This window comes from Saimiri boliviensis, chromosome 19, assembly GCF_048565385.1.
Source record: "Saimiri boliviensis isolate mSaiBol1 chromosome 19, mSaiBol1.pri, whole genome shotgun sequence".
Classification (NCBI taxonomy): Eukaryota; Metazoa; Chordata; class Mammalia; order Primates; family Cebidae; genus Saimiri; species Saimiri boliviensis.
The window spans coordinates 41,207,716-41,274,748 of record NC_133467.1 but is presented as its reverse complement, the minus strand read 5'-3'; the positions used below and the strand labels follow the sequence as shown (position 1 = coordinate 41,274,748).

The 67,033-nt window shown below is 44.3% G+C and overlaps 1 protein-coding gene and 1 long non-coding RNA gene across 3 annotated transcripts; one reads left to right on the top strand and one right to left on the bottom strand.

Annotated features, from left to right (window-relative positions):
* Positions 1-7,851: 7,851 nt before the first annotated feature.
* Positions 7,852-31,213, bottom strand: ACP6 (acid phosphatase 6, lysophosphatidic). Its single transcript, XM_003944388.4, has 10 exons — positions 30,975-31,213; positions 20,465-20,593; positions 20,214-20,344; positions 19,779-19,858; positions 16,282-16,369; positions 15,313-15,445; positions 13,918-14,018; positions 11,253-11,348; positions 8,715-8,880; positions 7,852-8,048 (listed from the first exon to the last, which is right to left on the bottom strand). Exons 1-10 carry the CDS (start codon positions 31,191-31,193, stop codon positions 7,905-7,907), a joined length of 1,287 nt encoding a protein of 428 aa, XP_003944437.1. The 5' UTR covers positions 31,194-31,213; the 3' UTR covers positions 7,852-7,904.
* Positions 31,214-31,381: 168 nt separating this feature from the next.
* LOC141582284 (uncharacterized) lies at positions 31,382-59,100 on the top strand. 2 transcript variants are annotated; one of them, XR_012515120.1, is made up of 3 exons: positions 31,382-31,857; positions 33,492-34,492; positions 58,966-59,100. It is a non-coding gene; the product is annotated as an uncharacterized LOC141582284 (long non-coding RNA). The 2 variants fall into 2 exon arrangements; XR_012515121.1 differs by having other exon boundaries at positions 31,382-32,061; positions 33,492-33,777.
* The last annotated feature ends 7,933 nt before the right edge of the window (positions 59,101-67,033 follow it).

Here is a 67,033-nt window from a genome sequence, read left to right as displayed (position 1 = left end):
CTTATATGTGCGTAACACTTTTCACATTAGGAAGTCCTTTCCATACCTAATCTATGTGAGTCCGAGGATAATTCCCCGAGGGAGATGCTATATTAGAGTCCCATTGCACAAATGAAGACACACAGTTCATCGACAGAAGTTAATGGACTTGCCCAGAGTCACACAGGTAGTAGCTACAGCGCAGGACCTGAACTCAAAGCACAGGACTCCAAGGTGAGCGGTCTCTTGAACTCTCAGACACGGTGACTTGTGGGCCACGGCCCCACTCCCAGTTTCCTCAGGAAAAGGTACATTGGATTTCAAGGCCACATGGAGAGCGGAATCCTGAGAAGACCAGATTCCTACCGGGGAAAGTGTTTTTCACTTCTCTCCAGCCAGCCTTAGACAGGGGCCAGGTTTGGCAGGGTGGACTGGGAGGGACTGGACTGCGAGGTCCTCTCGGCCACTAGAGGGAGGGTAGGGTCATCTCCGCAGGGGATTCCCTACCCAGCAGAAAGGGCTCCTTGCTGCCTAGCACCTCCCAGGGCGCATGCACTAGCTCCCAAACTGAAGAATGATCCCCGCTAGGCACGGTGGCTCATGCCTGTAATCCCAGCACGTTGGGAGGCTGAGGTGGGTAGATCACGAGGTCAGGAGATCGAGACCATCCTGGCCAACACAGTGAAACTCTGTCTCTAATACAAAAATTAGCTGGGTGTGGTGGTGCGTACCTGTAGTCTCAGCTACTTGGGAGGCTGAGGCAAGTGAACAGCTTGAACCTGGGAGGTGGAGGTTACAGTGAGCCGAGATCACCCCCACTGCTCATCGCAGCCCGCCCAGCCGCCTCTGCAGGTAAATGGCAGTGCCCTAGAGGATTCCCGCTGAGGAAAAGGCGTGCCAGGTGCCACCGACAAGGACCTGAGTGAGTTTCCTACGATGAAAATAAACAGGTTGGCACGCCAGGTGCTGGTGCCGAAGACTAGGGGAGCGTAGGACGGGAAGTCTCTCCTCCCTCTTCAGCTGGGCCCTTCAGGGTTTCTGTCCCCTTGCTATTGTTCTTCACGATCCACGTGAAACGGTTACAGGGGAATTGGTACGCGGCAATGAAGCGTCTTGTCGAGTGACAGTCCTTCACCCCAGGGCCTGCCAGAGCCAGGAGCTCTGTAAGATGAGCCACGAGACCCTCGCAGATGAAGTCAGCCTTCCCCGGCAAGCCCGGCTATGTGGGTGAAGGGGAGTGACCACTGTCCCCCGTCCGGGGAAGCCTTGTACTTTGCCATACGTGGGTGAGAGCCTCCCGTGGTTAATTGTTTAACCTCAACGGCACCCTAAGGCCTCTCACGGAAAGACGTCAAGGCAGGGAGAGGGTGGGAGTTTGGGAAGGGCTTTTCACACTGTACCTTCTATCCTCAGGACAAAGCATCAGGTAGATAAACATTAACTTCCCTGCTTTACAGCTGGGAAAATCTAAGAGAAATGAAGTGGCATGCTCACAGTCACACAACTGGTGAGCTGCGGGAGCCAGGGTTCTTTCCGTACAAATCTGCACACGCGGGAACGGTGCCCCGGGAAGGGCCAGCGGAGAGGGGGCGCTGCCTGCAGGGGACACCCCCCAAAGGCTCCCTTCCGCCTGGGAAACGCCGCAGCCAAGAATCTCGTGGGAAGCGGGACGGAAGAGAAAAGGAAAAACAAGACCATTTGAAGGCACTTAGACGTTTCCTCAATTAATTCTCACAGCAGCCCTAATTACTACGTACCATTATGCCCATTTTTACATGGGAGGAAAAACAGGCTCAGAAACACGTGTCCCAGGGTTGCAAAGAAAGAACGCTGGCCCCATTTGAAGCCAGCGAAAGCCTTGGGTTTCATTTACTCCATGCCCCCCCCTAGTGGTGAGTGGAGGGAAAGCGCACAGAAGCCCGCTGGGCGCCGACAGCATCGAGTTCCGTCTTAACAGTGTTGAACTCATGTATTCATTCAGTCAATCTCTGCTGAGGCTCACTTGGTACGGTCTCTGTACTTGGTTCTAGAAATAGAGTAAAAGACAAGGCAAACAACCTTCTATTGGACAAAAAGGACAAACAGAAACACGGAAGGCCTAGAGATAATCGGGTTAAACGGGAAAAGGGAATGTGTGTCAGGGTCAGGGGATGGGAAAATGTGCGCCAAGGTGAAGAAGGCGGGGAAGTGGGACTTTTTTAAAAAACATACTATGGGTCTGGCTAGGGAGGCATGTGAGGGGTGAGGCTGGAGAGGTAGGCGGGGGCCAGGTCTCAGGGGGTGATGGAAAGCACGTGCGAATGTGGCCCCTTAGGAAGCCACCGTGGTACCTAGAAGGGTGGCCATGCGCCCCGGAGAGAAGTGACAGAGGGGATGTGTCATTCCGATGCCCAAATGCCTGAGCACTAGCATGCACTAGGCACTCTTCCTGGTGCTGAGGACACATCAGTGAACGAGAAGAAACCTGCCTGCACGGAGCTTCCATTTTAGTCAGGGAAATAAGCAAGTAGATATACAAATATGTAATATCCAGCACTGATAAATATCGCGGGGGTAGGGGTTGGAAAAAGACAGAACAAAGTGTATTCATTGGCTAGGGCCTGCTGTAACAAAGTATCACAGACTGGTGGCTTCAACAATGGAAACGTATTTCCTCACAGTGCTATGGGCTCCAAGTCCCGGGTTATGTGTCAGCAGGGCGGGTTTCTTCTGAGGCCTCTCCCCTTGGCATGCAGACGGTCATCGTCCCTCTGGTGTCTGTGCCCTCATTTCCTCTCCTTATAAGGATTCCAGTCATATTGGAGTAGGGCCCACCCATATCACCTTAACTCTTTACCGTAACTACCTCTTAAAGGGCCCTATCTCCAACACAGTCACATCTGAGAGTCATATTGGAGCAGGGTCCACCCATACCACCTTAACACTTTACCGTAACTACCTCTTAAAGGGCCCTATCTCCAACACAGTCACATCTGAGAGTCATATTGGAGTAGGGCCCACCCATACCACCTTAACTCTTTACCGTAACTACCTCTTAAAGGGCCCTATCTCCAACACAGTCACATCTGAGGTGCATTCAGCCCTTAACATCATTGGTACATCATTGGTAGGTTCTTGGAAACTGTAACTTTCAGTAAAACGACATATCAGAAAACCAATTGTTTTCTCAACAGTGTTACAGGGCAACAATGTTAAACAAAACACAGTGTTGTTAAAAGACCTGGATCTGTCCTTCCACTGAACAGTTGAGGTTTCCAAGAGCCTACTGACAGCATTGAGTGAGGGCTGACTGTACTAGGGGTTAGGACGAATGTTGGGGGGACACAATTCAGCCCCTAAGAGGAGGTGACAGAGTGTGCCTAAGGCAGGAGGGGAGAGGAGGGCGTCTCTAAGATGACGATGAGCTGAGATCTGGATGAAGGGCGGGAGCTAGCCACGCCAACGCCCAGGAGAGCATTCCAGGCACAGCAGCAACAGCGCTCGCCGTGAGGTGCAGACGTGGTTCAGGGCTAGTTGGCAGACTCCAGCTTCACGGATAGTAAGGAGCGGGTGGGATGATGGGAAAAAGGGAGACGTTCGTCAAAAGGTACGCAGTTTCTGTTAGACAGAAGTAAGTTTTTGTGACCTAGTGCACAGCACGGTGACCACAGTTCCTAACAGTACACTGTTGTCTTCGTCCATTTTGTGTTGCGATAACAGAATACCACAGATGGGGTCATTTATAATGAACAGAATTTCTTTTCTCACAGTTCTGGAAGCTGAGAAGTCCAAGATCAAGGCACTAGCAGGTTAGGGCCTGGTCTCTCTGCTTCCAAGATGGTGCCTATTGCTGCATCCTCCAGGGAAACACTGTCGTCACATGGCAGAAAAGCAAAAGAGAAGGAACCCATTCCTGCAAGCCCTTTTTTTAAATGGCATTAATCCGTTAAATATTTCCATTAGGCTCCACCTCCCAGTAACACTCTACAGGGCACTAAGTGTCAACATACAATTTGGAGAAGACAGACACGTTCAAACCACAGTAACTGTATACCTGAAAACGACTAAAGAGCAATCTTCAGCATTCTCAGCACGAGGAAGTGATAGGTAGATGAACTGATAGGTATGTGAATTAGCTTGATTTGATCATTCTCTCATGCACACACATATCCAAAACATCACACACTGTATTCCGTAAATATATACAATTATTATCTGTCAACTACAAAGAAAATAAAAGGTTTCTATTACAAGCAAAGAAAAAGAGTGTAAGCTGTCTAGGATGGCTGGGGTGCGGTGAGATGTCACAAGACCTTAAGGGCATTATGACTGACCTCCAGTTTGAGATGGGAAACCAGTGGGGAATTTTGAGCGGTAAGAGTGGCATGATCTGACTTTGTTCTAAAAGCAACACTAGGCCGGGCGCGGTGGCTTATGCCTGTAATTCCAGCACTTTGGGAGGCCGAGGCGGGTGGATCACAAGGTGGCTCAAGCCTGTAATCCCAGCACTTTGGGAGGCCGAGGCGGGCGGATCACAAGGTCAAGAGATCGAGACCATCCTGGTCAACATGGTGAAACCCCGTCTCTACTAAAAATACAAAAAAATTAGCTGGGCATGGTGGCGCGTGCCTGTAATCCCAGCTACCCAGGAGGCTGAGGCAGGAGAATTGCCCGAACCCAGGAGGCGGAGGTTGTGGTGAGCTGAGATTGCGCCATTGCACTCCAGCCTGGACAACAAGAGTGAAACTCCGTCTCAAAAAAAAAAAAAGAGATCGAGACCATCCTGGTCAACATGGTGTAACCCCATCTCTACTAAAAATACAAAAAATTAGCTGGGCATGGTGGCACGTGCCTGTAGTCCCAGCTACTCGGGAGGCTGAGGCAGGAGAATTGCCTGAACCCGGGAGGCGGAGGTTGCGGTGAGCCGAGATCGCACCATTGCACTCCAGCCTGGGTAACAAGAGCGAAACTCTGTCTAAAAAAATAAAAAATAATTTAAAAAAAGCAACACTATGTTGAGAATAGACGGGCAGAGACGGGAAGGGCAGAAACAGGAAGACGAGCTACAAGGCTTTTACAATAATCCAGCTGAAAGAAGACAGTCGCAATGGAAGTCTTGGGACATGGTCAATTTTGGATATAATCTGAAGAGAGCTACCACAGGAGTTACTCATGGATAGAGGCAGAATATGAGAAAAAGAGAGGAGTCAAGGGCAGTTCTAACGTTCGTGGCCAAAGCGACAGGGTGAACAGTGGTGCCATTTACCTCGATGGGAAAGCCAGTGGAAGGAGCAGGTTTGCACAGGCGCAGAAATTGCACGCCATTGCCCAAGTGTAATGGCGGGACGGCAGCCTCTGCCTCCCAAGTTCAAGCAATTCTCCTGCCTCAGCCTCCCAAGTAGCTGGGATTGCAGGGCCTGCCAATGTGCTCAGCTAGTTTTTGTATTTTTAGTAGAGACAGGGTTTTGCCGTGTTAGCCAGGCTGATCTCGAACTCCTGGCCTCAGGTGATCTGCTTGCCTCGGCCTCCCAAAGTGTTGGGATTACAGGCGTGAGCCACCACGCCCGGCCTAAAACTGGAAATTCTTGAGATCGCCTAGTGGGTGAGTGTCGGGGGAAAAGATGGAAAAAAGGTCCAGGGAGTAAAGCCCTGAGACACCCCAACACTTACGGAGTAGAAAAAAGTAGATTCAACAGAAACAAAGCGGAGACGCTGGAGGAAAACCAAGAGAGTATTTGTCCTAGAAGCCACATGAAGGAAATAGTCCAGGAATACTGATGAGACGCTTAGTAAGAAGAAGAAAAACTGGCTATTGGATTTACCACACAGAGGCCATTGATGAGTTTGACAAGAGCTCTTTCCATGGAGTGGTGGGGGTGAAGACCTCATTGCAGTGGGTCCATGAGAGAACGTGCAGGGAAGAATCAGAGGTGGCAACTCTTTTGAGGAGTTCTGCTCTAAAGAGGGGAAGGAGAAGAGCACAGCAGTTCGAAGGTGCAGAGAAAAAAAAACTGAAGACAGGAGACTCTGCAGCACATCTGCATGCACATCGAGTAACTGGTCAAGAGAAAAAATCAACAATCCAGAAGAAAGTTAATACTTGGAGTCCATGCAAAGCTAGGGCTTGGGCTTGGATGGCGAAGGGTTGGTTCATTCTTAGTAAGAGGAAGGAAGGCAGGCCATAAAAGAACCAGTGCAACCGAGCTAGCAGATTTAGTGGTTGGGGCTGGGGGGGATATGGAAATTGTCTTCTGATCTCTTTTAGTTTCTTAGTAAAATAAGAAATACAGCAACCAGCAGACTGAGGATGGGAAGGGATGCTGAAGACTGAGGATAAAGATATGTGGACAGATTAAAGAAATAAACAGGTAGTGTTGATAAAACTTAACTGATTAGACATAGGAAAACGTTAAGACAAAGAAAACGAAGATTCCTGAGGTGGCAACTGCGTGGATAGCGGAGTGTGTGGGAGCAGCAGGTCCAGGAGGAACGGGGTTGGATTCTGACGTGGAACGTCTTGTGCCAGTGAAATCCAAGTGGACGAAAGTGTCTGCAGCTCAGAAGAGAAACCTGAGCTTGAGATCTCCAGCTCCCTGATCTGAAGTTGTCAATACTAAGGTAGGAGGAAGTGGAGGGGCTTTTGTGGTTTCTGTTTTCTCTGAGAGGTAAAGGGACTGGTGGTTTAAAATCAGAGAAGGGTTGAGCTAGATTCTGGGGGAGAATGGGAACACTGATGAGAAGAGGAGGATCATCAGGTACTCTCGGGGGGCACAGCTAAGGTGGACCTCTTCTGCTGAGTGGTTCCAGTCCCACCACTGCAGAGTCCTGGGGCCCACAGCGCCATAGGACCTTGAGGGCCCTTTGACTGGCCCTTTGTTTGAGATGGGAACGACAACCACCGGGGCCCAGAGTCCCTCCTGCTTCTCCCTGCTGGGCCTCCCCACCCAGGGTTCCCTCTCACCACCGAGCCACATTCCTTGGCCTTGAAGCCCGTCCCTTCCCTACACGCATCACGCTTTCCTCCTTGCTCTCCTGGTGAACTCCTACCCACCTTCCTCTACTCAGATCAGGGCAGGAGTTTCTCAGACACCTTCCTTCACTGTTCCCCACATCCCCTGCCCTGTGAGCCAGAGGTTTCTTCTCTGTATCCAAAGAGCCCCTCGAATACCTATGACAGCATAAAACATACTGCACTGCATCACTGATTTACTTAGCTGCCTCTCTCACTGGACTGCAACAACTTGAGGGCAGAACGTTTTCACCTTTATAATGATCATGACTTAGTAGGTAGCTCAATACACGTGAAATTGACTTAGGAGAGAAGAACTAAAGTCCAGGTTGTGCGCGGTGGCTCACGCCTATAAACCCAGCACTTTGGGAGGCCGAGGCGGGTGGATCGCGAGGTCAAGAGATCGAGACCATCCTGGTCAACATGGTGAAACCCCGTCTCTACTAAAAATACAAAAAGTTAGCTGGGCATGGTGGCGCGTGCCTGTAATCCCAGCTACTCAGGAGGCTGAGGCAGGAGAATTGCCTGAGCCCAGGAGGCGGAGGTTGCGGTGAGCCGAGATCGCACCATTGCACTCCAGCCTGGGTAACAAGAGCGAAACTCCATCTCAGAAAAAAAAAAAAAAAAAAAGAAAAGAACTAAAGTCCAAAACCAACACAGTTCTACAGGGTCACGATGTCCCCAGCCCGTGCCATAGGCAGGTTGGCTTCTAACCTTAGAAACCAACTCACAAAATAAAGAAATACCTTTTGGTCTCAATATCATACCCCCTTTCCTTTCAGGAAGAAACGTTAATATACCCACAGAAAGGAAATATACTTACCTTCTATTAAAGTGCATTACCCCTTGCTCCCTCCTCTTCCCGAACAACAAAGCAGGAGGCGTTGTATAAAAGCGCTTTATTTTAAAATCAGCACATCCTGCGTGTATAAATCAGTTACTCTCCATTTCCAACTTCCATCACCTGAGCTTGAGAGCAGAGCGCGTGGTATTTTTCTGGGCTTAGGGTATAAACTGACATGGCGTTCAAGAACATGTCCAGCGGGCAGAGCCCATCAGGGCAACCCCTCGGCACCTGCTCCTGCAGAAGACACGTAACTCAGCAGCTCCGCTGAGGAGCCTGTTCTTCTGTTTCCAGCTGAGCCCAAAGTTCGGCGAGGCTCTCACCCACGTGGTAGACGTGTGCACACATATTATACACACAGGACGGCTCCATGACCTGGTCAGCTTCCAGAATAAAAGCACTATGCCCTGCTTATAAAAGTCACTCAAAACGTGTTTGTTGAATTGACTGGGAAGAGACAGTCAAGTTATATCCCTGAGCTGGGAGAACCAACAGGCTCGTCCCTGGGGCATGGACGGGCCTCTGCCCTGGACACCAGCCCTGATGAAGCGGCCGACACCTCAGGTGCCAACAGCACACATCACCCCCCAAAGACACCATCAACGATCTCCCAAACAGGCCTCACAGCCAGGAGGCGACACTGACAGGGACACTCAGGAGAAGAGGAGGGGTACCCTGCCCCTCGAAGGAGTCTGCAACAGAACCGGGATAAGGCCCAAGCCCCATCCTGCCACCACCTGACAGGTTCTTCCTGGCCCCTGGGCCACAGCCAGGGGTTGCCCTATGGGACTCAGAGAGCTGACTGTGCCAAGGGAGATTCCACTGGGCCTGAGGAGGGAGACCTGGTGGGTGGGCTCTGGGGCAGGGGCCTCACCCCACCCAACCCCGCCTCAGGGGTCTTACCTTCCCATGGTAATAGAGCTGCACAAACCACTCCTTAGACTCCTGGTGCTGGTAGAGTTCCATAGTCAAGTCAACAGCAAACGGTGGCCATTTGTGGTCAAAAATCCCCAGGGTCATTAAGAGCGGTATGAGGGTCACATCATGAGCCGCGTAGAGGTACAGCTTTCTGCAAGAGGAAAAAGCTCTCCACAATTCTCTGCCTCAGGACTCTGAAGGTCAGGATGTGGCCTGCCTCCTTTAAGTAAGACACGCTTGCCTCAGAAACCAGGTGACATCTAGAAATCAGCTGAGCCTGACTCAGCAAACTCCTTTGCAGTAGATCGTGGGAAGAACCCCTGTTCTCGCTCCCCATGTCTTCATGAGGAGGGTCCCCACCAGAGAAACTCTCCTGGCCTGCTCCTTGCCCCCCCCTCACTTCTCCCTGGTGAGTTTCAAGACGAGACTGCGCATGTGTGGCCTAGGCCCCACCTCTCTTCTCTCTGTGGGTCCTGCCAGCCTATGGGAGTGCTCTTCCTGCTCTCAGCCATGGATGAGTTTAGTAGGGCAAGGTCTGTTCCCTCTTGGGGACGTCTGAAGTTTTGGGGAATTAAGTTTATTTCAAAAGAATATTCATAAGCCCATTTGGCCCGCAACACATCCTCCAAATGGCTTTCATCCGTAGTAAGAGTGCCATTTAATCGACATCTGCCTGACACCAGTAGCCAACTCTTAGGAAAGATCAAGGATTTTATTTATGGACCCCCAACCTAGAAGACCAGCATTGGATGCTGTGGTATTCTAAAGATCCAAGGTGGAGGGTGGTGAGGGGGCAAAAGCCAGCAAAAATGTGCTGTCAGGGCCAGGTGCGGTGGCTCACGCCTATAATCCCAGCACTTTGGGAGGCCGAGACGGGTAGATCACAAGGTCAAGAGATCGAGACCATCCTGGTCAACATGGTAAAACCCCGTCTCTACTAAAAATACAAAAATTAGCTGGGCATGGTGGCACATGCCTGTAGTCTCAGATACTCAGGAGGCTGAGGCAGGAGAATTGCTTGAACCCAGGAGGCGGAGGTTGCCGCGAGCCGAGATCCCGCCATTGCACTCCAGCCTGGGTAACAAGAGCGAAACTCCGTCTCGGGAAAAAAAAAAAAAAAAATGTGCTGTCAGTGCAGGTACTGCAGAGGACATTAAACAGCATTCTCAAGATCTGCTATGATAAATCTCGGCCCGAAGTTCCTGTTTCAACTTACTGTCCCTACGCCTCTTACGCCATCACGAGCTTCTAGCGATGCGTAATCCCACAACGGCATTTCTCCAAAATTCAGCTGAATATCAATCACCTGAGGATCTTGTTACATTGCAGATACAGATTCAATAGTTCAGTCTGGAGTCTGAGAATCTGACACGTTCTTGGACAACAGTGAGGCTGTTTTTCTGCAGACCACGCTTAGCAAGTGCCTAGGACACATAATATTCCACAGCCATAGTCCCAACTTCGGATTCAAGGCTACAAGAGTGGCAATGGAGGCTCACGGGCCACTTTCACCATCATCATCATCATTATTAGAGACAGAGTCTCGCTCTGTCGCCAGGCTGGAGTGCAGTGGTGCAATCTCAGCTCACTGCAACCTCTGCCTCCTGGGTTCAAGCAATTCCCATGCCTCAGCCTCCCAAACAGCTGGGACTACAGGCGCACGCCACCATGCACAGCTAATTTTTTGTATTTTAGTAGAGACAGGGTTTCACCATGTTGGCCAGGATGGTCCCAATCTCCTGACCTCGTGGTCAACCCACCTCGGCCTCCCAAAGGACACTTCCAACATTTTTAAATGCCTTATGGATATCATACCTTCTTTACATTCAATGAAAATGGTTCAAACTACACAATCCATTAAGCAATTATCTTTGTTTTGGACTATTATCATATCAAATCAGTGTGATATCATAATTGCCTACTGTTTGACCTATGTTCAATTAATTAAAAATAAAGAAGAGAGAAAGCAAAAATAAATTTGAGGTTCTTTTCACTAAAATAAAATTTGCTTTTATTTTTTTTCTTTTTGAGATGGAGTTTTGCTCTTGTTACCCAGGCTGGAGTGCAATGGCGCGATCTCGGCTCACCACAACCTCCGCCTCCTGGGTTCAGGCAATTCTCCTGCCTCAGCCTCCTGAGTAGCTGGGATTCAGGCACGCGCCACCACGCCCAGCTAGTTTTTGTATTTTTAGTAGAGACGGGGTTTCACCATGTTGACCAGGATGGTCTCGATCTCTTGACCTCGTGATCCACCCGCCTCGGCCTCCCAAAGTGCTGAGATTTCAGGCGTGAGCCACCGCGCCCGGCTAAAAAAAAATTTTCAAAACATGACAGGAGAGGTAGAGCAGGAAGAAAGGTCAACAGATCATGAACCTCTTTGAGACTGGGGGCCCTGTTAAACCTCTTCCTTCAGTCACTGACAACTTGATTCTTGCCTCACTAAGATCTTGCAGGGTTCCCTGCCTGCAGCCAGAAGTCCTCACGGCCCTCAGGTACACAAAGCAGAGCTGCTGTGCCAGGTACCTGATGTTGTCAGGTGCAGTGGTAGGGTCCACGGCTCTCAGCAGGTTGCTCTCCAGGATGTGGAGGAATGGGCCCACTGCCATCTGAAGACTTTCCCTGTGAAAAGTGAACAACATTCACGTGCCTAGAGGGCACTCAGCTGATTCTGCCCCCAGGACCTTGTAAGTTCAATCAGACAGAGCTGAGAAAAAGGCACGTAATGCACAAGGGCTAGCAAGGGGCCAGAAGGAGAGAGCCGCACTGCGTGCCGTCGGGGGTCCTCTGTGGACAAAGGCTTCCAACGACACAAGCACCAGCACACAGACCCGTTGTGAACAACTGAGATGGGAGGGGCTGGGGAGCCGGGGAGGGGTGACCCACCTAGGATAAACCACCTAGGCCTTGAGGAATGGAAGAAGAAAGCCGACAACGCTGGGAAGGAGAGGGGATAAGAAATTCCAGGAATTCCAGAAGGCCCTTAGAAAACTAATCAGAAGGAACAAGCACATTCTAAAGGTGGTTTCCACTGTGCCGGCCTTCCGTCTTTTGGAGTTTAGACCATAAGGACATTTCTTATTTACATCTTATTTATTGAAGAGAAGCCGCTCAGCGGTCATGCTCCCCGGCTTGGCTCTGTGGCTCCACCACTTTCCTTCTCAGGCCTGTCACGTCACGACCACAGGTGACTACCGCAGGTGAAGGAGTGAACGAAGCCCGCTTACTCTAGAAGAAATGTTTCTCCTCTATCTGCTCATCAGAACAGCCCACCAGCTTCCACGGAGCTTTCAGGGGCCTGTCTCCTCTTTGTTTTTGTGCTTCCTACATTTTTTTTTATCAAAGAGAAACAAAGACCCCTCCCAGAATTTCCAGAAGCCAGTCACTGACCAATGAAAACAAGGTTGCCATGATTGGCTTAGACAAATCCTCATTCATGGTGATTGGGTAAACGGCCATCTTTCAAGTCAAGGTATGTTGCAGCAACGGATGAAGAGCAGGCCACCAACGCTATGCAACATACGCTTTTCAGAAGAACGCGCAGAGGCAAAGCCAAGCTGGATGGCATTGTGAGGCTGTAGCCATTTGTCCCTGAAGCTGTTAGTTTTACAAAACCAGGGCTAATTGGAATGGAAAAGACGATAGACAAGGTCCTGTTTAAAATGATTTACACCAGGGCCGGGCGCGGTGGCTCACGCCTGTAATCCCAGCACTTTGGGAGGCCGAGGCGGGTGGATCACGAGGTCGAGAGATCGAGACCATCCTGGTCAACATGGTGAAACCCCGTCTCTCCTAAAAATACTAAAAATTAGCTGGGCATGGTGGCGCGTGCCTGTAATCCCAGCTACTCAGGAGGCTGAGGCAGGAGAATTGCCTGAACCCAGGAGGTGGAGGTTGCGCTGAGCCGAGATCGCGCCATTGCACTCCAGCCTGGGTAACAAGAGCGAAACTCCGTCTCAAAACAAAACAAAACAAAAACAAACAAAAAATAAATAAAAAATAAAATAAAATGATTTACACCAGAATAAAGCAAACTACACCACCGGCCAACTCTGATCAATTTTGGTAAATAAATTTTATTGGCACACAGCCGTGTCTATTTGTTGGTACACTGTCTCTGGCTGCTTCATGTTACAAGGGCAGAGATGAGTCGTTGTAACAGAAACTGGATGATCTACGCAGCTTAAAATATTTACTAAGAGTGTGCGTGCTGTGTGTGTGTGTGTGTGTGTGTGTTGTTGCTGTTGTTATTGATAAAGAAAGGCAGCAAGTAATAATTTAGGTATGGTGGAGCCCCTCTGCAAACAGAAAAGGGAAGCTGGCAAGTCCCAGGGAGTGGCAGGAAGCTATGTAGCTTGGCAGGAACCTTCTGGATGCCCTAGGCTTGCACGCAAGTGGACACACTGACTCTGAGTGGAAGGAATGCAGTCAGGGGCTCTTATCCTTAGGCAACCAGCCATGCTGATTCTTGAACTGTTAGATGCCTTCCTCCCACTCATCTTTCCCAGGACGCCTTCCCACCTCCCCTCCTCTATCAAGTCAAGTCACGTATTTTTAGTGCAAGCTGAACGCATTCAATCAATCAGATAAAAAAGGTGTCTTCCGAAATTTGGTAAGAGAAAATCTTTCCATTCTGGTAGTCAGGAAACAGACCTTCTAGAAACAGAACCCTACTAAGTGCTAGTAATAAAGCAAAAACACAGAACAGGCCGGCAGTGGATCTGGGTTCAAGCTCTGGCTCTGCCACTGGGCAGGCAGTATCTCCAAGCCTCAGTTTCTTTATCTACAAAGCCAGGGGGAAAGGTATCTCATTCTCTTCACAGTGAGAATGTGAAAATCATTTGTCAATTGTAACATGAGGAATAAAGAGAGAAATACATATTCTTTCCTCGGCTCCCCCAACCCAAATCCTTTAAACCTTAAAGCGAAATGCAAAAGGCAAGTGATAAAGTCCGGAGCGGGGTGGCTCCTGGTTCTGCATAACGGGAAACAGAAGCACTAGGCCACCAGTCCCAGCTGCAGAAGGCCAAGGACCTGGGGCCTATTGGCAGGCGGACAGAGTGAGGTTCAGCCTCCTTACACACAGAGACATCAGCTGCCAGGTGGGAGTGGGCCTGATGAACTCCTGTGCCCCGTACACTTGGGTGTCTGACCAAGCCTGACTTCACGCCAGCCATGAGAGGCCCCTCACCTGTCTTCCGTCTGCAGTACGTACAAGGATGTGTCCACAGCTCGCTGTTCAATTATCCGTGCAAATCTCTTCAGCATGGGGCAGCTTGGGAGGCTGTGTGCCTGAAAGGGCCACAGGTAGTTTCAGAAAAAAATGCTTCCCAGCTACTGATTCTAGCAGCTGATCAACTTTCACGGAACCTGCAGGAGCCCGTCTTCTCCTAGCTCAAGAAGCTATGTCTCTAAACCTCTTCCAAAGCTATTACTAGATATATGGTGGCCAGGAAAAAAAAGGGGGTGTCTTCCCTTTCTGACGGCTCCCCATCCACTCCAAAATGAAAAGCATTGGTAATTTTTTTTTTTTTTTTTTGAGACAGAGTCTCACTCTATTGCCCAGGCTAGAATGCAGTGGTGCGATCATGACTCACTACAACCTTCGCCTCCCAGGTTCGAGGGATTCTTCTGCTTCAGCCTCCCAAGTAGCTGAGACCACAGGTGCGCGCCACCACACCCAGCTAATTTTTGTGTTTTTAGTAGAGACGGGTTTCACCATATTGGCAAGGCTGGTCTTGAACTCCTGACCAGCGTGATCTGCCCATCTCCGTCTCCCAAAGTGTTGAGATTACAGGCATGAGCCACCACACCTGGCCTGTATTCTTTAGCTTAAAAAAAAAAAAGATGAATTAAATACAAAGCAAGAAATTCATAAATTCCTACTTGACCTTCATTTTCCCCAAAATGACTTCTAAAAAATATGCCATACGGCTACATGATACGAACTCTTGCCTTCTAACCTTAAACCCGTTTTACACATAAGAGCAAGGTGCATTTCTGCCTTAAGCGTACACTGTCATTTTATTTTCACAAGAGAAGGAGGAAGGAGCCTATACAGCTTTGGGTGTCCAACTTTTGTACCTAGAGAAACATTTCCCATTGTTCGTCTTCTTTATGTATTTATTACAGAAAAAAGATTACACAGCTAAATAAGCTTGAGGAAAACAGACTTAAAGATCAACCACTTTTCTTTATTAAGGGTATCTCAGATTTTTAAAATATGCTGATGTACATATAGTACTCTCAAGAAGTGATACAATAAATAGGGATTCCAAAACTCCTAGACCCCATCCATCCCCCTGCCCATTACCCCACCTGCCCAAACACACTCCTGCATATCCAGTGTTCTGGGGAACACGCCTCAAGAAGTTCTGCTCGAGAGAGCTCAGCGTCTGTGTTCCTGACTGGGTGAGGAGCCCCCCACGGCTCCCTATCCCTCAGTCCCCACATCCATTCTATCTACAGGTCCTATTACAGTTGCCTCCAGACCAGACCTCTGCCCACTTCTCTCCACCCACTTCTCACTCAGGAGTCAGCCCACCAAGGGACATGTTATCGCACGCTCCCCAACCCCAGGTCTCACCTGCTCAGCAGCCACATTGTCCAAGAGGATGAGGAAGTCTACTTCATCACTCCTGTCAAGGCCCATCCCTTCCTTCACCTTTTTCAGATCCTCGGAGATTCCTGGCTGTAAAGACGCAGCCTGCCTCCGGCCTCTGACAAAATATAAAAAGTAATGCCTTATATTCTATAGTGATTAACGGTTTACAAAGTGTGCTTCGCACTTAGGATATCACTTAATCCCTATAACAACCCACTGGGGTTAGCCAGTATTATCCCAGTGTTATGGATGAGTAAACTAAGACTCTATTAGGTCAAATGACTTGTAAACATAAGTCAGCAACTCCCATGGTTAGGATGAAAGATGAATTTTCCAGATCTCACTCTAGCATTTGCATTGTATCAAACAGGATGCAGGCAAGGCCCAAGTCTGTCTGAAAACAGCATTCTCTTTTCTTTATGGAATAAATCCATATAGTATTAAATACCATAGCCTTTGTGTAGCCTACAGATACTTGATAACTGAAAATGTCATCAGCCCAAACTGCTCTATGCTATGCAGAAACGTGCTGGTAAGAGAAGGGACGTCTGTGCCACCCTGGGCTTGTGCACCTGGGTTTGCAGGTCAAAGACAGTCTCAGTCATCTTTCATTGAACCTGCTGGTTTCCTCATCTGCCCCACCTGAGAGCCTGGGGTTGTCAGGAGGATAATACTGTGTGAGTGGCAAAGCCCCACTCGTGGCTATATGTATCATCTGTCTAGCCCGGCGTGCAGCTCTTCCCAGAATTCCTAACCTTCACCATGAGTCTGTCACTGTGAACGAGACTTCTCTTCCAAGACAGCTGATGTCACACCTAAGTGTAATTTAAACCTTCCCATCCATTATCCACCAGTAGGGTTGGCCTGGGCAGGCCCTCAGTACAGAGTTCTGCCAGCAAAGGTGGTAAAAGGCTGTCCCCTGCTGGTGAGCAGGAACCCAGAGGCAGTTACCTGGTTCTCTGCCTCAGGCTCCAGCAGTTTTGGTAGTTGGGATACAAGACTTCCGAGTGTGCTTCATCAGTGTGGATGATGATGGGTCCTGGAAGAAATGCAGGGAGCACAGGCAGGCAGAGGCTTCAGCTTGCTCTTCCCAGCATCTCCACCCCCTTCTTCTCTCGCTTTGTCTAGAGATGGAGCAGAGATCTGCTCCGAGAGGCAGATCATCAAGGTTACTCCTTAAGGACAGTGAACGCCTTCAACAGGGCCTGGCCCTGCCATAGGGGGTCTCCTATAATCTGAGCAATGGAAAAAGTAAGTCGCAGCAGCCTTGTTCTGCCTAGCACGAGCCCTCCTATGGGGCCACAAATAGATCAGAGCAGGTAATAGACCTGAATCAGACTGGCAACTCCCTGACCCCTTCCAAACAATCCCTGCTGTAAAGCACTGCCAGCACCTGGGCATTCTAATAAAGAACAACGTTATCAGACCAAAAACACCTTCTTGCTTCCTGCAGCCGTATCTTAGAGGCCACGTTGGTGATTTATCACACAACGAACTGAGACAAGTGGACACAAGACCACAGAACCTCCCAGACCCCACAGCCTTGCCCAAAATAAAACGCCAGGCTTCTAGATGAATTGCTGGTCTAACCAAAGATCTAACCAAATGAACTTCAATGTTTCTTCTGTACTTCATGGCAGCTCACTGCTGCTCAGAGCTCCTCGGGACCCTTGTCTCCTCCCATCAATGCCAGAAGGTGTTCTAGCACCTTCCCATGCTTTGCTCTGTGCCAGAGACGGCAAGGGCCTGAGGCAGTTCTTTCCCCACACCCCTCAAGCCTGATGGCAAAAGAAATAGCTTCCCAGCAGCAATTTGGGATCCACTGAGGTCACTCCACAAGTGTGATCAGCTGAATCGAAGTCCCAAAGAGGTATTTATTCCCAAATTACTGATAGTCAGAACCGAGGGCTTTAAAAGTAGCCTATAACTTGACTAGAATATCAGAATTCACACACACATCATTGGTCTGGACCGAAGAAGAAACCAGACTGAAAGTCATGAGTTTAGTCTTCAGTTTACAACCAACCAGCTGAGTTGCCTGGGGGAGTCATGACCATTCTCTGGGGTTCATCTGTAAATGGAAGGGGTGGAACTATATAAGCGACAGAACCCCCCCACCCTGCAACTATAACGTAAAGTATGGTAATAGAAGGAGAGGTGCTGACGGCCGCAAGGTGGACATCCAAGGCACTGTCCACTGCGTGTCCCGTCCCCTCCTTTTCTGTACTTCCTGAGACCGCTCTGAAGGATCCTGGTGGTTCTGCAGCATGCGTTGTGAAAAGCGCAAACCAAATGCTGCCTCCAGATACACATGTCCTCAAAGAAACAGCTGAGCATAAAAGGAAAAAGGAGGATTCGGAACCGAAGCTGCCAGAGTTTGAATCCTAATTCCACTCTTTCCACTATTCACCAGTTCTGTGTACCTGGGCAAGTCGTTTAGCCTCTCTGTGTCTTGTTTCTCTTATCCGTTAAAGGGGATAACAATACCTCACTCATCGGGTTATTACAAGAATCAGACGAGGTAATATATGTGAAGTTCTTCGAACAGAGTTTGCTGCATACATTGGCCCTCCATGTCCTTGAGTTCCACATCCATGGATTCAAGCAACCATGGGTTAACAGTATTTGAGGAAAAAAAGAACAATACGAAATAACACAATAGAAATCACATAAATTAGAAAACAGCCCAGGATAATACACAGCGTTCATACTGTAGTGGGTATTATAAGTAATCTGGAGACGATCTGAGGTACATGGGACGAAGGACATAGGTTATATGCAAAGCTATGCCACTTTACGTAAGACACTTGGGCATCTGTAGATGTTGGTATCTGCCAGAGGTGAGGGTTGTCCTGGAACCAATCCCTTTTGGATACTGGGGAATGACTGTACTAAATCCTTTTTGTGATAGAATAACTATGACTTAAACCTGTAATATAACACTAATAATATTATAAACCTCTAATATCTGGAGTCTGATATTGGTGTCTGGATCTTGGACCCACAGCTTACGATAAATAAGGCACACTTGAGTAGACATATGTACACAGAGCACATGACTGGCTAAAGGGGCAGACCAGCAATCTCCAGCTTTCCCCACAGCCTGATTTGCTGTAGCTCACGTGTAACTTCTGGGATTTTTCTAGGATTTTACCCCTAAAGCAGTATCCCAAAGTTGCACCACTTCCATTAACAGCGGCACCTTCTGGGATTCTTTTCTTTATTCAAGTTCCTTCCCATAGGAAAGGCATGGAAGTAGCTAGGAATGAAGCCAAACTGGAGCCCCAACACCCGTGGGTCCAGTACAGGGAGCTGCTACCCAGACAGCCGCACCTGACGCTAGAGATTTCCTTCCCTGCTAGAAACCTGGGGCATTCTCAGCCTGGGACCTGCTAAAGAGAATGTTGCCACCAAGAAACATCTTTCCTTCTCAGTAGCACTTCCGACGTGTCTGAAAGATCTTGGGGTCTTTCAGAAGCTGAGCAATTGAGAGCTTTCAGAAGATCGGGTGCTGTGGATCATTCAAGGCCTCCCAAGAAGTAAGGGGGAACCCATCCTGCTTTATGTTACCTAGACACGTAGTGTTTGTGTACAGCAGCCAACTACAGCCAGAATTAGCCGTAGCATCCAACCCAGCTGGGGTGAAATCAGACTCCCCTTTCCTGAAGGTTCTATTATTCTACATATTTCTTAAAAAGTGTGATGGAAATTGTGTTTCTATTTGAGATACTGCCAAAAAAGCTAAACAAAGTAGCAAGCACCTTTGCTTTACGGCACCTTTTTAGTGAGGTCACGATGATCCAAAATTCAGACCAGTGATTAAATGTAAATTCGAACCAATTACAAATGACAAAGTGCAGCTTCTTGTGATGACCAAAGGCTCTCAACACAGGAGATCCACAAGGGGAAGTAATTAACGCAGTCCATGGGGATGAAAAGGTTGGGAACCACAGACTGCAACCATTCAGGGGCTGAAGGTGTCCAAGCCCAAACTCGATGGACTTTCTCAACCAGGAAAGCCTAGACAGAACGCTGTTTATGCTATGGACGATCACCAAGATCAGGGCAGTAGCAGCGGGACTGGGTCCCAGCTAAGTGTCCTTCCTTTTCAGCCGTGTCTCACCTAAACAAAAAGCCCCCTCGATTGTTCATAAAACATGGTCAGGACCGCCTTGTGCAGCTTGTGTAGAAGGCTGACGGGAGACCCCAGGAGCCAGAGGCAGATCAGAGGAGCTGGCACGCTGCCGCCGCTGTTGAGGGCAGGCCAGCAGGGGGAGCATAAGGCCGGGCAGGGGAGGGCCCACTGGACTAGGCACACACTGGAAGTCACACACGCAGGAGAAAAATCAAATCAATGGAACAGGCACCAAGAAAGAGACAGGGGCTTTGGAAGTGAGAAGCAAGAGCCCCTCAGGACAGGGACTGAGTGTGGGACCTCAGATACGAACCTTCTTTCTGACATTGGAAAAGCCCAGCTAGCAAACAACGGGTGGACTCCAGATTCCGAAATATGTTGGTGGAACGAATACTGAAAAAAATTACAGGATAGTGACACTCGCAAAAGGAGTATTTAAATATCTACACTTTATTCCACAGAGGCCCCAGGGGGTCTTTCAAGAGGATCTAGGAGAGCTATGGGGCTAGGAAGAACGCTTTACTTCTCTGTGGGATGTCTGCCCCTAAGAGACTCGAAGGCCAATGAATGTGACCTTCAGAAACCACCCATTCACAGCATCCTATGACACAAGTAACTGCATCATGACAAGCTGTCCCCCAGACTACCTTGGGTGAGAGTGGGGACCATCTTGGGCTGTCAGGACAGGTATCCTCATGCTCAAGACCTTAAATCAAGCGCAACATCCATCCCTTTTCAAGTGACTCACAAGACCTCCTGTGGGTGGAAGGTCGGTGAAAGAAAGGCAACGTCTTCTACATAGTTCTTCCTCAGTCTCTCTCCCAGCGTGAACATCTGCTGCATGCCCACCTTGGTCAGCTGCCCCGCAAACATGCCCCCCTGAAGTAGGGAAGAAAGAGAAGGAAGAATGAAAACACCCGACAGCCTGCTGAACTCAGCCCAGAGAAAAGCACCCGAGCTTTGCAGTGGGGCTCCCCAGAGCAAGGAAGCATTGCTCACCTTCAGGATGGTCTCCTGGTATTGAGAGTCGTAAGGAGAAGGTGGTTTCGGACCGCCAAGCAGATTGGTGACTGCGTAATCACACTGAGTTTGGGGTGGGACCTCTAATAGCTGGGGGTTCCACTCTACCTGTTATGACCACAAACAACAACAACAACAAACACATTGTTTAAAAACGTTTCTTGAAATTCACAGCATTAACATCTAGCAGCACTGAGAACACATGGCTGGAATCACCGATAACTAGGCCTCCAACCTGCCCATGGGAAGGAAGGAAAGAAATATTAGCTAAAATTAAGGGAAGAAAAGACGGTGACTTCTTATTCCAGGTGTCCTTAGCCCAAGTCCTGTTACTGCTACACTGGTAATGACTGCTAAGGGGCTACTCCGGCACTTAGCCCACACTGAAGTCAAGGGAAGAAGTGGCCAGAACGCCTGACATGCAGACATATGGTGAATGAACGAAGAGATGGATGAAAGAAATATGGTATCGGTGACCATATGTGCGTAAGAATTTATAAGCAATTAATCTGGAGGTTTCTATGCCCTATCCCAGCTTAAGGATTCTACCTAATGTCCCTTGTAACTACTACATATTTCTCCTTCTTCATGCAATTCATTAAAAAAAGCTACCATCTAAGAAGGTGTGGCTTTTTCATCATCTTCCATTATTCCTTGCAATCTGGCTCCTGCCCCAACTGTGCTGTATGGATTTCAAAACCTCACTAGTGGCCACAGGTCTCACAGCTCCAACTGTCCATAAAGCTCTGACACTCATGGCATCGGATGTGATGCTTGCAATTTTAAAAACAAGTCTTCTCTTCTAATCCCATAGACCAGCGTCTCTTCCCAATCGACTATGTCTCTCAATGTTACCGCAGGTCTCCCAGGCTCCAAACCTCAAGCCTTTGGCTCCCTGTGGCTCCACCATCCCCACGCCAAGCCGTTCATCACTGGCTAGAAGAAAAGTCCCTCCCAACGGTCCTTCCATGATCTTATTGCAGAGGGTAAACCTTATTACTGCAGGCAAAAGCCTGACAGACTGTTCCTTTGTACCTGCACAATCCATCCATCCATGGCCACCTAATCTTTTTGGAAAAATTTCTTTTTTATTACATTTAAATATTTTATTTTTAATTGACAAATCATTGTATATTTTATATATTTATGGAGTACAATGTGATGTTTTGATATGTTTACATTTGATATATGATTAACTAATGTAAACAAAATCCATCAGCTCACATACTTTCTTTTCTTTTTTTTTTTTTGAGACAGAGTCTTGCTTTGTCACCAGGCTGGAGTGTAGTGGCGCAACCTCGGCTCACTGCAACCTCCGCCTCCCAGGCTCAAGCAATTCTCCTGCCTCAGCCTCCCGGGTAGCTGGGACTATAGGGGTGCACCACCATGCCCAGTTAATTTTGTTTTTTGTATTTTTAGTAGAGACGGGGTTTCACCGTGTTGGCCAGGATGGTCTCGATCTCTTGACTTCATGATCCACCCACCTCGGCCTCCCAAAGTGCTAGGATTACAGACTTGAGCCACTGCGCCTGACTCATACTTTCATTTTCATGTGGTGAAAATATGTAAAGTCAACCTTTTAGTAACATAGGCACACATTATTTTATTGCTCTTTATAGATATTGCATTTTTTACAAATTGAAGGTTTATAGTAACTGCATTGAGCAAGTCTCCCAGTGACATTCTCCCAACAGCATGTGCTCATTCATGTTTCTGTGTAAAATCTGGTAATTCTCATCATATTTCAAACTTTTCCATTATTAAATCTGTCAAAGTGATCTATGATTTGTGATTTTTTTTCTTTTTGAGATGCAGTCTGGCTCTGTCGCCCAAGCTGGAGTACCGTGGCATGATCTTGGCTCATCCTCCCACTTCAGCCTACCGAGTAGTGCCGAGTACGGGCATACACACCAACACGCCCAGCTAATTTTTGTGTTTTTTTGTAGAGACATGTTTTGCTATGTTCCCCAGGCTGATCCTGAACTCTGTGATCTTTGATGTTACTATTTTAATTGTTTTGGAGTGCCACAAACCACATCCGTATAAGATGGCAAACTTAATCAATAAATGTTGTGTATTTTCTGACTGCTCTGATGACTGGCTTTCCCCCATCTCTCTCCCTCTCCTCAGGCCTCATTTCCTAAGACACAACAATATTAAAATTACGGCAGTTAATAACCCTACAATGGCCTCTAAGTGTTCAAGTGAAAGGAAGAGTTGCAAGTTTCTCACTTTAAATCAAAAGCTAGAAATGATTAAGCTTAGTGAAGAAGACATGTAGAAAGCTAAGATAAGCCAAAACCTATGCCTCTTGCACCAAACAATTAGTCAAGTTATGAATGCAAAGGAAAAGTTATTGGAGGAAATTAAAAGTACAACACTGATGCACACGCCAACACTAAGAAAGGGAAACAACCTTACTGATAACGTGGAGATACTCAATGCAGAAGAAACAGCCTATATCCAAAGAAGATCCCAGCTAGGATTTTCACAGCTAGAGAGAAAAAGTCAATGCCTGTCTACAAAGCTTCAAAGGACAGGCTGACTCTCATTAGGGATTAATGCAGCTGGTTTCTTTAAGTTGAAGCCAAGGCTCATTTACTATTCTATAAATCCTACAGCCCTTAAAAATTACGCTAAATGTACTCTGACTGTGCTCTATAAATAGAACAACAAAGCCTGTACGGCAGCACATCTATTTACAGCATGGTTTACTGAATATTTTAAGCCCACTGTTGAGACCTACTGCTCAAAAAAGAAAATTGATTCCAAAATATTACTGCTCATTGACAATGCACCTAGTCACCCAAGGGCTCCAATGGAGGTGTACAAGATTAATGTGGCTTTTGTGCTGCTTAAACAATGACCATTCTGCAGCCCATGGCCCAAGGAGTAATTTTGACTTTTAAATCTTTATTATTTAAGAAATACATTTCGTAAGGCTATTATTGCCTAGATCGTGATTCCTCTGATGAATCTGGGCAAAGTAAATTGAAAATCTTATGGAAAGAATTCACCATTCTAGATGCCATTAAGAATATCTAGGGCTGGGTGCAGTGGCTCACGCCTGTAATCCCAGCACTTTGGGAGGCTGAGGTGGGTGGATCACAAGGTCAAGAGATCGAGACCATCCTGGTCAACATGGTGAAACCCCGTCTCTACTAAAAATACAAAAAGTTAGCTGGACATGGTGGCATGTGCCTGTAGTCCCAGCTACTCAGGAGGCTGAGGCAGGAGAATTGCCTGAACCCAGGAGGCGGAGGTTGCGGTGAGCCGAGATGGCGTCATTGCACTCCAGCCTGGGTAACAAGAGCGAAACTCCGTCTCCAAAAAAAAAAAAAAAGAACATCTATGAGGAGGAGGTCAAAATAGCAACATTAAGAAAAGTTTGGAAGCTTTGATTCCAACCCTCATAGATGACTTTGAAGGATTCAAGACTTCAGTGGAAGAATACTGCAGATGTGATGGAAATAGCAAGAGAACTATAATTAGATGTGGGACCTTAAGTTTTAACTGAATTGCTGCAATCTCATGATAAAACATGAATGCATGAGAAGTTACTTTGAAGAAGTGGTTTCTTGAGAGGGAATCTAGTCCTGGGGAAGATGCTGTGAACACTGTTGGAATTACAATGGATTTATTACATAAACTTAATTGATAAAACAGTGGCAGAGTTTGAGAAGATTGACTCCAATTTCAAAAGATGTTCTACTATGGATAGAATGCTATGAAACTGCATCACAAGCTACAGAGAAATCTTTCATGACAGGAAGAGTCTATCAATGTGGCAAACTTCACTGTTTCTTTTTTTAATTTAGTTTTATAAAATAGAATTTTTATTTTTATTTTAAAAACTTTATAAAGTAAAATTTTTATAAAATAATTTTATAAAACAAAATCACTGTTTATTTTTAAAAATTGCCACAGCCACACCAACGTTTAGCAACCATTACCCTGATCAGTCAGCAGCCATCAACATCAAGGCAAGACCCTCCATTGGAAAAAGATCATGACTCACCAAAAGCTCAGGTGATCACTAGCACTTTTTAGCAATAAAGCATTTTTAAATTAAGGTAAGAACATTTTTAGACATGCTATTGCATAATTAATAGGCTACAGAATAGTGTAAACATAACTTTTTTTTTTTTTTTTGAGACTGAGTTTCGCTCTTGTTTCCCAGGCTGGAGTGCAATGGCGCGATCTCGGCTCACCGCAACTTCCGCCTCCTGGGTTCAGGCAATTCTCCTGCCTCAGCCTCCTGAGTAGCTGGGATTACAGGCACGCGCCACCATGCCCAGCTAATTTTTTTGTATTTTTAGTAGAGACGGGGTTTCACCATGTTGACCGGGATGGTCTCGATCTCTGGACCTCGTGATCCACCCGCCTCGGCCTCCCAAAGTGTTGGGATTACAGGTGTGAGCCACCGCGCCCGGCCATGTTTCTTATGACTGGAATTTTCTTTCCTTATTCATCTAAGACTTTCGTTCATTCCATACGACTCAGCTTAAATGTTCCCAGAAATCTTGATCACGGCCTTACGCTTTCACAGCAGCTTCAGTGGCTCTCCTTAGTCGCCTTTACCAAAGTGTATTAAACGAGCCCCTTTACTGGTCTGTCCTGTTCAGGAGACTTGGCTTCCTGAGAACAGAGACTGGGTCATCTATTGACCTCTGAGCAAAGGGCCTCACACACAGTAGGTACAATTAACAGCTCCAACAATTGGCCAGCTCCTGTGGAAGACACCCATCTTGAGAAAACTTGACCCTGCCTTTCCTGGGTTTTCAAGTTAGTAAAGAAAAAAGGGAAACAAGGCCGGGCGCGGTGGCTCACGCCTGTAATCCCAGCACTTTGGGAGGCCGAGGCGGGTGGATCACGAGGTCGAGAGATCGAGACCATCCTGGTCAACATGGCGAAACCCCGTCTCTACTAAAAATACAAAAAATTAGCTGGGCATGGTGGCACGTGCCTGTAATCCCAGCTACTCAGGAGGCTGAGGCAGGAGAATTGCCTGAGCCCAGGAGGCGGAGTTTGTGGTGAGCCGAGATCGCGCCATTGCACTCCAGCCTAGGTAACAAGAGCGAAACTCCGTCTCAAAAAAAAAAAAAAAAAACTTACTAGAAAAAAGGGAAACTGAGAATGTAAATGAGAGCAATACCATAACAGAAGCTGACATGTGCCAGAAACCATATGAAGGCCATAGCTGTTCAAAGGCAATACAGACCTTCTCTTCTGGCTGGGGATTCAGGAGAAGTTTCATTGAGGGAATGGCATTTTAAATGAATAGCATTTAGACAAGCAAATACCTGTACTTATAAAGGGTGGCATGCACAATTCCAAAAATAACTAGAAAGCTTGAGGAAAGCAGAGATGGGGAAGAATGTGTATGGCAAATAAGTGGATTGGTTTGCCTCAGCCTGGGAATGGTTATCCAATTGTTAAATCAGAAAATACCCAGTCAAGTTTAACTTCAGATGTGTATACATGAAGGCAAAAACTAGAATTTCTCTAGTCAAAGTAGGAGTGGGAACCCACAGCCCCGGCCACTCAGCATCCTGTTACTTAGCCCAGGAGCTTCACAGAAGGAGTTTGAAAGCTGGCAGCATATATCACAAGTCGAATGGGCAGACTAGATGCAGAAAAGCCCATTTTGAGACGTTAGCAATAGTCTACATGAGAGCCTAAGTCTCATCTAAGGCAGCAGGAATTAGACTTGGCAAGCGAGTAGATAAAAGCTTTATTGGGGGCGGGGTGTCAGCAGGTAAAGAAGACACAGAACAACAACAACAAAAAAAAAGGCTACTTTGAATTTTGAGCCTAGTGATGGAGCTATTCCTTGACTAAAACTAAAACCAAGATAGCAAAACAGGTGGAAAGCTGATTTCCGTTTTGGACATTTGGAAACACCTCCTTTATGCTCCCAGCGCACCCAGCATATTCCCTTAATTGATATCTGTTACCTCGCTCCTTTATCACACTGAAAATTCCTTTAAAGGCAAGATTGAATTATCCATCCTGGTAGTTCCAGTGGTCAGCACGGGGCCCGACACAAAGGTCCGCAGGGCCATTCAGCCTCGCCGAGAAACCTGTCAGACACATTCCCCAAGAGAGGACCTTCGCTGTTTCCTAGGAGGCTGGAGTCGAGGTTACATCACGTCTAGAGCGCAAGTTTTCCGATTTTCAAGAATGGACGACACGTCTGGTTCATACACTAGTGTCCACCTCAAATACACACTCTCGTTCTCATTCCTGGTCTTCAGCTTCCTGGATAGTAGCAAAAACTAACTTGATAATTTTACTTATTTTATGTATACCCCATCTTCAAGAGGTAACAAAGCAGATACAGCAAAACTTAAAATACACTAAAACAACCAATTCAAAGTAGGTAACAAACACAAAAGCAAACAAATGTAGGTACCAAAAAAAAAAAAAATGGATGCAGTAACACAATTACTAAACTATGTATATCATGAAGATCTTTAGGCTTACTATAGGTGGGCCACAGATTTGGCATCCAGCTTCGTTTTAAGTAAACAAAGAAATTTGATCGGCTAGACTAGCTTAAAGACAAAAGCAAGCCAATTGTTCAGGAGAAGCACACTATTTTTTCTTTAAGTTGAAAACGCATTTAATCGTCCCAATGAACTCACTGTAAAGTTGAAAAACTGTAAGTCAAACCATTACGGACTGTCTGTGCTTTGAATTAGTATTTCACCGCGTCTTATACGCAGCGTAAGATGTTTAAAAACCTTACGATAATGTCTTAGACCTTTTGTGTTGCCAGGAAGGAACATCTGAGGCTGGGTAATTTATAAAGCAAAGAGGTTATTTGGTTACAGTTCTGCAGGCTCTCCAAGAAGCATGGTGCTCCTGATGAGGACCTCAGTCTGTTTCCACACACTTTACCAGTGCTCACCATTTCTAATGCTAACCGACAAACTGCTCCCAAGGGTCCTCATAAAGAGGATAGAGTAACATAATGAACATCTTTTCAGTAGTCACAGAAATGAGTTCTGTGGGATTGTTTCTCCTAGCTCTCTCAACACAGAATGACAGTCTCTTACCAAAGCACATTTCAGCAAAGGCAATTCTCTACTGGGATTCATATACTACATTCCAGTTAAAAGAAAAAAATCTACATAAAAGTAAACAAAAACCTACCAGGTATAGATTTTTTTTTTTTTTAAGCAATCGCATTAAACCTTGTCTGTACACTGGTATGACTAGCACATTTTTTAAAAGTTCCTGATGCCCGAGTTCCTACCTGGAAGAATCACATTTAGATTATCCCCCTAAAAGTGGGGTCTCTACTTTTTTTAATGCTCTTCAGTCAAGCTAATTCTCAAGTTTCACCAGAGAGTCTTTTACACTGTCTGGATGCCCTAGGCCAATTACATTAGAATTTTTGGGAGGGAGACCCTGGCATATGTGTATCTTAAAGCTTCCCAGTTGACTTCAGGGTTCCATCAAAGAACCACAGACCCAGAAAAATGGGGGGACTGACTGGCACATCCCTCATGCAATGCTTCTTGAATATCACTTCTTTTAGCTGAGGTTTGGAAAGGTACTAAGCAATGAAAGATACTGACATTATGTTTCCCAGCTCATCTATATTATCAAATAAATAATGACCCAAATGTCTTAATCAACAGTGAAGCTAGGTAGGTTGGACTTTATAAAAACAGAGAAACCTCCCTGGGTGGAGGCCATCTTGCCACCCAGGGGAGTTGAGGGAAGCCTGAAAGCAGTGCCAAATCTTTTCTTTTGATAATGCATTTGGACCTAGTCTAATGATCAGGAAAAAAAAAAAAAATGGTCAATCAAGTTCCATATTTTTATTTTCGAAGCACAATCTTTTAACAAAACAGGTTAAACCAACAGCCATTCAAGCCATAAGACAACAACCCAATAAAACATCTAATTTTGGGGGGTTTTGTTGTTACTGGTTTTTTTTTTTTTTTCAGATGGAGTCTCGTGCAGTGGTGCGATCTCGCCTTGGTGCGATCTCGCCTTGGCTCACTGCAACCTCTGCCTCCTGGGTTCAAGTGATTCTCCTGCCTCAGCCTCCTGAGTAGCTGGGATTACAGGCACCCACCACCACACCCGGCTAATTTTGGTAGAGACAGGGTTTCACCATCTTGGTAAGGCTGGTCTCGAACTCCTGACCTCGTGATCCACCTGCCTTGGCCTCTCAAAGTGCTGGGATTACAGGTGTGAGCCACTGCACCCGGCCAAAACATCTAGTTTTAAACCATGCTACTTTCTGAGAATTTGTGAGATAGCTGAATGAAGTGACTTGTCACATACATCAATCTATAAACCAGTCAGAAATCAGGAAACATGTACCAAAGACAAACATATTGTTGCCAGGCAGTACCTTCTGACTATAATTAATAGCAGAACCAAGAAGATTAAAAAATCCCAATAATGGCTGGATCCCAGCCCTTTGGAGGCTGAGGCAGGTGGATCACAAGATCAAGAGATTGAAATCATCCTGACCAACATGGTGAAACCCGCCTCTTCTAAAAATACAAAAATTAGCTGGGCGTGGTGGCGCACACCTGTAGTCCCAGCTACTTGGGAGGCTGAGGCAGGAGAATTGCTTGAACCCAGGAGGCGGAGGTTGCAGTGAGCAAAGATAGGCCATTGCACTCCAACCTGGAAACACAGCGAGACTCTGTTAAAAAAAAAAAAAATCACATTTAGATTATTCCCCAAAAGCTGAATCTTGAAATGAATACCTGACAGAGAATATCCAGAAACAAGTTTTAAGAGGCTAATATTTGTTCATAGTCTAAACTGAGAGTTGGTCACCCCTGACTTTTATGCACAAGACTTTATACTAAATAACCAAAGATGTTTAAGGCATCTGCCTAAAGTCTGGAGAATATGAGCAGAGAGGAGAGATAATATGCCTTCTGTAATTACAACGTCAGGCCATGGATTCGGATGCTATTTTGTGGCTACGCAGACTGAAAATGAATGAAGCTGGTATTCTAAGCTACAGTGGCCCCTTCAACCATAAAGGCAGAAGATACCCATCACGACACCCTCTCTCCTTTAGGAATAAACCTCTAAAAGAATCTAAATCTTTTCCTAGGGCCTTCAGGGTGTATACGTCTGGTACATACCAGGTCTAGGCCTATACATGCCAAGTTTTACTCTCCAAAGCTGCTGATAACTTTGTCTTCTATGTGAATATAATATATATTCCTATATATGATTCCCCAGCCCTCTGTACCAAGAATAAATAGAGAAGAATTGGGGGGAGGGGAGCATCAGGGATGGGATGTGTACAAAATTATAAGGAAAATTTAGTGATCTAATATAAAAAGGCAAAGTAAGAGGCTGAAAAAGATCAAAGAATCAAAATGAAACAAGAAATCCCAGTACCAGAGAGCAAGTGGGATAGCCAGAGAAAGGCTAACAAGAAACCTGGTGATAGAATTAAGTGCCTTCCAAATGTATTTATTAATGTGGAAAATGCTTTAGAAGTTTAATTTCATTGCAGCCAACTTTGAAAAATGTCCAGTTGTACAATGTAAAGACACAATCCTGAAGGGTTCTAGAAAGCCACTGTGATTATGAAGAGTACACCTAACTTCAATTTTGGACAATCTGTTTGACCTGCTCTAACATCAACCTGGAAGACCAATGACACAAAAGCACTCCACAGGTGTGACACCAGGGGTCTGGGGATTTCAGGTGGCTTGTTCCTCTTCACCAGGCCTTTCTGTTATGAAAAGCCACATCCAGGAAAGATAATCATTAAAAAAAAAAAAAAAAAACTATCGGCACATGAGTCATAATTATCCTGACAAAACCAGACAGATTTTAAGACATTACAGCCACAAACTAGACCATTTTTAATTTTTTCCGACCTCAGATCCCTTCCACTATAGGATTAGTAAAGTGAAATAGCACAGGAGAACCCTCAAGAATACAACATTACACACACACACACACACACACACACACACACTTCAAGAGATCTCAAATGGCCTCGAGCAAACCCTGAGAACGAGCTGTTTTCAAGTTTGCTTCCAAAAGCATCGACCTCTTAACCACTGTGATCTCAGTTAAGAGTGGCTCCTGTCACTGAAGTCCCTTCGGCTCTGAGAAAGCACCTTCGGAATGGCCACACAGAAGCGCACTGCAGCGTGGCACTAAAGTCCACCCAGTTAACAGAAGTGCTGACCTCAGGCGCGACTCCACACCTGCTCCATCAGAATCCGCGACGCAACAAGATCCCCAGGCGACTCCCCTGCGCCTTAAGCTCTCACTACTCCCGGCGGCGCCATCGGGGCAAAACTCAAGTTCCGGGCTTTGCTCCAGAGCCGGGGGAGGCACTGGCTACGGCTGTTTTCCCTTCGTCTGGACCCAACCCTCGTCCCACTCCGCGCCCGTGAAGCTCTGAAGACGTGTGTTGGGGCGAGACGCCTGACCAGGACAGTCCCGGCCCCAGCAGCCCCGGCCATGGCCGACCTCTCACCTGCTCCTCCAGCGGGAGCGGCTTGAGAGGACTCCGCGCCCCGTGTCGAAACACGACCTGCACCATTTTCAGCTTCAGCAGGCTGCGGTCGACGGGACGCTGGCCGTCGGCCCCCTGCAGCTCGGCCAGGGCCACCCGCCGCTGCTGCAGGCAGTAGGCCAGCGAGGCCAGGACGCCCACCGGGGTCCACACGCGCACGCTGAAGACGCCGGTGATCATGGCGGCGGCTCGCCCCGCGCCGCGCTCCCGGGTGGAGGCTGCAGGAGGCGAACGCAAGACCTCCGCGGGCGCCGGGGCTCAGCGGCAACCTGCCGGTGCGCACATCCGGCCCCTCGAGGAGCGGGGACTACTGTGACTCCCAGCCCTGAGGGAGACCCCGAGTGGGAACGTGGGGAGAGAACACGAGGTGGCGGCAGCGACGGGTCCCCGCTTTCGCCCGGGTCGGGGTTGGTCGCTCCTGCTGCACACCGGGCCGGGGGAGATCTGAATCTTATCTTTCGCCCGATGGGGCACCTTAAACTTGAATTTCAAGTTTGGCCCCCAGCACTGTTGAGCCGACCGGAGCCGGCCCTCAGTTCCTCGCGGCGGCGGCTCCACGAACACAGACGGCTCGATCCCACTTTTCTGTAGGCAAGCTCCCACCCACCTCCTTACCTACCCAGGGACCTGTCCCAAGTGGACCCGCGCACAGGAGCACGGGAAAACGAGTCCTGCGGTGACGCCGCGCCTGGAGACTCAGAGTGGCGAGAACTACAGTTCCCACAAGGCTGCGCCGCTCCGGGGCGCCCAAGCCGTGGCTTGTACCCGCCCCGCTCGGCAGCAGGCCTCGCCCCTCGGGCCAGCCCGCCGGTTTCCAGGCGTGGGCGGCCCACGGAAGTGCCTGGTGAGATGGTGGAGTGGGAGTGGATCTGTGAGCCTAGAGTTGGCCGGGCAGGGGTAGGGAGAAACGCAAGCACAGGAGTCCGATTGGGTGGTGGAGGGAAATAGTTTTGAATGTAGACTTCTTTCAAGTCCTGGAAGCCTGCTTGCTGGAGCTAGGAGCCGAGACACCTGCCGAGTGATTACCGTTTGCGAAACACAGCACTAGGTACTTTATATTTAGCCATTTACTACTCCCTTCTCTGTTTTTCTTTTATTTTTAATATTTATTTTTTATTTTAAAGACGGGGTTTCACCCAATTGGTCAGGCTGGTCTTGAACTCCTAACCTCAGGTGATCCGCCCGCCTCAGCCTCCCAAAGTGCTGGGCCACCGCGCCCGGCTCTTCTTCTCTGTTCAAAAAAAAAAAAAAAAAATTCTCAAGCTTAAGTCGTTGTAATCATGTAGAATTTTCAGCTCACTGCTGTGTTTACTTATATCCAGAATATTTCTTGTGGAAAAAGCCAGGCCTTGCCTGTGGGTGTTGTCCCAGTCACTAAGAACTTAAGAACACAGAAAAATGCCAGCCTTACCACCTGCTAGACTGATTTCTGTTGAATATACAGGTATCCCAAGCCTGTGTTCCGTGATTTTTGCAACAGGTCACAATCTGGAACATATTATCTGTCTATTTCAAGGTGAAGGCCAAATGGAGAGGAGACACCTTTGTGAAGGAGCGTCCATGTATACCACCTAACCCTTTAATCTTTCTAAATCCTATCCTTGGATCAAGCTGGCCCAGATGTAAAGACAACATACTTAGAGAGCATGGCTCCTAGCCTGAGAGCAGATTCTGTTCACCAAGCTGGAAGGTTCTGAGTGCTCCCTGGTGCGGGGAGGATCATTCTGGAACACTACACATTGTCACAATTTTCTCCCTAGCCCAGCCAATGGACTCACTTTTCAGAGTCTTACTGTGTGTCCTGATGTGATTAAAAATTGAATACTATTTGCTATGGACCGAGCTGTGTCTCTCCCAAATTCATACCCACTAAATGACTGTATTTGGACATAGGACTTTTAGAAGGTGATTTTGTCAGAGGCATTTGAACCAGAGTGACTCCATCTTGAATAGGGGCTGGGTAAAATGAGGCTGAGACCTCCTGGGCTGCATTCCCAGGACGTTAGGCATTCTCAGTCACAGGATGAGGTGGGAGGTCAGCAGGATTGGTATCACAAAATACCGGTCAAAAAGACCCTGCCGATAAAACAGGATGTGATCAAGAAGCTGACCAAAACCCACCAAGTGCAAGATTTTATGAAAGTGACCTCTGGTCAAGCTCACTGCTAATAGTATGTTAATTGTAATTCATTAGCATGCCAAAGGACACTCCCATCAGCGCCATAACAGTTTATGAATGCCGTGGTCAGCAGTTACCCTATATGGTCTGAAGTGGGGAGGAACCCTCAGCTCCAGGAAGTCCCACTCCTTTCCCAGAAAATTCATGAATAATCCACCCCTTGTTAGGCATGTAATTAAGAAATAACCCTAAGTATATTCAGCTGAGCAGCCCGTGCCCCTGCTCTGTCTATGGAGTAACCATTCTTTTGTTTTTCTCTTTCTCTGATAAACTTCACTTTATTCTACGGACTCATCTAGAATTCTTTCTTGCCTGAGATTCAAGAACCCTCTCTTGGAGGCTGGATCAGGACCCCTTTCCAGTAACAATTTTGGTTAAGTCAAGACGTAAGTGTGAGGTCCTAATCCAGTAGGATGGGTGGCTTTATAAGAATAGAAAGAAGGATCTCTCTCTCCACACCCATGCACTGAGGAAAGGCCATGTGAGCACACAGTGAGAAGATGGGCAACCTATCTGCAAATCAGGAGCCTCACCAGATCCTGGCAACGCTGGCACCCTGACCTTGGACTTCCAGCTTCCAGCAATGTGAGCAATATTTCTGTTGTTTTTGGCATGCAGCCTATAGTATTTTTTAACGGCAGCCCAAGCAGACCAAGACACTGTTTTACTTTAGTCTCAATAGGGCAGCAGGAGAACCAGACAGCATTGCTTTGGAAACCGTAACGAAATGTCACCCCAATGGTTGAGAACTATTCTCAAACGCTCAGCAAAAACATGGTACAGTTTTAGTGTCTAAGGGCCCTCCAGCAGCCTTGGTAGTTTTAGTCCATCGGAGCGGCTTCAGGGCAATGTAATATTGGCATCTGGGTGCCAATACCTTCTGCAGTCGTGGACAAAGCAACCTGAGTCCCCATCCTCCACTCTGGCAGCCTCAGCACAGACTTGGCAGTCGTCATAAGCAATACTTTTAGCCTGCATGAACAACAGCAATGGATATGGCTTGGCTGTGGGTCCCCACCCAAATTTCATCTGGAATTATAATTCCCACATGTTGAGGGAGGGACCTGTAATCCCCATGTGTCAAGGGAGGGAGGTGATTGAATCATGGGGGCAGTTTCCCCCATACTGTTCTCATGACTGTGAATGAGTTCACACGAGATCTGATGGTTTTATAAATGTTTGTTTGGAAATTCCTCCTCCTTCTCTCTCTTCTGCCACCTTGTGAAAAAGGTGCCTGCTTCCCCTTCCATCATGACTGTAAGTTCCCTGAGGCCTCCCCGCTCCCCAGCCACGCGTAACTGTGAGTAAATTTACTCTTTTGTTTATAAATTGTGCTATCTTTATAGCAGTGGTCCTGTTGGGGCTCACGTGTTGTGGGGAATGTGGGGCAGATCTCCAAAATAAAGCAGAGTAAGTGAGGGTAGAAAATGGCAGATTTCATGTGGTGGTTAAAAGCACTGTTGAACACATGTGAGACAAACCGTGGGGAGTCCAGGCATATTTTGTGTGTGATAGTAGTGGTAGTGAACTGCAATTTAAAAGAGGCTGGGTGGGGCACAGTGGCTCGAACCTGAAATCCCAGCATTTTGGGAGGCTGAGGCCGGCAGATCGCCTGAGGTCAGGAGTTTGAAACCAGCCTGGGCAACATGATGCAACCCTGTCTCTACCAAAAATACAAAAATTAGCTGGGTGTGGTGGCACACATCTGTAATCCCAGCTACTTGAGAGGCTGAGGCAGGAGAATCACTCGAACCCAAGGGGCGAAGGTTGCAGTGAGTTGAGATTGTACCACTGCACCCCAGCCTGGGTGACAGAGTGAGATTCCATCTTAATAAGAGAGGCAGGGCAGGAAGTCCTGACCCAGGGCAGGACCACGTGGGTGGGGGTGGTTAGGGTGGTTGGAGGAAGCAGAGGAACACTGAGTAGCTGTTATTTTGACCCTGGTTTGGGGAAATAAGTCCTTTCCCAGCCAAATTGTCTTCAGAGGATCGCATTTAATATTATGCAAAAACTTGGTTTAAATAATGAGATTAGATAAGAAACAACCACATTCAGTATTTTATCCCCAGTGGTGAGCATGGTGCCTGGCTTGTAGGAAGTACTCCATAAATATTTGCCAAATAAAATTATAGGATATATCATAGGAACGTTGTTGAGGCATTGTTCATTACATCATTTACTGCTTCCTTTATAAATCTCCTTCTGAGAAATTTGGTTTAGAGTGTTAGAATTAGAACAAGCACTAAGAAGTATGAGGATTACTTTTCCTTCAATTTTGCCTTGTTTGTCAGGAAGCTTGGTGCCTAATTTCAAAGTACCTGTAGCAAATATTTAGAATCTAGTGGCCAGTATAACTGTGATCTTTCCCTCCAGAGTATTGCTCTGGATTGGATGAGAGCAAAACTGGAGAAAGGGCAGGAAGTAGGAGGCTGTTGTAGCAATCCAGCTATGAAACATTTAGGAGGTAGTTAACAAGTGAGAGGAGCAAAGAATCAAAGATAACTCTTCTATGTTTCTGGCTTGGGCAACTTGCAGATGATGCCGTTCACCTGGGAAGGAGGTTAAGCAGAAATTAGCAAGTTAATTTTGAATATGTAGGTTCTAAGGTACATAGGTATCAAGAAAGCTGAAAGAAAAAAGGTTTTTGGTTTTTTGTTTCTTTTAGGAAAAAAAAAAATGGACAATTAAAAAGAATGGACAATAGTGTCAAATGGAACTGAGAAGTCAAGTAATGTAAGATCCAGTATCCACCAAATTTAACAACAAAGAAATCTTCTGTTACTTAAGTGAGGACAGTCTCAATGAAATAGTGGGGTCCTAATCCAATAGTGGGGCAGGAACGGAATGCAATTGGGAAGTAAGTGTAAACATCTTTAAGAAGTTTTGCGGAGAAAAGGGAATGAAAAAATGCAGTGGCTAGAGGTGTTTGGTTCATGAAATTAAGGGAGAATTCTTTTGAAGATGAGAGAAGCTTGTATACATGTTTAAATGTTGATAGAACTAAGTCTGCAGATAACGAGAGACATGGTAATGGATCCGATGAAGTGGTTAGAAGGGCAGGAGAAGGTGAGAAAGAAGCTTCAATGGCACGATTAGCTTTAGAAAGAAAAACTATGTATCTTCCATGTTTGTAGTGGGGAAAGAATTTAAAATAGGCACGAGTACAATGTATTTACGGCATGGAGATTCGTGGGGCTTTTTTCTTTGATTTTTTTTTTCTGCAAAATCAGAGTATGAGTTAGAGGGATTGTGATTGGTACTCTTGGCAATTTGAGGAATGTGAGAAAGCAAAATACCCACGGTATACACAAGAGAGAGGGTCATAGTTAGGTAGCCAGAGGATTGCCAGGTACCATGGAGAACCCAATAGAGAGCAGTTTTCTCCAACTTTATGGTGCGTCATAATTGCTTGCCTTATTTGTTAGAATGTAGGTACAAGAGCACCAATAAGTCTTACTATAGCTGGGTGGAGCCTGGAACTCTGCATGTTAAACAAGCACCCAGGTGATTCTGATACTGAAACTCTTCAGATCACACGTTGAAAACTATGGATAGAGAGTCAGAGGGGATAGTTTTAGTATGGAGATGCTTTTTATGGAATGGGTGCTATAGTTTGGATGTTTATCACCTCTAAGCCTCATGTTGAAATGTGATCCAACGTTAGATCTAATGGGAGGTGTTGGATCATGGCAGTAGAATCCTCATGAGTAATAGACTGATGCCTGTGATTTGGTAAAAGCCCCATAAAACTGCATACCTCAACCATACCTTGGCTTTTTGCTGAAACTGCTCTCTGTAACCCCAATGTTACAAGCAAGCAGTCCAAATCCACGCCCCTGTGACTTGTAATAAGTAACTAAGGTCTGTAATTTCCACCTCTACCCAGACAATGTGTAAACTGACACTTATCTTGACTTCTGTAAACCACTTAAGTAACAATCGGAGTGACAAAAGCCCCCTGGCCCTCAGAATGTCCAAAGCCCCTCACCCTCATCCCCAAGGTAGTTTACGGGTATAAAAGGTCTTAACACCCTCCTTTCGGGGCCGCGGGTTGGACAGACACGAGTCCTCCGTGGCGACCAGCATAAAGACCCTGCAATTTGGCATACTTTTGTCTTGGTGTAGACTTTCCGTGCTCGCTGCAGTGCGGCAATGCCCTCCCTCAGAAGTGAATCGAGTCTCACTTTACAAGAGCTGGTTGTTAAAAGGAACCTGACGCCTCCTTATCTCCTTGCCTCATTCCTCATCACATGATCTCTGCACACACTAACCCCCCTTCATCCTCCACCACGAGTAGAAGCAGCCCGGAGCCTTCACCTAATGCATATGCCCAACTTGGAATTTTCCAGCCATCCCGAATTATGAGCCGAATAAACCCTGTTTCTTTATAAGTTATTCAGCTTCAGATTCTCCCTTGTAGCAACACAAAATGAACTAAGACAGTGGGGACAATTCCCAGTGGAGGGGAAGCAAGAAGACAAGAAGATAATTGGTAGAGAAAATTTCCTAAGGAGTTGAGAGAAGGCGTGGTAAAGAAGAAAGGAGGAAGGGTCACCCTTGAACAGGAGAGAAGGGACACATCTTTCATTAAGGGTCATCTTGTCTATTAAAATGGAAGAGGAGGAGGTGAAGATAGATGGTGAAGCAGGTAACATTGGTAGTTTCACCTCAAACGAATTATTTCCCCAAATGATATCTCCAATGAGCTTGGAAAAAGAAAACACATCAATAATAATAATTGAAGTAAGTGCTTACCATATTCATGGCATTATGTCATGTGACCTTTAATCCTTATAGTAACGCAAGTTGTAGGTACTGTCACCATTTTGTAAAGGAAGAAATTGAAACCAGAGAACAGAGAAGTAACTTGCCCAAGAATGCGCAGACCTCAAGTGGCAGAGACTGAGTAAACTAAGTTTGAACCCATGTTTGTCTGGTATCTGGGCCCACACTATAAGCCACAGATATTATAATGCTTAATTATATTAGGGAGGAGGTGGTAATTTGTGTGATCTTTAGCATGGATGATGCCCCTCTAAGATGAGAGACTGAAACTTTCCTTTGTGACTTTTCTCCAGGAAGTCTTTTTCTTCCTACCATTTCCTTAATCCTGATGGATGGCTTCCTGTTTTTTCCTTAACATCACTTAGGACTTTCTGTTGTAGGTAGCGGAAAACCTGATTCAAGCTGGTTTAACAGGAAAAAAGACAAAAGAATTGATTAGCCCACACAATTGAAAATTTCAGGAGAACTGCCTTCAGACTTAGCTGGATAGAAGCTCAGATCATACTGGTTTTTGATTTCTTTTGCAGCCTCCAGCTCCATCTCCCACTCAAACTGGTGACTCAAGAGTTCACCCCTTCATTACACAGTGACTCAAGCAGTCTAACTGGAAATAAAGAGCTCTTTTCCCCATACAAGCAGAAATTCTGGGCCTCAGAATTTTTTGCCCAGATTTGAGATATACACGTAATTCTTGAACCAATCATTTCCTACCATCCCTGGAGTTGAAGGGGAAGTCAAACCTACCCAAACTAAATGAGTTACTAGGGGGTTCAGGCGATTCTTCAAAAGAGGTTCAGATAACTGTTTTTACTTTTAAAAGAGAGCAAATGAATGATGAGGGGAGAGAAATAGATGTCTTCCATGCTGTAAGGCTGGTGGCCTCATTCGGAGTACCTCGTGAACTCTAGGGACAAAGAAACCGAAACCAAAAAGCTCCAGCTGATGCAACCCTGACCAGCTCTTGCACTAGAAAAACCCACCCAACAACCCGATAGCAGCCGGCCCCGTCCCAATCCCGCTCCTCTGGAGCCAGTCAGAGCGCCCTGCTGCTGCTCCGTCCTCATAGCTATAAAAACCCCACGCCCCGGGAAGTCAGCGTGACTTCCCTGGCCCCCTTTCCCGGCACCATAGAACCTCGCCTGGGAGCTGAATAAACTGGCATTTAATTTTCTTATACTGGCCGCGGTTTCCTCGTCTTAAACTCGGCGATAACCCTTACACATGCCTTTCTCCAATCTCTCCTGTTCTCATTAATCAACTTCCTATGTGCATTGTTGGTGACTCAGACTGAAATTGCTGACCTTTAGACAGAGGGAGGTGGGCTTAATACTCTCTACAGCTCTAGCAGAGTACGCCTGTGTCTATATATCTTTGTAATTTTCTTGTTTAAACATCTTTAATGGCTCCCGTTGCCCACGGAAGAGTGACTTACAATACCAATTTTCAATGTTCCACCACTCTGATATTCCATGCTGTTTTAAAGGCTACTAGAATACTGGTATTTCTGTTGGTATGATACTGTTATTTCGAAGTTAAAAAAAAAAAAAATCTGAAATCTGAAACATTTATATCCTGAGACATACCAGAGACATGCTTTATTAAAATCTGGCAATCAAGTATAGGCGAATGTGTTTAGAAAACTGTCTTCTATGCCTTTATCATCCTCGGGGGTGGGGGGGAAGAAAACAAAGCAAACCTTCTAATACAAGAATAATTCTTACCTATCTCAAAGACTTTCCAACAAATAGACATGAACGGGACACTATTGGTATTAATAAGGTCTGTATTAGAATCTTCATTTATGGAAGATGAGATGGAAAAATAAAGACAAACCAGAAATACTTTCTTTGAAGCAAAAAAAAAAAAAAAAGTCTTTCCTGTCTTAGTCCATTCAGGATGCTGTAATAAAATATCTACGACTAGATCATTTATAAATAATATAGATTTATTTTTAACAATTCTGAAGTCCAGGAAATCAAAGATCAAGTTGCCAGCAGATATCTTATCTGGTGAAAGTTTGCTCCCTGCCCTATAGATGGTCTTTGTTGTTGCATGCTCATATGATAAAAGGGCAGAAGGGCAAAAGAGGGCTAATAGGAAGAACTCACTCCCTCAAGCCCTTTTTTGTGGGCACTAACCCCATCCATGAGAGTGGAGCCCTCACAACCTAATCACCTTCTCAAGATCCCACCTCTTAATACTGTTGCATTGGAATTATGTTTCAACATGAATTTCTGAGGGATACAAACATTCAAACTGTAGCAGTTAATAAAAAAAATTGTTCCTGCAAAGAAATGAAATCTTTCCCACTGCTCCCCACCCCCCCACCCCGCAAAAAATCTCCTTAAAGATATTATCCAAGAGATAGGATTGTTTGTAGGTAATGGGTGTCTTAGTCCATTTTGTATTGCTACCACATAATACCTGAGAGTGGTTCATTTATAATGAACAGAAATGTAGTGGCTCACAGTTCTAGAGGTTGAGAAGTCCAAGATTGAGGCACTGGCATCTGGTGAGGGCCTTCTTGCTGCATCATCCGATGGCAGAAGACACAGGGGTGAGAGAGCAAAGGAGGGCTGAACTTGTCCTTTTATAAGGAACAGGTTCTTGTAATAATGGCATTCATCATTCATGAGAGTGGTGCCCTCATGGCCTAATCACCTCTTAAAGGTCCCACCTCTCAACATATTTGCACCGAGGATTAAGTTTCTGACATATGAACTTGGAGGACACATTCAAACCACAGCAGAGGATTAGAGAAAAATATTTAAGAGCAGTTTATAACTATATCTTTATCATTCTCTTAACTAGCATAGATTCAAAAGGAGATTTTCAGCACTGGAAAGCTTTTCACAGCTCAGTGATGACATTATTGATGGACTAAGTACACATTAAGAAATCATAATTCTATTTTATTTTTAAACTCAAACGTTATATGTTATGTAAACAATATTTTATTTTTATATTAGAATAAATTATTTTAATATGTTCAATTATATTTACATTTTACTTATGGTTATGAATTTTTTTATTTAAAAAGTACTAAGTGTCTTAATCAGCAAGATGGCAGAAAAGAACTTTCCAGTGCTAGTCTCTCCACAGAAACATCAATATGAAAAACTATCTGTGCATAAAAATACTTTCACAAGAGTGAAGAAAACCAAGTGAGAGATTATAGCACCTGGGTATAGCACAGAAATAAGAAAAGACACATTAAAGAGGATAGGAAGGACAGCTTTACCCACATCACCCTTCCCTCCATGTCAGACAGCACAGTGCAGAGACATACCCTTCACTTTGGGGAAGAAGAGGAAAATAGGCATCAGACTTTGCCTCGAACTCCAATACTGGGCCTACCGACAAAACCCAGCACTGGGCAGGCCCCTACAGCCCCAGATTCTAGGCCCATCCTGGCAAGAGGACAGATCCCACATTCCCCAGCTCCAGGCCTGCTCCCCAGTCTCAATTTCCAGGCCAACCCTAACATCCCTATGTGCCAGTCTGGCCCCAACACCTAGCTGGCCCCATGCCTCAGGCTTTGAGCTCACTACAGTGACAGGCCAGCCCTCACAGATCGAGTTCCAGGCTTACCCTGAAGACTCAGTCTTCATGTTTACTCCAGGGTCAGACCAGTCCCAGTGGTCCCAGGCTCTGGATGCCCCCTAACTTAGCATCAGTCTGGGCCCTATAGCACCAGGCCTCATGCTTATCCCAGAACTAGGCCAAACCCTACAGCACTAATCATCAGGCCAGCACTCAGCCTTCAGGCTGGCCTGCAGGTATAGGTTCCAGGCCTGCATAGCGTAAGACTAGCTCCTGCAGCTCCAGGCTGCAAGCCTGCCCCAGTTTAAGATCAACCCAAAGCCACGTCAGCCCAAGCAGCCCAAGGCCTTAGGCTCACCTCAGTGCCAGGTCAGTACATCTGAGGCACAAGGCTGATACCACAGACACAGGTTTCAGGCCTGCATAGTGCCAGGCTGATCCCTGTGGCCCCACACTCCAGGCTGGCCCCTGTAGTCCCATGTTCCAGCAGATGTAAGGGCCAGATTTGTCCCAGTAGACCTCAGTGCTACTCTGATCCTCATGGACTTAGGCTCCGGGACTACTCCTAAATACTCAGGTTCTAGGCCAGCTCCATGGACCCTAAACCCAGGACCCCGTGACTCAGGCTCTGGGCCCATCCTAGTGGACCAGGCTCCAGACCCATCCCAGGGCCTAGCCAGCCCCTACAGACTCAGGTTCAAGGCTCACCCCAGTGCCACATCAACTACTATGAACCCGGCCTACAGCCGACCCCACATGGATATAGGCTGTAGGTCTGCCCTTGCACCTACGCTCCAGGCTCACCTCTGCAGACCCAATCAATACATCTACCTCAGTGGATCCAGCATCCAGGCTCAACCTCGTGGACCCAGGCACCAGGTCTGTCCACTTGTTGACTCAGGCACAAGGCCCACTTGCCCAAAGACTCCACAGCAAGTATGTTAACAGGCCACATTAGATGGACTGCCCAGAGTCTCTGGACTTGGTGACTGGTGAAGGCTTTCCCAAACAAAGCCAGTTTGCAAGAAATGGAATAAGTCGCCACTTCTTCAGATGAATATACACCAGCAGTGGCCACAAAGATCAAGAATAATCAGGGAAACATGTCATCACCAATGGAAGAAAATAAAACATCAGTAACTGACACTAAAGAAATAGAGGTATATAAACTACTGTATAAATAATTCAGAATAATGGTTTTAAGTATAGCAGACTTTAATAAAATACAGAGAAATAATTCACTGAAACCAAGAAAACAATGACTGAAACAAGAAATTTGACAGAGATTGAAATTATGAAAAAGTAACCAAATTCTGGAGCTGAAAATTACAATTAATTAAATTCTAAAATCAATAGAAAGCGTTGACAGCAGAATTGATTAAAGAGAAGAAAGACTGAAAATTCAAAGACAATTATTTGAAAATATGCAGTAAGAAGAGAAAAATGAAAAAAGAATGAAAAGGAATGATGACAGCTTATAGGATTTGTGGAACAGTGTCAAAAGCACAAATGTTTGGCCAGGCACAGTGACTGACACCTGTAATCCCAGCACTTTGGGAGGCCAAGACAGGTAAGTCACAACAAGGTCAGGAGTTCGAGACCAGCCTGGCCAACATGGTGAAACCCTGTCTCTACTAAAAATACAAAAATTAGCCAGGCATGGTGGCAAATGCCTATAATCCCAGCTATTCGGGAGGCTGAGGCAGGAGAATCACTTGAACCTGGGAGGCAGATGTTGCAGTGAGCCCTGGAGGCAGATGTTGCAGTGAGCCAAGATCACACCATGGGCACTTCAGCCTGGGCAACAGGGCGAGACTCTGTCTCAGAAAACAAACAAACAAAAAACCTCATGTTTAAATTGTAGGAGTTAAAAAAGAAGAAAGAAAGAGAGAGAAATTTAAGTTTATTTAGAGAAATAAGAGCAGGAAACAAATCTGAGAAAGAAATATCCAGGTACAGGAAGGTCAAAGGACTCTGATTAGACTCAAGTCAAATAAGACTGCAAGACATATTATAATCAAACTGTCAAAAATCGAAAATAGAAAGAAGACACTGAAAACAGCAAGAGAAAAGAAGCAAATCATCTATAAAGGAATTCCTAAAAGGCTATTAGTGGATTTCTCAACAGAAATCCTGCAGGCTGAGAAATATTGAGATAATGCATTGAAAGTGCTGAAGGAAAAAAAAAAACAACAACAACCTGTCAACCAAGAATACCTATATGCAACAAGCTGTCCTTCAGAAATAGAAGAATAATGAAAACTTTTCCAGATAAACAAAAGCTGAGTGAGTTCGTTCTAAATGATCTATCTTACAAGAAATGCAAAAGGGACTTCTTCATGTAGAGCAAAGAGGATACTAATTAGTAATAGTAACACAACATATGAAAGAACAAAGCTTACTAGTAAAAGTAAGTATACAGTCAAATTCAGAATACTCTAAAACTGTAATGGTGATATGTAAATCACATATCTTTAGTATGAAGGTTAAAAACAGAAATATTAAAAATAATAGCATCAATAATTTTAAGGGATATACAGTATAAAAAGATGTAAATTGTGACCTCAAGAACATAGAATGTGGGGGTGGGTAAAGTAAAAGTGTAGTTATTTTATGTAATTAACATTAACTTCTTACTATAAGATATTTTATATAGGTTTCATAGTAGCCACAAAGCAAAAACTTATAGTAGATACATAAAAGATAAAAAGGAATCAAAGCATACCATTGGAGAACATCATCTAGTCACAAAAGAAGACATCAAGGAAGAAAAAGGAAACAAAGGATTTACAAAACAACCAGAAAACAATTAACAAAATGGAAGTAGTAAGTGTTTACCTGTCATTAATTACCTTGAATGTAAATGACTTCATTGAAATTACCCAATGAAAAGACACAGAATGGCTGAATGGATCAGAAAAGACCAAATATACACAACTTGCAAGAAACTCACTTCACCTGTAAGGACATGCATAAATTGAACATAAAGGAATAGAAAAAAAAATATTCCATGCATAGGAGTGGTGAGAGAGGGCACCCTTATCTTGTGCCGGTTTTCAAAGGAAATGCTTCCTGTTTTTGCCCATTCAGTATGATATTGGCTGTGGGTTTGTCATAAATACCTTTTATTATTTTGAGATACGTTCCGATACCTAGTTTATTGAGAGTTTTCGTCAAAAAGGGCTGTTGAATTTTGTCAAAGGCCTTCTCGGCATCTATTGAGATAATCGTGGTTTTTGTCTTTGGTTCTGTTTATATCAGGCGTCTCTGAACTACGGCCCGCGGGCCACATGCGGCCCCCTGAGGCCATTTATCCGGCCCCCCGCCGCACTTCAGGAAGGGGCACCTCTTTCATTGGTGGTCAGTGAGAGGAGCAGAGTATGTGGCGGCCCTCCAACAGTGTGAGGGACAGTGAACTGGCCCCCTGTGTAAAAAGTTTGGGGACTCCTGGTTTATATGATGGATTACATTTATAGATTTGCATATATGTTCATCCCAGCCTTGCATCCCAGGGATGAAGCTGACTTTGTCTCAATGGATAAGCTTTTTGATGTACTGTTGGATTTGGTTTGCCAGTGTTTCACTGAAGATTTTTGCATCAATGTTCATCATGGATATTGGCCTGAAATTTTCTTTTTTACTTGTGTCTCTGTCAGGTTTTGGTGTCAGGATGATGTTGGTCTCATAAAATGAGTTAGGGAAGATTCCCTCTTTTTGCATTGTTTGGAATAGTTTCAGAAGGAATGGTACCAGTTCCTCTTTCTACCTCTGATGGAATTTGGCTGTGAACCTGTCTGGTCCTGCACTTCTTTTGATTGGTAAGCTATTAATTCCTGCCTAAACTTCAGACCTTGTTACTGGTCTATTCAGGGATTCAGCTTCTTCCTGGTTTAGCCTTGGGAGAGTGTAAGTGTCCAGGAATTTATCCATTTCTTTTAGATTTACTGGTTTATGTGCATAGAGGTGTAGTAATCTCTGATAGTAGTTTGTATTTCTGCGGAATCGGTGGTGACACCCCTTTATCGTTTGTTACTGCATCTATTTGATTCTTCTCTCTTTTCTTTTTTATTAGTCTGGCTAGCAGTCTATTTTGTTGATCTTTTCAAAAAACCAGCTCATGGATTCATTGATTTTTTGAAGGGCTTTTTGTGTCTCTAACTCCTTCAGTTCTGCTCAGATCTTAATCATTTCTTGTTTTCTGCTAGCTTTCGAATTTGTTTGTTCTAGATCCTCTAGTTCTTTTAATTGTGATGATAGGGTATGATTTTACATCTTTCCTTGCTTCTCATTTGGGCATTTAGTGCTACAACTTTCCTCTAGACATTGCTTTAAATGTGTCCCAGAGATTCTGGTACGTTCTGTCTTCATTCTCATTGGTTTTGAAGAATATCTTTGTTTCTGCCTTCGTTTTATTATTTATCCCATAGTCATTCAGGAGCAGGTTGTTTAGTTCCCATGTAGTTGTGCAGTTTTGAGTGAGTTTCTTAATCCTGAGTTCTAATTTGATTGCACTGTATTGGAAGTTCTGGCCACAGCAATCAGGCAAGAAAAAGAAATAAAGGTATTCAATTAGGAAAAGAGGAAGTCAAATGGTCTCTATTTGCAGATGACATGATTGTATATTTAGAAGACCCCACTGTCTCAGCCCAAAATCTCCTTAAACTGATAAGCAACTTCAGCAAAGTCTCAGGATACAAAATCAATGTACAAAAATCACAAGCATTCCTATACACTAATAATAGGCAAACAGAGAGCCAAATCATGAGTGAACTCACATTCGCAATTGCTACAAAGGGAATAAAATACCTAGGAATACAACTAACAAGGGACATGAAAGACCTCTTCAAGATGAACTACAAACCACTGCTCAAGGAAATAAGAGAGGATACAAACAGATGGAAAAACATTCCATGCTCATGGTTAGGAAGAATCAATATTGTGAAAATGGCCATACTCCCTAAAGTAATTTATAGATTCAATACTATCCCCAGCAAGTTACCATTGACCTTCTTCCCAGAACTGGCAAAAACCAAAAAGCAAACAAACAAAAAACCACTCTAAACTTCACATGGAACCAAAAAAGAACTCGCAGAGCCAGGACAATCCTAAGAAAAAAATAAAAAATAAAAAGCTGGAAGCATCATGCTACCTGACTTCAAACTATACTACAAGGCTACAGTAATCAAAACAGCATGATACTGGTACCAAAACAGAGATATAGACCAATGGAACAGAACAGAGGCCTCGGAAATAACACCACACATCTGCAACCATCTGATCTTTGACAAACGTGACAAAAACAAGCAATAGGAGAAGGATTCCCTATTTAATAAATGGTTTTGGTAAAACTGGCTAGCCATATGCAGAAAGCTGAAACTGGACCCCTTCCTTACACCTTATACAAAAATTAACTCCAGATGGATTAAAGATTTAGACATAAGACCTAATACCATAAAAACCCTAGAAGAAAACCTAGACAATACCATTCAAGACATAGGCATAGGCAAGGACTTCATGACTAAAACACCAAAAGCAATGGCAACAAAAGCCAAAATAGACAAATGGGATCTAATTAAACTTAAGATCTTCTGCACAAGAAAAGAAACTATCATTAGAGTGAACAGCAACCAACAGAATAAATTTTTGCAATTTACCCATCTGACAAAGGGCTAATATTCAGAATCTACAAAGAACTTAAACAAATTTACAAGAAAAAAAACAACCCCATCAAAAAGTGGGTGAAGGATATGAACAGAGACTTTTCAGAAGAAGACATTTATGCAGCCAACAAACATGAAAAAAAAGCTCATCATCATGGGTCATTAGAGAAATGCAAATCAAAACCACATTGAAATACCATCTCATGCCAGTTACAGGGACGATCATCAAAAAATCTGGAGACAATAGATGCTGGAGAGGATGTGGAGAAATAGGAACACTTTTATTTACACTGTTGGTGGGAGTGTAAATTAGTTCAACCATTGTGGAAGACAGTGTGGCGATTCCTCAAGAATCTAGAAATAGAAATGCCATTTGACCCAGCAATCCCATTACTGGGTATATACCCAAAGGATTATAAATAGTTCTACTATAAAGACACATGCACTAGTATGTTCACTGCAGCACTGTTTACAATAGCAAAGACTTGGAACCAACCCAAACGCCCATCAATGATAGACTGGATAAAGAAAATATGGCACATATACACCATGGAATACTATGCAGCCATAAAAAATGATGAGTTCATGTCCTTTGCAGGGACATGGATGAAGCTGGAAACCATTCTTAGCAAACTGAAACAAGAACAGAAAACCAACACCACATGTTCTCATAAGTAGGTGCTGAACAATGAGAACGCATGGACACAGGGAGGGGAATGTTACACACCAGGGTCTTTTGGGGGTTGGGGAACTAGGGGAGGGATAGCAGGGGGTGGGGGGATTGGGGAGGTGTAACATTAGGAGAAATACATAATGTAGATGACAGGGGGATGGATGCAACAAACCACTATGGCACATGTATACCTATGTAACAATCCTGCATGATCTCCACATTTACCCCGGAACTTAAAATATAATTAGAATAAATAAATAAAAATAAAAAGCCCCTTAGCAAACAAAAAAATAGATTCCATGCATATGGAAACCATAAGAGAGCAGGGGTAGCTATACTTACATCAGATAAAATAGACTATAAGTCAAAAGCTGTAAAAAGAAATGAAGGAAGTCAACGTACAATAACAAAGGGGTCACATCATCAAAAGGTATAACAATTGTAAATATATATGTTCCACCATGGGAGCACCTAAATATGTAAGGCAAAGGTATTAGTAAATCTGAAGAGAGAGATGGATTGCAATATAGTAATAGCAAGGGACTTAAATACCCTATTTTCAACAATGGATAGATCATCCAGACAGAAAATCAATAAGGAAACATTGAACTTGAACTACACTTTAGATCAAATGGACCTAAAAGACCTTTACAGGATATTCCATACAATAGCAGCAGAACACACATTCTTCTCAAGTCCATTGGAATATTCTTCAGGATAGATAATATGTTTGGCTATAAAACACATCTTAGCAAATTTAAGAGGATAGAAGCATATTAAATACCTTTCTCCAATGACTGTGGAATGAAACTAGAAATCAATAAGAGAAGAAATTTCCGAAAATTCACATACATGTGGAAATTAAATGACATGCTCCTAAACAACCAATGGGTCAAAGAAGAAATTAAAATAAAAATTGAAACTATCTGGAGACAAACAAAAATGGACTTGCAATATACCAAAATTATACATGCAGCAAAAGCAGTTCAAAGAGGGGCTTTTATGACAATAAATGCCTACATCAAAAAAGTGGAAATACATAACCTAATGTTACACCTCCAGGAACTACAAAAGGAAGAATAAATGAATCCCCAAATTAGAAAAAGGAAGGAAATGATCAGATCAGAAATACATGAAATAGAGACTAAAAAACAATAGAAAAGATAAACAAACCAGCAGGTTTTTTTGCAAAGAGAAACAAAACTAACAAACCATTAGCTAGACTAGCTAAGATAAAAAGAGTCAAATAAATAAAATCAGAAATAAAATAAGAGACATTACAATTGATATACCATCAAAATACAAAGGATTATAGGACTGCTATGTACAGTTATATGCCTATAAATTGTATAACCTAGAAAAATTGATAATTATTAGACATATATAATCTATTAAGACTAAATCTTGAAGAAATAGAAAATCTGAACAGAATAATGTGTAAGGAGATTGAATCAGTAGTAAAAAGTCCTCCAGCGGGGGAGGTTGCAGTGAGCCGAGATCACACCGTTGCACTCCAGCCTGGGTAACAAGAGAGAAACTCCGTCTCAAAAAAAAAAAAAAAAAAAAAGTCCTCCATCAAAGAAAAGCCCAAAACCTGATGACTTCACTGCTGAATTTTACTAAACATTTAAAGAAGAACTAATACCAACTTTTCTCAAACTCTTCCAAAAAGTGAAATAGAAGGGTGCTATGGTCTAAATGTTGGCTTTCCCATAAAATTTATACATTTAAACGTAATCCCCAATGTGATAGCATTTAAAGGTAGGGCCTTTGGGAATGTGATTAAGTCATGAGGGCTCTGCCCTTGTAAATGGAATTAGTGCCCTTATAAAAGAGATTGGAAGGATCATGTTTGCCCCTTCTACCATGTGAGAATGCAACAAAAGGCACCATCTTTGAAGCAGAGCAAGTTCTTACCAGACATCAAATCTGCTGGCATCATAATTTTGGACTTCCTAGCATCCAGAACTATAAGCAATACATTTCTACTGTTTAGTAATCACTCAGCCTGAGGTATTTTGTTATAGGAGTCTGAACAGACTATGACAGAGGGTCAACTTCCAGAATCATTTTACAAGGCCAGCAATACCTTGATAAAAAAGTCAGACAAGGGCACTATGAGAAAAAAGTTACAAGCCAATACCCCTGCTGAACATAGATGTAAAAGTTCTTAACCAAATGATGGCAAACTGAATTCAGAAGCACATTAAAATGATCATTGATCACTTTCGGAAGCCAAGATGCATGGATCACCTGAGGTCAGGCATTCAAGACCAGCCTGGCCAACATGGTGAAACCTTGTCTCTACTAAAAATACAATTAGTTTGGTGTGGTGGTGCATGCCTGTAGCCCTAGCTACTTGGGAGGCTGAGGCAGGAAACTCACTTGAACCCAGGAGAGGGAGGTTGCAGTGAGCCAAGGTCATGCCACTGCACTCTAGCCTGGGAGACAGAGCAAGCTCCATCTCAAAACAATAATATAAATAAATAAATAAATAAAATATATCATTCACCGTGATCAAGTGGGATTTATCCCTGGGATGCAGGAAGGGTTCAACATGTATGAATCAATAACAGGTGAAGGACAAAAACCATATGATTATCTCAATAGATGCAGAAAAAGCATTTGAAAAAACTCAATAAACCTTTATGATAAAAACATCCAACAAATTAGAAATAGAAGGAATGTACCTCAGTACAGTAAAATCATATACAATAAGTCCATAGATAACACAGTCAATGGTGAAAAGTTGAAAGCTTTTTCTCTAAGATTAGAACTAAGACAGGGATGCCCACTCTTACCACTTTTATTCAATATGGTACTAGAAGTCCTAGACAGAGCAATTAGGCAAGAAAAAGAAATAAGGTATATCCAAATTGAGAAAAAAAAAGTTAAATTGTGTCTGTTTACAGATGATATAATCTTGTGTAAAGAAAACCTTAAAGACTACCAAAAACTGTTAGAACTAGTAAACAAATTCAGTAAAGATGCAGGATACAAAGTCGACATACAAAAATCAGTAGATTTCTACACACTAACCAACTATTCAAAAAAAAAGAAATCAAGAAAATCCCATTTACAATAGGTAGGAAAAAATAAAATATTTGGAATAAATTCCACTAAGGAGGTGAAATACCTTTACACTGAAAATTATAAAACACAGATAAAAGAAAGAGAAGAAAACACAAATAAATGAAAAGATAGCCTATGTTCATGGATTGGAAGAATTAATATTATTAATTGTATACTGCCTCCTAGAGTTTGGATGTTTGTCTCTTCCAGATCTCATGATGAAATTTGATTCCCAAAGATGGAGATGGGGCCTAATGGGAGGTGTTTGGGTCATGAGGGTGAATCCCTCAGGAATAAAGTAATGCCCTTGCTATGGGGATATGAGATTATGTCATAGGCAAACAGTGAATGCATTCTCACCCTGCTAGTTGCCATGAGAGCTGATTGTGAAAAAGAGGCAGTCACCCCCCGTCTCTCTCTCTCGCTTTCTCTCTTGCCATGTGATCTTTGCACACACTGACTCCTCTTCACTTCCAACCATGAGTGAAAGCATCCTGATGCCCTCATCAGAAGCAAAGTTGTCACTCTGCTTCTTGTACAGCCTGCAGAACTATAAGCCAAGTAAACCTCTTTTCACCGGGCGTGGTGGCTCAAGCCTGTAATCCCAGCACTTTGGGAGGCTGAGGCGGGTGGATCACGAGGTCAAGAGATCAAGACCATCCTGTTCAACATGGTGAAACCCCGTCTCTACTAAAAATACAAAAAATTAGCTGGGCACGATGGTGCGTGCCTGTAATCCCAGCTACTCAGGAGGCTGAGGCAGGAGAATTGCCTGAACCCAGGAGGCGGAGGTTGCGGTGAGCCGAGATCGCGCCATTGCACTCCAGCCTGGGTAACAAGAGCGAAACTCCGTCTTAAAAAAAAAAACAACCTCTTTTCTTTGTAAATTACCAGCCTCAGAAATTCCTTTATAACAACATGAATGGAGTAAGACAAAACCTAAAGCAATCCAAAGATTCAATTCAATCTCTATCAAAATTTTAATGACATTTTTTACAGCCACAGAAAAAAACCCCTAAAATGTATGTGAAACCATAAAACACCCCAAGACCCCAAACAGCCAAATCAATTTTGAGCAAAAAGAACAAAGCCAGAGGCATCACACTACTTGCCTTGGAAATTTACTACAAAACTGGAAAAATCCCTTCCTCTCCCTTCCTCTTGTTTCCCCTCCCCTCCCCTCCTCACCCCTTTTTCCCTGATAATGAGAAAGATAGAATTCTTGGAACCCAATACTTCTCTCTAAAGAAATCCTTTTCAAAAGTCTCCCTGATCTCCAATTCAGCACCCCTTCATGCCATCAGTGTGGGTGACCATTTAAGAGTTAGTGACCCCCCACCCCTTTTTACCACCTACTATAAAAGTGTTTGCATTTCGGTCCAACACATAGCTCTTGAATGTGCCTTAGCTGAAACTTTCATTTTAACATCTTGTACATCCTTAAAACTTGCTTTCATACAACCATCTCTAAAAAAATCTTCCCTATCATGCTCAAGGTAGTACTTTTTACTTCTTTGAACTATTAGATGTGGATCATTATGCTGTTCACATAGCAATTATTTTCTGCCTTGTTATGTAGGTATTTAAGTCTACTTATTTTTATCAAAAAGGTATAAGTTCCTCAAAGGTAGAGACCATACCCCTTACATTTTTATATCACAAAAGACTTACACACAGTTTATATGTACTACTTACTATATTATAAATGGATTGGTTATATTACTGCAGATTTTAAAAGTCTTGGAAAATAATTTCTTCAATTTAGCATATATATGTGCTGAATTTCAAGCACTATGCCCAGTTGAGGATACAGACATAGACGAGACACAATTCTGTTTCTGAAGAGCTTACTATTTTCGGAGGAGGCTGGCATATATGAAAAATTGCATATGTCCACAATAAAAGTGTGATCTAAAGGTTGTTCACAGGAGGGAGTGGTTAGTTCTAATCATGAGGCTCAGGGACATTTTCATGAAGTTGGATCTATCTGAATCATTTTGTATTTTAAATGAGCTATAATTTATGTACCATAAAATTCCTCCTTTGAAGAATACAATTCACTGATTTTATTATGTTCACAAAATTGTGCAGTCATCACCACTATCTAATTCCAGAATATATTTATTACCTGAAGCCCATTTGCAGTCACTCTTTATTCTTCCCTCTTCTAAACCCCTACAACCAGTAACCTACTTTCTGTCACTATGGATTTCCTAATTCTAGACATTTCATATAAATCATGCAATATGTGACATTTTGTATCTGGCTCTTTTCACTTAGCATAATGTTTTTAAAGTTTATTTGTGTTGTGGCATGAATCAGTACTTCATTTTTATGACCGAATAATATTCCACAGTATAATATACATTTTATTTATCCATTTATCTGTTGACAGATACTGTGAATAGCATTATTTACATAGCACATTATTCTATGCTATTCACATAGCATTTGCATAGCATTATCTAATGTTTATGTAATAACATATACATGTTTTCACTTCTCTTGGGTATATACCTAGGAGTAGAATTGCTAGGTCATATGGTACTGAATTGATTTTTGAGGAATCCAAAGTTTGCTAGTAACCAGACTAATAAGAGAAAATGGCAGCCTAGATCATTATTATATCAGGACACTCAGACTCTCATTCCACGTGTCTCTAAGTTCAGGAGCCCTGTCTACCTTCCTGTTAGATAATGTTGTTTTAGTTTTTTTAGGTTTGAAATCCATGAAATCACTCTACCTCTTTGGTAGGAATTATGGTTTTTTTTCTCTAATGAAATACTCTTTCTGCAACTATGGCTCATTTGAGGTGAGATGTGGTGATTTTAAGGATCCAATTCATTGTTACTCATCTAACCCCACAGTCACTGCTTCATGGACAAGCCCAGAGCTTTTGGCAGAATAAACCAATGGGAATTTGGCTTTAGAAAGACTAGTTCTCCGTGAGCCCTAGAAACGGCTGTGTTACAGTTATGTGCTCAGGATCCCTTAAATTACCTGGAAAGGATCCCAATGCCTCCTCCAACTGCAGAGCTTAGTTGATTAAACTCTTTTTCAAATAATTATAAGCATCATACTTTGATATGATGATTTTCAAACTAACATTATATTGTTTGCCATAGGGGAAGATTTTTTTTTTCCCAAAGGAGGAAGTGGGTAGAATTGGTGGAAAAAACAAACTAAAAAAAACTAATGCCTAATTGAGATTTCTCAAGCCCCTTGCAGAGGCTAATTTACATAGGATTGCTAAATGGGCCTACTCTCCTGAAATCCCAAAACAGGACAAGCTATATCTGCTCATAGGTATTCTTTTCCTGGGCAATGTTAGTGTATCTGCATACTCATTTTTGAGACCCAGCTCAAATACCACCTTCCCTGAGAAATGGCTTCCCTGGTTCTACAGGCAGAGTGACAGACTTCCATTTACTGCACTTCAATCTTTTTGGTGCTGTCTTAGTCTGTTTTAGGTTGGTATTACAGAATGCCACATAGTAGCTAACTTATACAGAAAGGAAATTTATTTTTCACAGTCTTGTAGGCTTGAAAGTCCAGTATCAAGACACTGGCATCTGGGAAGAGTCAGTACTTCATATCCCCTCGTAGAAGGCTGAAGGGCAACAAAGTATACAAAAGAGAGCAGGAGAGGAAGATTCCTTTATATCAGAAACCTACTCCTAATGGCATGAATCTGTCCGTGAGAGCAAAGCCCTCATGACTTAATCACCTCTTAAAGATCTCATCTCTCAACATAGTTCAACTGGAGATGAAGTTTGCAACACATCAACTTTGGGAGAGACATTCAAACCATGGCAGGTGATCATCTCTAATAAACCTTATCACGTGTTTGATTGCATTTGTCTGCTTATGTTCTCCACTGTTGTTTTCACCAGTGCTTTGCCCATAGTCAGCACTGAGTAAGTATTCAATTTAATTATTCTGAAGTGATGACACTATACTTGTAGAGTGTTAGTCTGCCAGCACATCATGCCAGTTCCGACTTCATGAAAGAGGGAACTCACCACCCAGGGAAGCACAATGCTTTGCTAGGTTTATACCCATACTCTGAGCTTGCACAGTGTGGGTCAGACAGGAAACTCCCAATTTTGTGCTCTCATGGCTCTCTCCATCTATCCAACGAAACGTGTTGGGCACTTCCCATGTCCTGGGTGGGATTCAGAGGTGAATAGGACAGAGTACAATGTGCCAGGCTGCTGTATAATTATTACATGTACTGCCTCCAATAACAAAGCAAGATAAGTGTGTTAGGACTTTTCTGGTTGCAAAAGACAACTTAATGACATAAACAAAAAAATCGAATATATTGGCTCATGTAACCAAACATACAGATGTAGACTTCATGTACTACTGAATCCAGGAAGTAGATGATCCTATCTTGATGCTATCTCACTCTCCATCTCTTGGCTCTATTTTTCCTGTGTCTTCTTTATTCTCTGGTAGGCTTTCCCTTCACAGTCACTAATGGCTGCCAGGACCTCCACAATTACTTTCTATCTTGTTGGCAGCCCTTGTCAAAAGAGAAGATTTTTTTTCTGCTGCCCCAGCAAAAGTTTTGGAATTACCTCTGTTGGAACTTTCTCAGATCTCAAGCTCATTCCTAAACCAATTGCTGTGCTCAGAAAGAGGGAATATATTGATTGACTAGACCTGAATCATATGCTTTCTTTGATTTCTAGGGAGTGGACTCAGCCAGTCAAACCTTATGGGCTAAGGATGAGGAAAGTAGTTCTCTAGGGAAATCTGTCATCCTACTATGTGAAAGGAAAATGCATACTGAATAGACAGAGACCATTACAGTAGATGTAATTAACTCCACTTTAGAGGTAAGAAAATTATAGCTTGGAAAGTTGGCATGTGTTACTCAACTTCTCATTGCTAACATGTATTAATAGAGAGAGGACTAGGACTCATGTCTGTCTAATTTCAAATTCTGGATTTTATGGCATGTAGCCTGTGCTTTCAGACAGCTTGTACTCCAATGGCCTTACAGCCTTGCCAGTCAGTAGGAATCACTTTTTTAAAAAAAAATTGTTGTGCAACTGGCACCACCATACATCTCCAGAAATTTCCATTATACCTAACTGTAACATATCAAACCATAACTGCTGATTCCTTCCCTCTCCAGACCCTGGCAACCACTTTTCTGTGTTCTGCCTTTATGAGTTTGACTATTCTAGGTATCTCATAAGTGCAATCATACAATATTTGTCATTTTGGGTTTGGATTGTTTCATATAGCAGAATGTCTTCAAGTTTCATCCATGCTATATAGCATGTATCAGAATTTATTTCCCTTTTAAGGCTGAATAATATGTAAATATCACATTTTGTTGACGGACATTTGGGTTTTTTTTTCACCTTTTGTCTATTGTAAGTAATGTTGCTGTAAACATGGGTGTGCAAATGTCTGTTTGAGTTCTTGCCTTCCATTATTTTGGGTGCATACCTAGAAGTGGGATTACTGGATCATGTGGTAATTCTATGTTTAGCTTTAAGGAGCCATCATAATCTTTTCCACAATGGTTATAGCATTTTACATTCCCAGCAGCAATGCACAGGTTTCCAGTTATTCCACATCCTCATCAACACTTGTTATTTGCTGTTGTTGTTTTTTTTTTAATGGCCATCCTAATGGGTACACTGTGATATCTCATTGACTTTGATTTGGAATTTCATAATGATTATGGACACTAAGCATCTTTTCATGTGACTTTTGGACATTTGTATATCATTTTTGGAGAAATGTCTATTCAAGTCACTTGCCCAGTGTTGAACTGGATTTTGTGAGTGTTCTGTTGTTGAGTTGTAGAAGCTCTTTATATAGTCTAGGTATCAATCCCTTATCAAATATTTAATATATGACTTACAAATATTTCTGCCATTGTGTGAGTTGCCCTTTCACTCTGTTAAAATAGTGTCCTCTTGAGAGGGGAGATCCCCCCTCCCCATTTTTCTCCTTGACACCTTCACCTCCTCCCTCCGGATGAGGAGGGTAAAGAGAGATAAAATACTAAAGAACTGGAATCCATGGTAAAGCAACTTGCTGACGCCACTGACCAGGTCATAATAAGGCCGAAGGATCACTTCCTTTTTGGTTTGCAGTGTCTAAACTATTTATAAGCCTTGAAAGTGTTGCAAATAATGTTATTATTACCGGCCAGAGCCTGGCACTGGGTTATGTTCTTTAAGTTTACATGACCCAGACCCCCTCCTGGCTCTGCCAACTAATGATTTACTGTCTTTGTCTTGTCTCTGTAAGCCCCGTCCCCTGCCTATTCCCATGCACACCATGAATCAACTAGAAAATCAATGAAGCCAAAGATTGTGAGATCAATTTTCCAGCCAATGGACAGTGACACAGTTTTGCCTTAGTTTTTCTTTAGAGTTGTAAGCCTATAATAGGGAAAAGAAGCTGCTTCTGGGCGAGCTCAGTGGTTAAGGCTGTAGCCCCCTGCAGCTTCCAGCCAAATAAAAAGTGACTTCCTTTCTCAGTCCAGTAATCGAGAGGCTTGTTCTCTGCCAATCCTGCTACCTTTGGTTCCCTGACTGGGAAGTGTGTTTTGATTGGTAGATGGCTAGGACAGCCTCCCAGGCAGCTTTGGCCAGTTTTGCCTCAGTTTCTCCTTTAGAGTTGTAAGCATATAAAAGGGGAAAGAAGCTGCTTCTGGGCGAGCTCAGTGGTTAAGGCATTAGCCTCCTGCAGCTCCCGGCCAAATAAAAAGCCGCGAGTTCGGTGTTTGAGAGGTTTGCTCCCTGACAATCCTGCTACACTCTGAGACACAAGACTATAATTTTGAAGTTCAACTCACCAATTTTTTTCTTTCTGTTGCCTGTGCTTTTGGTGTTATATCCAGGAATTACTTTCGAAAAGCAAACATGAAATGCTTAAAAGAATAGCACATCGTCATTAGTCACAGAACACGTATGCATAAATGTATTAGCCAGTTTCTAATTTCAGCCAGTTGAAGTTTAGTTGTAGAAAAGAGAGCGAGCTACCTGAAGGAGTGTTTGGGGTAGGATGCTGCAATGAGTGAAGAGACTTTTACCCATATCAGAGCAATAACTGTCTGACAGGGAAGAGGAGAAGAGTTGCTATGAGGAGGAGAGTGATACGTTGAGAAGCAGCAGCAAAATGTTACCTGTTTCACAATTTTAACTACTCTGATGAAACAGTCTTACTGAAGTGTGGTGAAAGCAAATGTCATTAAAAATCTGTACAGCACTTTAAAAAAAACTATCCTTCAGACTCCTTGGTTCAGTACTGTGTATTAGGGAAGCATGCCATATGTGAAAGCGTTATAAAAGTGCTATGGCCGGGCGTGGTGGCTCAAGCCTGTAATCCCAGCACTTTGGGAGGCCGAGGCGGGTGGATCACGAGGTTGAGAGATCAAGACCATCCTGGTCAACATGGTGAAACCCCGTCTCTACTAAAAATACAAAAAAGTAGCTGGGCATGGTGGCGCGTGCCTGTAATCCCAGCTACTCAGGAGGCTGAGGCAGGAGAATTGCCTGAACCCAGGAGGCGGAGGTTGTGGTGAGCTGAGATCGCGCCATTGCACTCCAGCCTGGGTAACAGGAGCGAAACTCCGTCTCAAAAAAAAAAAAAAGTGCTACGTAAAATTATATTATTATTGCTAATGTGTTTGTTCAACAAATCAGCATCTAAAATTGGAGCACAAGAAGACAGACCTAGGAGGGAGGTAACAGACATGGAAAGCCCCACTCAGATCTCCTTTCCAGGAAAGACTGACAGCCCTAGCTGCCAGGAGTGTAATTAGCAGACATCCTCTAGCTGTAGCTCCTTCAGATTTGGTCTTAGCGCAGAAAGCCCCTCACCTCAGGTCATACCCTTTTGGCTGCATTTGGTGTCTCAATGAGGTGAGAATATAAAAGCCAGGCCATTTTGACCCATTGCAGGACACTCTTGTTGGCAGCGTTTGTTCTAAAGCTCTCTCGGGTCCGTCCTACAGTTTCATTTCTTCCTCTGATTAATCCTCCTTCTGCCTTCTTCCTTTCACAGGTGTTAGTCCTGAAGGAACATCTTGCACCCAACTTCAACTCAGTGTCTGCCTCCGAAGAACCCAAACAGTGACAAGTGATTTTCGAAATTACCTAACACAAACTCTATCCTTTTGAAATAATAAAGTTTATTTTCTCCAAATTCAAAATGATTCTTATTTCTTAGAGAATGAGACGAATATTCAAGTAGAAAGAAAAACATGGCTCACAATGTTGGCAGCCATCTTTGGAGACCATTTGCCGTAATTGTAACTAACTGTTTTAACCTTTGGGTATATCATAATATACTTATCCCTTGAACAGTGAGTACTTATTCTAGTATTTTTTTCTAGTGTTTTTTACTAGTTTAAGTTATGCTACAATGAATATCTTTGTGCAATAAAGGTTTTTATGTATTCCAAATTATTTAATCATTTTCTTAGGATAGAAACCCAGGTATAGAATTACTGATTTAGAGAGTATGATTTTTGTTGTTATTGTTTTTGTAGAAACAGGATCTCACTCTGACACCCAAGCTGGCATGTAGTAGCATGATCATAGCTCACTGCAGCCTCCTATTCCTGGGCTTAAGCAATTCTCTTGCCTGAGCCTCCCAAGTAGCTGGGACTACAGGTGCATCCCACCGTGTCTAGCTAATTTTTTTTTTTTTTTTTGGCTATGTTGCCTAGACTGGTCTCAAACTCCTCAGCTCAAGCAGTTCTCCTGCTTCAGCCTCCCAAGGTGTTGGGATTATAGACAGGAGTAACTGTACCCAGCTAGATACGCCATTTTCAGTGCTCTTGATGGATAGTTTTCCAAAGGCTTGAATAGTTTTTGCTGTCAACAGAGGGACATCAGGAAGCCCATTTCAATGCGTTTTCCTATCATTTTATAGAAGAGATAATTACTGTTTAAATGTTAATTTTTGACAGTGTTGTGTCTTTTCCTTCTTAGGTGAGATTAATTCCCATTTGTCCATAGGTGTGTAAAACCTGAAACTGTAAAGTCTCAAGCTCTTCTCATCATCTCACCGGTATTCCTTACTGTCAGGCATGGAACGCCAACCCCCAGAGGATGATTTTGTGAGGAAAACAGCAAGCAGGTAGTGATGATAAAAGATACAGAGATTCCTCCCTGGAGAGCAATAGAGATAAGGAGGGAATGGTCTCAATGAAAACCAGCAGAAGTGAATAGGAACCCGTGTACCGGGGGATCCACGTCTTTCCATCATGGTGCAATGTGTATGTGGTAGCAGTGGACCCAAACACCACAGAAAACTTGGGGCAGCCACACAATGGTGTTGTTTCAGTCTACAGCAATGTTCCATAGCTACCTTTTTTTTTTTAACTTAATGTATCATGCATTTTCCATGTTATTAAATATCTATATGTGGTTTAAGTCGTTTATGTTGGTAAATAAAATACATAGGTTCTGAGATAAGTACTAACATTTTCACTTTAAAGATGAGCAAACCGATGTGCAGAACGTTTTAAAAACGTCTACCAGTCCGACAACTAGTGAGGGGCCCACACTTAAATCCAGTTGAGTCTGACTCCAGAAGTCAGGATTTTCCCACTACACTGTGTTGTTCCTCAGGGCCTAAAAAACCAGCCCCAGCACAAACCCTCTTCTGATAACTGGCAGAAGGCCTGGGGAGCAAGGTGTCTGTATGAGAAAGCAGAGTGCTCGAAATACGGCCCCAACCACCATCTTCCTGAAATTGTTCTATTGTTTTGCAGTTAACAAGCTGATGGCAATTTAAATTCAGTTCCGGTACTTAAATATTAGACACTGGGAACACGAAGATGAACAGGGATGCCAGTCTAAACAGCTGTATCTGCTTCAACGCATTTCAGGAGCAGGAGCAACAGGGAGAGCAAATTAAGGCCTGACACCTCGTGTGCTGGACGCAGGTTCCTGGAGTAAGCCCGTGGAGCCCACCACACGCATACCCCACTGCCAGTTCCACCCCTGCGCACTGCGTCTGCCACGGACGTGTAGCCTAGTTAGAATGGTAGCCTGTTAGACTCCTCTTGATACCGAAGGACGCCTTCTCTCTGTCTTTTAGTGATGAAGACATCAGTTGCCCTGCTTTTTCTTCTTTTTTCCCTTCCCTCCCCGCAACCCCTTGGCATCATTTGCCAAGCCCCTCGAAGTACCCAGTTCAGGCAGAACATTAGAATTGCCCTCTCAGACAGGGTGCATCTGACTCCCTCTAGAGGGCACTTGCTGCCAGTTCTGGGCCAAGTGCCATTTCTGGGAGGATTCTGTGATCAATGGCTGTCAGATTCACAGAAAGCTCCTGTTGGTGGGTTGGTTCTAGAGAAACTGTTGGAGAGTGTTTCCTTGGGCAGCTGGGAGAGGTGGGGGGACCCCCTGCCCACCTCACTCTCCTCAACGGCCCCCATCCCTCTCCCTTCCCTCCCTGAGTGGGCCTTCACTCAGCAGGTCCCTCCAGAGGGTGGAAGCTGAAGGAGGAGATTGAACCACGGAGGGTTGGTGGGAACTCCTAGTTCAGAACACGAAGGAGGGGAGATCAGAACACCGAGGTGCAAAGATTTATGAGGGAGAAAGACTCACGGAAGAAAAGGAAATGAGAAACCAAGCAAGCAGAATATTCCAAAGACAGCCACATACCACGCATGATAATGAAGTTTCCATGACTCCCTTTGGCTCAGAGCGGTCTCCTTAATAGTTAATATGACAACTCCCCTTCTCCCAACAAACAGAGGAGTGTAGAGGGCTTGGCAAGTATTTCCTTGTTGCTCCTTTTACTTTCTCTGAGAGGAAGGTTGGGTGGTCCAGAGAATTTCCCTTGGGCACCCAGATGGAGCAACAGGCTCCCCTTACCTGTCATTTGCGTAAGGTAACAGACTGAGCCAATGGCCGTTCTGGGACTGGCAGGCAGACTTCCTTATCGGTGCCATGTGGACAGTGGCGAGATCCCTCAGGCACCTCCGGAGAGTGGGATCCAGGCTGAGAGGCGGGCGAATCGGTCGGTAGGATGGAGGCAGCATTTGGACTGTGCTAGGTTCCTTTGGAAAACGGTGCTCCAGAGATTCCCATCTCCGGTTGGGTCTCGTCCAGCTGCTTTGTGGAGGGAAGAAGGAACACTGGCATGCTCTCCTTCGTGCCACCTCCCTAGTCAGGTCTGTTCCTCTCCATCCCTGGACTTGTTGCTAGTCTTCCCTGGCTTCACCCTCTCCTCTCCAGTCTCGACTGGGCATGCTGCTGCCACAGACATCTTCCCAAGACATGGCCTCTCCCACGTCCTTCCCCAGATAGAGACCGTATGGAGGAAGTCACAATCGAGTCATACCAGTCCTGGAGATAGGTTTTGTTTCAACTATGTGATGTTTTAAGAAATATTTTGGCCAGGTGTGGTGGCTCGCACCTATAATCTCAGCGCTTTGGGAGGCTGAGGTGGGCGGATCACCTGAGGTCAGGAGTTCGAGACCAGCCTGACCAATATGGTGAAACCCCATCTTAATAAATAAATAAATAAATAAATAAATAAATAAATAAATAAATAAATAAGGAATATTTCGAATTTGCTTACAACATGGAAACAAAGAAAATCTTAGATCAAAATCTGAATTTCTAGGTTTTTTGGAGGGGAACGAGGTGATTTGGCAATTCTATACCTGTATTTCCACATTGCAGTTGACTGGACTGAAGCAGCCAGTGTTGGCTTCAGACAGGGCACTGATGATCTTTTCATGCACGTATTAGTCATTCCTAAATCTCTGGTGAAATAGCTATTCAAATCCTTTGTCTATTTTTTAAAAAAACAAATTGTCTTCTTATCATTAAGTTATCGGTGCTCGCCTTCACTTTTTCCTAGATAATTCTTCCTTACTCTAAATCTCTGTTATGGTAAATAATTATTTATATTACCCTTTCTCTGCTCATATTACTATGTGATATCTCTCTTTACTGGATTCTGATTTGTACAGATGGCTACTAATATTTATTCTCTGATAAGCCAGCAAGAAATTCTCAGAACATGAGTAAGAAAAAGTGTTGGAGCTAGACAGATTTGTGTTTGGCCCAGTTTTGCCACCTCTGTGTAGCTGTAGACAAGGCATTCAATCTTTCTGAACTCACCTGCAATCTTTAAAATATGAAAATCATGTCCACCTCACAGGATTTTCTTAAAGATTGGAGATAATATACAAAAACAGCTTATAACAGAGATTAGCACTTAGTAACAACTCAAAAGATGATAGAAACAGCAGCAAAAAGTAATCAAGAGCTGAAAATAAGTCTCAGGGTTTCTACAGGAGAGAGTACTATTATTCAAGCCACATCGATAACAAGATCCTTATTATTTGGCAAAAAGTATCTCTTAACTGGGACCTATGTGCTGCTGTAACTAAAGAGATGTCAAAGAGAGGCTGGATGAAGGTTGCCCAGGAAGGTCTTCACGCCGTGGCCACATTTTGGGAGCTCATCATAAATATGGAGTCTGGTCTTCAGCTTCATGGGATCTGTTTTCTCAGTATCCCAGGAGTGTCCAAGCTTTAGAAAGCTGATGTATTTTAGTCTTAGGATCAACTAAACTCACGTATTTTAGTCTTAGGATAACTGGAGTGATACTCTTTTCAGGATTGATGCATTATTCAGTTGCTACCTATCATGAAAGTTAAAAAAACAATTACTTATTCTCTAGTCAACTCATCTATATACAGAGACACAGCCTCAAACTCAAATGATCAAGTTGTTATTGAAAAAAATACAAATGACAAGATATCACAGTGCAATGCAATGACAATAATTATTTAGCTTACCAGCTGGTTTGGACATTTTCATATATTTAAGTTTTGTGCACAAGACTTCGCTACCTTTAAGGATATTAGAACCAGAATTGGGAATAGACACAATGAAGGTGTCATGGAGAGGTAATAATAGGTTTTCAAGCAGAGGGTCAATCTTAGCATGAATGGAGCTGGAAAACTGCCAACTAGAGGCCTGTACAGCATTTGCCCTCAGGTGGGGATGCTGGCGCGTGTTCAGAAGATCCTTCTTTTGTTCTGAGACCCTTTTGTTCTGAGAGAGTCTTGTAAGTGATCTGTTTGGCCAGGCAGACATAAGGTAAGAATTAATTTGTCCTTGGGGAAACCTGCTAAGTATTCTATTTGGATCTGTTATCGGAGTGTGACCTGCAGATTTAGGACATTTTTTCCTGCCCATGGATTTGAGCTGTGGTATTCTGAGCATTCTGGGCATATGAAATGCACAGGGGTTTTGCTCAAGCATTTGCACACTAAGAGCAGGAGGCCAGGTTATGGCAGGTTGTCTCTTTACTGCATACCAGATAACAGACAGGAGAGGATGTGGACTGTTTGTTGTGCCACATGGTTTTATTTAGTACAGAAGACAGTAGACGCTCTACAGAGACAGAGAAATGAGGTGGGCTTCGAACTGATAAAGAGGGAAATCTTAGCCGGGCGTGGTGGCTCACGCCTGTAATCCCAGCACTTTGGGAGGCCGAGGCGGGTGGATCATGAGGTCAAGAGATCAAGACCATCCTGGTCAACATGGTGAAACCCCGTCTCCACTAAAAATACAAAAAAATTAGCTGGGCATGGTGGCGCGTGCCTGTAATCCCAGCTACTCGGGAGGCTGAGGCAGGAGAATTGCCTGAACCCAGGAGGCGGAGGTTGCGGTGAGCCGAGATCGCGCCATTGCACTCCAGCCTGGGTAACAAGAGTGAAACTCCATCTCAAAAAAAAAAAAACAAAAAAGAAAAAAAAGAAAGAAAGAAAGAAAGAAAAAAAGAAAGAGGGAGATCTTTGGGTCTGCTGGAAATTGGGTCTAGATTCTGGGAATGGAGACACAATGGCGTTTGTCAGCTACTCGCTGTTGTATGTCTTTGTTCCAAGGACATTTATGACACACCCAGATCAGATTCAGATTCGCCACGTTTGGGGAGCTAAGGAACACGGCTAGATGCATATTGAAGGCACTGCATGGGGAGGGAGGTGCTATTCCACAAGTTACAAGATAGCAAGAGGTGAAAGCAGGAGCATGGCACCTCAGTATTTATGGGGCGCAAGGGCTTGGGCTGAGATGACATGTGACAGACAGAGAGGGTTTATGGAACTGGGGAGCTTTTCTCAGTGACCACTGGAGGAACTTCAGGAGAACCTGATAAAAGGGATTTTCTGCAGCCCTAGAGGATAGGGGCTCAGCTATTGTTATTTGTGTATTAAAAGGCTAGAGAAGGCCGGGCGCGGTGGCTCAAGCCTGTAATCCCAGCACTTTGGGAGGCCGAGGCGGGTGGATCACAAGGTCAAGAGATCGAGACCATCCTGGTCAACATGGTGAAACCCCGTCTCTACTAAAAATACAAAACATTAGCTGGGCGTGGTGGCGCGTGCCTGTAATCCCAGCTACTTAGGAGGCTGAGGCAGGAGAATTGCCTGAACCCAGGAGGCGGAGGTTGCGGTGAGCCGAGATCGCGCCATTGCACTCCAGCCTGGGTAACGAGCGAAACTCCATCTCAAAAAAAAAAAAAAAAAAAAAAAAAGGCTAGAGAATTTGAGTACTTCTGGACTACATAAATGTACGCATTTTAAAACCGTGTGACAAGATCACTGACATTATTAGAAGCAGAAGCTCAGTCCGAGGATCATATTAGGAACTGGCATTTCCAAACATTCCTAATAATGAGTAGCAACACAGAGAAGACATTTTTCTCTAGTTTCCTTCCTTTTCTCTCGTTAAGCTTGAAAATCTGGGTGGGGATCAAACAGTCCTTGCCTGTGGTTCATACAGTTCTCTGCTCTCTGGAGCTCCTCCTAACAGCACGTGATGTTTCATGACTCCCGCGACCGACTAGCTGATGCTCGGACCTGAACAGGTGTCTATTCTTAACGTTTGTTTTGCTATGCATTATTCATTACCCCATGCTTGTAAAGAATCAGTCATTCTATCTGACTTAGGCCTTCTTGGGTTCCTTGGACTTTTAGTAGTCTCTGATTTTTTTTTTTTTTTTTTTTTTTTTGAGACGGAGTTTCGCTCTTGTTACCCAGGCTGGAGCGCAATGGTGCCATCTCGGCTCACCGCAACCTCCGCCTCCTGGGTTCAGGCAATTCTCCTGCCTCAGCCTCCTGAGTAGCTGGGATTACAGGCACGTGCCACCACGCCCAGCTAATTTTTTTTTTTTTTTTTTTTTTGCACTTTTAGTAGAGACGGGGTTTCACCATGTTGACCAGGATGGTCTCGATCTCTAGACCTCGTGATCCACCCACCTCGGCCTCCCAAAGTGCTGGGATTACAGGCGTGAGCCACCGCGCCCGGCCGTCTCTGACCTTCTTTACCTTCTCCTTTCTTTTTTCCTCCTCGTCTTCCTTATTCTAGAAAAGATTTTCCTTCCTGTAGGAGACAGCTTAAAAATAAAAAAGATTGAAGGTGCTCACGCAGATGTCGTTAAGATTAAATTAAAAGTAGATGAATTAAAGAAAGTGAAAACAAGGATGAGGGGCACGGGGGTTACAAAAATGTATCCCTAATGATTCCAGCTCTTGGCTATCGGTGGTCCACCAACCGATACCGAGCTTCCTCTCCAGGAATTCCTCTCCAGCTTATTACATGCCCAAGCCACAGGGGTCCCGAGGTTAAAAACCAGCATAACAACGTCTTCCTAATACTAAAACCAGAAAGAAAATGTTCTTAAGGCATGCCCTAAAGAAGATCTCGTGTAATACCATGAAAAGGGTCCTCAGCAACCATTCTTATGGTAGGCACTGGGATGGAACTCATTACACTCGAGAAAAGCAATTCTTGGCTACGTGCAATGGCTCACACTGTAACCGCAGCACTTTGGGAGGCCAAGGAGGGCAGATCACTTGAAGTCAGGAATTTGAGACCAGCCTGGCCAAAGTGCTGAAACCCTGTCTCTGCCAAAAAAAATACGAAAAAAAAATAATAATAATAACCAGGCATGGTGGTGTGCGCCTGTAATCCCAGCTACTGGGAAAGCTGAGGTGGGAGAATTGTTTGAACCCGGGAGATGGAGGTTGTAATTAGTGGAGATCACGGCACTGTACTCCAGCCTGGGCAACAGAGCAAGACCCTGTCTCAAA

Excerpts from the sequence above, each read along its gene's own strand:
- ACP6 (XM_003944388.4), bottom strand. The coding sequence starts at position 31,193 with ATGATCACCGGCGTCTTCAGCGTGCGCGTGTGGACCCCGGTGGGCGTC. Across the intron at positions 20,594-30,974 it reads CGCTCCCGCTGGAGGAGCAG|GTAGAGTGGAACCCCCAGCT; the intron begins GTGAGAGGTCGG and ends TGGTCATAACAG. Across the intron at positions 8,881-11,252 it reads ACTGCACCTGACAACATCAG|AAAGCTGTACCTCTACGCGG; the intron begins GTACCTGGCACA and ends TTCCTCTTGCAG.